The 72089-nt window shown below is 32.6% G+C and overlaps 3 protein-coding genes and 1 long non-coding RNA gene across 6 annotated transcripts; 3 read left to right on the top strand and 1 right to left on the bottom strand.

The window, feature by feature from the left end:
* Positions 1–10382: 10382 nt before the first annotated feature.
* LOC117905735 (disease resistance protein RUN1-like) lies at positions 10383–19204 on the top strand. Its single transcript, XM_034818615.1, is given in 11 exon segments — positions 10383–10770; positions 10773–10899; positions 12499–12761; positions 12764–13052; positions 13207–13591; positions 13711–13766; positions 13830–14025; positions 14123–15460; positions 15590–15931; positions 18189–18515; positions 18728–19204. Coding segments are annotated over 11 exon segments (4179 nt in total). The 5' UTR covers positions 10383–10391.
* Positions 19205–22810: 3606 nt separating this feature from the next.
* Positions 22811–25446, top strand: LOC117907942. The gene is made up of 3 exons (XR_004650091.1): positions 22811–22921; positions 25120–25272; positions 25417–25446. It is a non-coding gene; the product is annotated as an uncharacterized LOC117907942 (long non-coding RNA).
* A 5987-nt stretch (positions 25447–31433) lies between these two features.
* On the top strand, positions 31434–36359 carry LOC117906355. Of its 3 annotated transcripts, XM_034819351.1 has the most exons (6): positions 31434–32047; positions 32127–32393; positions 32863–32978; positions 35169–35277; positions 35667–35711; positions 36097–36359. In XM_034819351.1, exons 2-6 carry the CDS (start codon positions 32376–32378, stop codon positions 36115–36117), a joined length of 309 nt encoding a protein of 102 aa, XP_034675242.1. In that variant the 5' UTR covers positions 31434–32047; positions 32127–32375; the 3' UTR covers positions 36118–36359. The 3 variants fall into 3 exon arrangements, 1 of the variants encoding a protein (XP_034675242.1); XR_004649798.1 differs by having other exon boundaries at positions 32859–33014; positions 35169–35233; positions 35667–36359; XR_004649797.1 differs by having other exon boundaries at positions 32863–33014; positions 35169–35233; positions 35667–36359.
* A 9748-nt stretch (positions 36360–46107) lies between these two features.
* Positions 46108–46692, bottom strand: LOC117905736 (protein SRC2-like). The gene has a single exon (XM_034818616.1). It carries the CDS (start codon positions 46690–46692, stop codon positions 46108–46110), a length of 585 nt encoding a protein of 194 aa, XP_034674507.1.
* Positions 46693–72089: the final 25397 nt, after the last annotated feature.

Consider the following 72089-nt stretch of genomic DNA (forward strand, 5'->3'; position numbering starts at 1 on the left):
AAAAAGAAATTTTAGCTGAATGTGGAGTTGATTGTTCTCTGATTGAGATATGCATGGTACAAAAAGGTGAATAAAGGGAGATGGAAGACTAATGCAATGGAATTTAATCCAAGATGTAGATTGTTTGATAGTGTCTCAAAATTCCTAATTAGTCTAGATTTTTTTTTTGTAAGGATTATTGTATTGAATATTTCCTAAGTTGATATATTATTGAAATATTAGATTTCCTTATAGAATAAGTAAAGTTATTAGGAATATCTTTATAAATATACTAGGTTATGAGGAAAAAGGTTATGAAATGGAGATACACATGTAAACATTATACAAGGGGGACAAAGATATGAGGAAAAATGGGAATCACTCGATGGAGCGAAAAAGCTTGTGGTTTAGGGTGTGGATATAAGAAGTAGGAAAACACAAAATGTTTTAGAACCCAATAATTGTATATGTTTCTATCATTTGTAATATTATCTTTATGATATATTGAAATGATTGTCTTTCATCCATGGATGTAGGTATGATTGGTCGAATCATGTTAAAACTTTGTGTATCTTTGTGTTGATTATTTTATTTTTGTGTTAGAATGGGAGGCACCCATTGGAGTGAGATGGCTCGTAGTTCACGGTGTAGATATAAGGAGTGAGGAAACATGAGATGTTTCAGGAACCTAATGGTTATATCTGATTTCTCTCCTCTATTATAGTTTTCATGGAATAATGGAATGATTCTCTTTCATCTGTGGATATAGACATAGTTGGTCAAACCACATTAAAACATTGTGTACTTTTGTGTAAATTGTTTTATTTTTATGTTCTTGGATTAACATTGTTTGCATTAAAACTTCCACTAGCACAACTAACTGGCATCAAAACCTGAGTTTAAGATTTCTAGAAGAGCCAAAAAGAGTAAAGCACATAAGGAGATAATAAAAGGAATTTTAGTTGAAGGTGGAGTAGATTGTTTTCTTGTTAGGATGTAATATAAAAAAAATGTGTAACCTAAAGAGATGAAGAATTGAGTTAATGGAATTTAATCCAAGGTAAATATTGTTAGAAAGTGCCTTAAATTCCTAATTAGTTGTAGGGATTATTGTATATAATATTTCTTAAGTTGGTTTGTTATTATAATTTTAGATTTCCTTATAAATTAAGGAAAGTTATTAGAAATATCTCTATAAATATCCTCGATTATGAGGAGAAAAGGTTATGAGATAAAATAAGCTTATAAAAACTATATGTGATAGATAGAGATATGAGAAAAAATAGGAGACACTTGACAAAGTGAGAGGACTTGCCATTTAGGGTGTAGATACACAAAGTGGGGAAATATGAGATGTTTCGAAAATCCAATAATTGTATTTGATTTCTCTCCTTTATAATATCTTTATTGTATAGTGGAATGATTTTCTCTCATTCATTGATGTAGGCATGGTTGGTTAAACCATATTATAACCTTGTATGCCTTTGTATGAATTGTTTTATACTTGTGTTATTGAAGTAACTTTCTTTGCATTAAATCTTCTGTTGGCACAATATATCTAATGATAAAATTTTAAATATTACAATTGTTGCACAAAGAAAACTAGCAATCATTTTGAACCAATTTTAATTTAGAAAATTCAATTATTAATTAGCTTAATTTTTTTAGCTTCAAATTATTTTAAAAACCATTGACCTTGTTAATAAATTCAAAACATCAAGTCTTATTTAATTTGGAGTTGATCCGTTTTCTAATAAGAAAGTTAAATGAAGTTAACAAACTTATCGAGGAAACTATAAATTTTTGCTCAATAGTCAGAGTAATACATCTATAAATATAAGGGTATTGCAAACTTATTTTTCTAAATTTTTTCAAATATTATTTTTTATTCTTAACAAAAAGAATAAAATTTGTGACTTTATAAAAATATCAATATCCATAGAATTCTTTGATATCTACTAAAATGTTATTATTATTTAAATAAAATATGTAGTTATAAATATCTATGATATTAGTTTGGCACAACAAACTAATATTAAAACTTAGAATTTTAGGAAGAGTTAAAGAGAATAGAGCACACAAGAGGATGACAAAAAGAATTTTAATTGAAGGTGGAGTCGATTGTTCTCTCATCAAGATGTGATACAAAAAGGTGTATCAAGGGAGATGGAAGACCAATTCAATGGAATTTGATCTAAAGTGGAAATTGTTGAAAAATGTCTCAAATTCTTAATTAGTATAAATTCTTTTTTGTAAATATATTGTATAGAATGTTTGTTAAGTTCATATTTTATTGTAATATAAAATTTCCTTATACAATAAAAAAAAAGAAGTTATTTGGAATACTTTTATAAATATTGTAGGTAAAAGACATATAGAGATTATGCGAGGTAGATAAAGATGTGAGAAAGAATGGGAAACACTCACTGAAGTGAGGTAGCTCATAGTTCATAGTGTGGATGCAAGAAGTTGGGAAACATGAGATGTTTCGGAAATCTAATAGCTATATTTGGTTTCTGTTGGCTATAATATTTTCTTTATGTTATAGTGAAATGATTTTCTCTCATCCATGGATGTAGGCATAGTCGATTGAACCAATGACGAAAATATTGGGATATATCGATGATATATTGCTGATATATCATGTATTGAAGAAGGTGGATATGGTATATAGGTAAGATATATCGTCTGATAAAAATATCGGTAAATATCGGTCAATATTGACGATATATCGATAATATATCAGTAATAACAAATATATAAGTGATACAATCAAAATATCAGCTCTAAATGGAAAAATATTGCTGAAATTTCAAAGATATATCGGATATAGCGGTGAAAAATTAGTAAAAAAATTAAATTATTATAAATAAGTTAATTTTAATTATCTTATAATTTATTTTCTATACTAATTAAAAAAAAAATATAAAATCATAAATAAAATTATCAATATTTTTAAATAAGAATATTTTGTATCAAAATGTACCAATATTTTTAAATAAAAATCATAAATATATTTAAATCACATAATTAGTATATTTACAATAATTTAGTTTTAAATTAATAATTTTATTTTATTTTAATATTCAAGTGTAATAATAGTATATTGAGAATAAATTAACTTAGTACATTTTTTAATTAGTATAACATTGAATTTAAATTACTACATTTTTATAATTAACTAATATATTTTCAATAGAGATAAGTAAATTAACTTAACATAGTAATATATTTGAATTATATAATTAGTATATTTGTAATAATTTAACTTCATAATGAGTGTACATTTACAAAATTCACATTTCTTATCTATCGACACTATATAATTAAATTTAATATCGCAAATCATATCATACATATATCAATCTTAAACAAAACAACTTTAAAATGTCTATTATATTTATAATTTCATTTTAAGAGTTTTTTTTTCTTACATTTTCATAAGTTTTGATCAATTTTTGATCTATCGATATTTTATGTTAAAATATCTGTCGATATATCCGATATATTCAATATATCCATAAAAATCTAAGTAATGATATATCCTTAATTATTGATATTTTCATTGTTCGGTTGAACAACGTTAAAACCTCGTGCACCTTTATATGGATTATTTCATCCTTGTGTTAGAATGAGAGATACCTGGTGGAACGAAAAGGCTTGTGGCTTAAGGTGTAGATACAAAGAATGAGAAAAAAATGCAATGTTTTGAGAACCTAATAGTTATATTTAATTTATGTCATTTGTAATATTTTTATGGTATAGTGGAACGATTCTTTCATCTATGGATGTAGGTATGGTTGGTTAAACCACATTAAAATCTCGTGTATTTTTATGTGAATTGTTTAATCTTTGCATTAAAACTTTTACAGACACAACAAATTGGTATCAAAGCTTAGGTTGAAGATTTTTGGAAAAGTCAGAGAGAACAAAGCACACAAGCACATGATAAAAGGATTGAAGTTTAAGGTGAAGTTGATTGTTCTATTTTTAGGATATGATACAAAAAAACATATATCATTAGAGAGATGAAAGATTGAGTTAATGGAATTTGACCCAAGGTTAAGATTGTTGGAAAGTGTCTAAAAAACCTAATTAATATAGATTCATTTTTATAAAGAATATTACACAATAATATGAAGTTAACAAACTTATGAGAAAACTATAAATTTTTGCTCAATAGTCAAAGTAATGCACCTCTAAATATGAGAGTATTACACAATTATTTTTCTAAATTTAAAAAAAAAATATTATTCTTTATTCTTAACAAAAAAGAATAAAATTAATGATTGTGTTAAAATATTAATATCCATATAATTCTATGATACTTACTAAAAAAATAATAATATTTAAAGAAAAATATTATTTGTGTTTGTATTATTAATGCTAGTATTTATTAAATTTATCATTATATTATTTACTTAAAAATGATTATTCATTCATTTTATATTTATTCCTTACTATTAATATTCATTTTTCAAAAATAAAAAATCATGTGAAATCTTAAAATATGATAACTCGACACGAAGACAGTGTTGTTTGCTCTGGTCTTCATTCAAAGCCGGAGAGAATATATAATGTTAGGAAAATTTGGATACAATGGAGGAAAGAAACACTCTCAAACACTCACTTTGATACAATAAAATTCTCAAAGTTACAAAATAAGAACAAGAAGAAGAAGAACACAAGAAAGGCTCAAACAAGTTCTTGGAACTTTGTACAAAGACTCTATTTCCTCCCACTTCTAGAAATCTTTTGGGAACTAATGGAAATAGTCTTGGGATTGATCAAGCCTTTTCACTTTTCTGCATAAGATTTCAAAAAGAAGAAAAGTCATATAAAGCACTCTTAGGGTTGAAAAATGGTTACAAGGATGAGAAAAAACCCATTGTCTTCCTCAAACACTTCATCTTTGTAACATTCAAAAATTAAATCATATGTTTAATTCACACATTAAACATGATTTAATCTCAAATGTGTAACTCTCTTACACTTAACCTCTTAAGTTTTATAAAGTTACAAAGATGAGAAGACTCATTGTCTTCCTTAACCTTTCAAGTTTTGTAACATTTCAAAACTTAATCATATGTATAAATACCTTTTAAGTTTTGTAACATTCAAAAACTTAATCATGTGTTTAATTTACACATTAAAAGTGTAACCCTTCTTACACTTTATTTTCAAAAGTTATTTTTCAAAAGTGTAACTCTTCTTACACTTTATTTTTAACCAACAATATATATATATATATATATATAACAATCCCCCACTTGGTTAAAAATAAACATCAACCCTTATAACCTTAACAGTGAAAATGCATAAAATAAAATATCTTTCGATTTGAATTTTACCTTAGTGTAATTGTCACAAAGCTCCGTTGAAATCCCAGGTTGCTTGTAGCATTGATCCAGTTATTCCTTGTAACGAAACCGGTAACAACACACACACTTTCACTAACCACACGAGTGCCCATTATTTTCTTGCTTAGCACTTTTATGGCCATGTGCTCAATCCATTTATGAACTTTCTTGAAAGAAACTCCAACTCTCATGAGAGGCGGCACCACCCCTAAGTTCACATAGGTGAAATTCTTCTAGCATTCTTGTTACCTTTAAGATACTTGTCACACATAGACTGAATTTCATTAAAAGCTTTAAGCTTAACCCTCCAACGGTAACAACCAGCATTAATCATCACAGATGGAACTCACATGTTCTAATGCTGCCACAACCCACTTATCAATGACTTGTTTTTACCCATTGAACTTAAGACTAGTCATTTCTTAGTATTAAGTTGGGTTACCATCATTGGTGAATTTTATTTAAGGAGTTTTAGTCCCATCCCTCTAGATGTTATCCTTACTAAATCTCTTGTAAGAGGTTTAGTAAAAGGATCTGCCAAGTTTCCACTTGACCTCACAAATGAGATTGAGATGATTTCATTTTGAATCAATTGTCTCACATACTCATGTCTAATGCTTATATGTCTAGACTTCCCATTGTACACTCCACTGTACGCACGAGCTAGAGTGGCTTGACTGTCACAATGTATCGACACTGTTGACACATTATTTACAGTAAAAGGAATGTCCATCATGAGATCCCTAAGCCACTTAGCTTCTTTTCCAGTTGCAGCAAGAGCTATAAACTCTGTCTCCATGGTTGAGTGTGATATACAAGTCTGTTTCTTGGATCCCCAAGAGACAGCCTCACCACCAAGTGTAAACACCCAACCTGTGGTAGATAAATTATCTCCTACACTCGATATCCAGCTTGCATCTGAATACCCTTCAAGTATAGCAGGAAACTTTGAATATTGGAGGCTTAGTTCTTTGGTATTCTTTAGGTAACCAAGAACTCTACCAATAGCTTTCCAATGTTCCACGCTTGGATTGCTAATAAACCTACTTAGTTTACTAACTGCAAATGAAATGTCAGCCCTAGTACACTGAGCAGCATACATAAGACTTCCAATTGCACTTGCATACTCAAGTTGAGCCACCGATCTACCATCATTCTTTTCAAGTTTTATACTTGAATCAAATGGAGTATTAGCATCTTTAATCTTGAGATGACTAAATTTGCTAACTACTTTCTCAATATAGTGGGTTTGGTTCAAAGCATAACCCCCACTATTTCTTTTCACTTTGATACCCAATATAGTATCAACTTCTCCAAGATCTTTCATCTTGAAGGTTGAGGATAGAAACCTTTTCGTTTCTATTATTCCTTTCATGTCATCACTCAAGATTAACATGTCATCCACATATAGACACACTATGACCACATAGTCATCACAAGTCTTAGAATATAAACACTTGTCCACATTGTTGTGTCTAAATCCATCCGAAAGAATAGCATGATCAAATTTTTCGTGCCATTGTTTGGGAGCTTGTTTTAAACCATATAATGATTTGACAAGCTTACACACTTTGTTTTCATTTCCCAGTAGAACAAAACCTTCCGGTTGTTCCATGTAGACCTCCTCATTGAGATCCCTATTCAAGAATGCCGTTTTGACATCCATTTGATGAACAAATAGATTATGAATTGATGCCAAAGCAAACAATATCCTAATCGATGTTGTTCTAGCCACCGGCGCATAGGTATCAAAATAATCAATACCTTCTCTTTGTTTAAACCCCTTAGCTACTAATCTAGCCTTAAAGGTTTGAATCATGCCATCGGTGTGATATTTCCTTCGAAATATCCACTTGCACCCTATTGGTTTAGATCCTGGTGGAAGGTCTACCAATTCCCATCTTTGGTTGGACATAATTGAATCCATTTCATCATTGATAGCCTCTTTCCAAAAAGCAACATCTCTAGAAGCCATAACTTCTTTGTATGTTTTGGGATCCTCCTCTATTTGAAGTACTATAGGAATTTTTCTTATAATATCTTCTCTATTTCCTTCTACTAAGTAAAAGGAAATTCTTTGAGAGTCAATCTCATCCGATCCCGACACTTTCTTTTTTCTAGCTCTTTGGCTTTTCCGAGGCACAATGGGTTGCTCAACAACCTTTGAAGGTGTCTCCTCTTGAGACTCTCCAACACTAGTAGGTACTTGAGAATTGCTATCACTCAACAAATTCTCAAAGAACTCCACCTCTCTTGATTCAATTATCACATTAGACTCCAAGTCTAATAGCCTATAAGCTTTGCTATTTGAGGCATAGCCTACAAATGCACACTTAATGGCTTTTGGACCCAATTTTGTTTTATTTGGATCCGTTTTCGTGCAATAAGCAAGACACCCCCACACTTTGAAGTAACCTATATTAGGCTTCCTTCCTTTCCATAACTCATATGGAGATATCTCATTTTTCTTCCTCGGCTTTGTACTTGTTTTCAAGAGCCTCCCAAATCTCCCTCGCGGAATTGGTGTTGGTGTAGAGATCATATAGCCTATCGGATAAGGCGTTCAAAATATGACCCCTACATATGAGCTCATCCTCCTCCCTCTTCTTCCTTCCCGCCACCACTTGAGGTGTGTCATTTTCCTTTGGTTCCGGTAACGGTGCCAAGGTAGGATCAAGGATGTAGAAAATCTTGAGTGCTGTGAGAAAGAATCTCACTTTGTCTTGCCACCTAGTGAAGTTGGAACCATCAAAACGATCCAACCTCACAAGGTCTTGGTTCATAATCTTGATAGTCTCTCTTTCCATTGAAAATAGAGTCTTTGATTGTTATGAAAATATGGATACAATGGAGGAAAGAAACACTCTCAAACACTCACTTTGATACAATAAAACTCTCAAAGTTACAAAATAAGAACAAGAAGAAGAAGAACACAAGAAAGGCTCAAACAAGTTCTTGGAACTTTGTCCAAAGACTCTATTTCCTCCCACTTCTAGAAATCTTTTGGGAACTAATGGAAATAGTCTTGGGATTGATCAAGCCTTTTCACTTTTCTGCATAAGATTTCAAAAAGAAGAAAAGTCATATAAAGCACTCTTAGGGTTGAAAAATGGTTACAAGGATGAGAAAAAACCCATTGTCTTCCTCAAACACTTCATCTTTGTAACATTCAAAAATTAAATCATATGTTTAATTCACACATTAAACATGATTTAATCTCAAATGTGTAACTCTCTTAAATTTAACCTCTTAAGTTTTATAAAGTTACAAAGATGAGAAGACTCATTGTCTTCCTTAACCTTTTAAGTTTTGTAACATTTTAAAACTTAATCATATGTGTAAATACCTCTTAAGTTTTGTAACATTCAAAAACTTAATCATGTGTTTGATTCACACATTAAAAGTGTAACCCTTCTTACACTTTATTTTCAAAAGTTATTTTTTAAAAGTGTAACTCTTTTTACACTTTATTTTTAATCAACAATATATATATATTTATATATATATAACATATAATACTTACATTACGGCAAAGGCAAAGTGGGGATTGGGAAAGGGGAGGTTTCCTCCGGGGTTGTTCATTGGATGTCAATGCTTAGGGAATAGAGTAGAGACTTGATGACAAAGCACTATTTTTTGAACAGAGAGTATCACGGGCCTCAAGCCAAAAAGAAAGCTTCAAAAGAAACAGGAGGGAAAGGACAGGGAAAAAGGGTAAGAAGAAGAAGCAGAAAAAGAGAAAGGAGAGAAAATGACCATCCAGCTAACCAGAGCAGGCCGCGATGTTTCCTTTAATTTACGTGGAACCCTCCGTCGAGAGAGTGATGTCTGGTCTAGTCTTCATTCAAAGCAATAGGGAAAATATATAATAATCATGTCAGGGCAAATGCAGAGTGATGTGACCCTAATAGCCTTTTTATAGTATGAAACCATCTACAAAGGTTCATCAAACGAAGCACTTTATTCAAATAGTATGAGTAATACATCTATAAACATAAGGGTATTAGATACTTATTTTCTAATTTTTTAAAATATTATTGTCTACTCTTAACAAAAAGAATAAAATTTATGATTTTATTAAAATATTAATATCCATATAATTCTATGATATCTACTAAAATATTATTATTATTTAATAAGAAGCTTGAAGTCTAATAAAAAAATTAAATGAAGTTAACAAATTTATGAGAAAGTTATAAACATTTGTTCAATAGTCACACTAATATACCTCTAAACATAAGGGTATTATACAATTATTTTTCTAATTTTTTAAAATGTTATTCTTTTTTCTTAACAAAAAAGAATAAAATTAATGATTGTGTTAAAATATTAATATCCATAGCATTTTGTGATATTTACTAAAAAATAATAATATTTAAAGAAAAATATTCTTTATGTTTATATTATTAATGTTACTATTTATTAAATTTATCATTATATTATTTACTTAAAAATTATTATTCATTCATTTTATATTTATTATTTACTATTAATATTCATTTTTCAAAAATAAAAAATATGTAAAATTTTAAAATATTATAGCTCATTGTTATTGTTGATTTTCCACTCTAAAATATAATTTTCATATTCGTTTGATAAATTGATAATTAGAAAACTTACTTATAAATAAAAAAAATGGAAATGAAAGCATTTAACAAGTGAACGAGTTTATAAAACAAGTACATAAGCAAGCTTAAAAAAAATAAAACTAAAAATAAAAATAAAATAAAATAAAAAAAGAAGGAAAAATGAGAGAGAGAGACGATGGCAAGTCTTTGGCGGAAGGTTCCTTTAATTTACTCGGAACCCACCATCGAGAGAGCGAAGCCTGGTCTAGTCTTCAGGACAAAAGCAAAGTGGGGAAGGTGGCCCAGCAAGTCTTCATTCAACGTCAATGCTAAAGGATTACAGCAAAAGTGATATAATTTGGCTGACACTTCCTGCTTTCTTTCATCAAAACAAGATCAACAGTCTATAAAAAGAAGTTTTATTCCTCTAAGAATTTAATCCTTCGTAACCCTCTTGTAAGTTTAGCACAAACACAATCCAACAATGGCTTCCACTAGCAGCCGAAAACCCTCTTCCTTTTCTACTTCTATTCCTCCTTCGAGTTATGATGCGTTCTTGAGTTTCAGAGGGGAAGACACCCGTAAAAATTTTACGGGTCATCTCTACCAGGCTTTAGTTGCACATGGAATTAACACCTTCAAAGATGATGAAGAGCTCGAGACAGGAGGGGTCATTGCAGAAGCACTCATTCAAGCCATCGAGGAATCAAAGGTTTTCTTTGTCATTTTCTCGAAAAACTATGCTTACTCGAAGTGGTGTTTAAACGAGCTTGTCAAAATTATTGAGTGTATGAAAGCAAAGCAAAGAAGAGTTGTTCCAATTTTCTATGATGTGGATCCATCAGAAGTGCGAAGACAAAGTGGGGGTATGGAAAAGCATTTGCTTATCACCAAAAAGATGCCAACCAAGAAAAGAAGAAGGAGATTCAAAAGTGGAGGATGGCCTTGACAGAAGCAGGCAATCTAGCGGGATATGATCTGCGAAATTATCGGTCAGTATAAATTGTCTTCACCTTTACTTAATTTAGGATTTTTTTAAAATTTATTTATTTTTTATTACTTTTAAAACTTGGGATAAGTTCTTCTAAAACCAAAGTTTATGAATTGTATGGAATTTGATTTTTTGCCATTTGTGATTTCTCACATAGATTTTCCTAAGCTTTTAGATTTATTTTGCTTCAAAGTTCTTTATAACCAATATTAATTAGGACAAATGTTTTTATATGTTATTTGAAACTAATTTTACTTATTTTAATTCTTTCATATAAAAAATTAAATAATTTTAAAATGCAAAAGTTTTCAAATAACTTCAATTATAATTTTCTTTTTGTTTTTCATATTAAAATCAAATATGAGAAAATGATTTTTTTTTTCAATATTTTTTTTCCTCTTTTTAGCATTTCTTAGAGGAAAGGGAGTGCCAAAGGGATAAAACAACTGAAAAATAACTTGTATCATGGATTTGGAAATGTATACCATTTTCAATATGACAATCATGTTTTGGAGCTTGTATCAAAATTTCGATATTCCACTGCCCTGCATTGGAATTTTTCTATAGCTTCTGGAAGTCACTGACTTAAACCAATACAAGCCACATTGAAATCACAAACCGATATGGGCCTCCTTTTGCATGTTGTATTGATTTTGGTGTTCAAATGAAAGTTAAGCCAATTCAATATAACATCTTTAACCCCTTTTCTTCTGCTTTCTTGGTTTGTGCTTTTGGAGCTTGTTTAAAAATTTTGATATTCTATTGTCCTGTATCGGAATTTTCGATATTGCTTCTGGAAGTCTCTCACTTAAACTAATGCCACATTAAAATGGCAAACCGATATGAGCTTCCTTTTGCATGTAGTATTGACTTTGGTATTCAAATGAAAATTAAGACAATTCAATATAACATCTTTAACCTCTTTTCCTTGGCTTTCTTGGTTTGTGCTTCCTCATCTCATCTTCTTTCCCTTGTTCAAATTCCTTTAGCCTTGAAGCATGCACCTTTAAGTTCATTGCCATAATTATACTCAAATACCACATTAACAACCAAAATGGGACTAAAGCATGATCAGGTTAAAAATAGGAATTTGCACTCCTATAAGAAACAAAACTCTAAGTTTTTATTAGTTGAGTTACCATGATTTGAACACAAATTAGTAAAAAGAGAGGACAGTCATAAGTGATGCTCAAATAAACAAAAACATTACTAAGGTGGTAAGCTAGTCTTGCAAATTGCCTTTGCTCTAGGAAAACTAGTCATTGTCTCTATGAACCCCCTCATGATAGAATCCTTCATCATAAATGGAAAGTAATATCAATCCTAGAGAGATGAACTTCTATATGAGCCTTCCAACAAATTGAGTAGCACAAATCAACAGAATCTTATTTAATTTTATATATTTTTTCGTTTTTTGCAACAAGTATACTAGATATAACAAAATGAAATTGTACTTGCATATGTAATTTAATACATGTGGTTTAATCCCTTTTTATTTACATTCCATTAACTCCTAATTCCATTTAAGTACTTCATATTTGTTATCTTTTGCAACCCATTGTAGCTTATTGCATATTTTGTTTTTCTTTACAATTGTCAGGTATGAGTCAGAAGTTATTGAGAACATTATTGATGATATCCTTAAAACGAGTCATCAACTTTTACATGTTGGAAATAACATCATTGGAATGAACCTCCGTTTAGAAAAACTCAAATCTTTGATAGAAGTTGAATCAAATGATGTTCGCATGGTTGGGATCTATGGTTTTGGTGGAATCGGTAAAACTACCATGAGCAAAGCTATTTATAATGAAATCTCAACTAAATTTGAGGGAATTAGCTTTCTTGAAAATGTGAGAGAAAATCCAAAGATGATTCTGGTCTAGTTCAATTACAACAACTTCTTATTAATAGTATCCTAAAGAGAAAAAATCCAACAATAAGCACTGGTCATGAAGGAATCCAAGTGATAAAGAAAAGGCTCCAAACAAAAAGGGTCCTTGTTGTTTTGGATGATGTGGATCAGTTGAAACAGTTGGAATATTTAGCAAGAAAGCATGATTGGTTTGGTCCAGGAAGTAGAATCATCATAACATCCAGAGATCAACATTTACTAAAAGTACATGGAGTTGATGCATTACATAAGGTTGAGAAGTTAAATCAAAAGGAAGCTACTCAACTATTTAGCCAACATGCCTTTCAAAAAGATCTTCCTGAAGAACATTATGTAGAATTGTCTAAGCGCGTGGTAGGTTGCATTGATGGTGTCCCATTAGCTCTTAAAGTTTTGGGTTCTTTTCTTTTTGAGAAAAAAAATACAAGAATGGGAAAGTGAATTATGTAAACTAAAAAGAAAACCCAACAAGGTTGTCCAAAATGTTCTTAGGACAAGCTTTGATGGGTTAGATGATTTTGAGAAGGAATTATTCCTCGATATTGCATGTTTCTTCAAAGGGCAGAATGAGAATTTTGTTACTAGAATACTAGATAGTTGTGGTTTCAATGCAACTATTGGAATAAAAGTTCTTAGTGACAAGTGTCTAATAACATTTTTCCATGGCACCATTGGAATGCATGATCTATTACAAGAAATGGGTCGGGAAATTGTTCGTGAAGAGTATCCTAGAGATCTAGGAAAATGGAGCAGATTATGGGAACCTGACGATGTGTATCGTGTATTACGAAGAGAGATGGTAAGAACTAATATATACGAGTTTCAATGACATATTTTTGTTTAATTAGATACATGGTGATATAATTTTAGCAAGGTTTTCACTTTTTCTTCCTCACTTATTCTCTACTCTTTTTTTAGGGGACCAAAGCAATTGAAGGGATATTCCTAGACATGGCTACATCGAAAGAGATTCAGTTTACTAATGAAGCTTTCAAATAGATGAATAATCTTAGATTATTCAAAGTTTATTGGAGTAGTCATCACTATGGCTTTACTAAAAGGGATTACAAAGTGTTTCTTCCCAAAAATTTTGAATTTCCCTCTTACGAGTTGAGATATCTCTATTGGGATAGATATCCTTTGAAATTCTTACCATCACATTTTGATGGGGAGAACTTGGTAGAACTCAACTTGCAATCTAGTAACATAAAACAAATTTGGAAAGGGAATAAGGTATGATAAATATTTAGTTATATTGTAGTTTTTTGACTTTATATTAATTTTGAAGTTTATGGAAACTTTATTTATTAAAATAAATTTCTTTTGTCAGTGTTTGCAAGCTTTGAAGGTGGTTGACCTAAGTCACTCAAAGAAGCTCATCAAAGTGTCAAATTTCTCATGCATGAAAAATTTGGAGACACTAATTCTTGAAGGTTGTACAAGTTTGCGCTGTGTTGACCAATCTATTGGAATTCTAAAGAAGCTTACTTTACTGAGTTTGAAAGGTTGCAAAAGGCTTAGAAGTTTGCCAAGCACCGTTGAGTGTTTGGAATCTCTTGAAACTCTTTATCTCTCAAGTTGCTCCAATCTTGAAATATTTCCAGAGATCAAAAGGAATATGAAACGTTTATTGTGGCTTGAGTTAGGTGGGACAGCGATAAAAGAATTACCCTCCTCAGTGGATCATCTCACTGCACTTCAATACTTGGATCTGCCTGAGTGCAAAAATTTGAAAAGCCTTCCACGCAGCATATGTAGGTTGAAGTCTCTTGTGAATCTCAATCTTAATGGTTGCTCAAACTTAGAGGCTTTTCCCGAAATCTCCGAAAATATGAAAAGTTTACAATGTATTTTTTTGTGTGAAACGGCTATAAAAGGGCTACCATCATCAATTGAAAATCTAGTTGATCTTCGACTCTTGGTACTGGATAATTGCAAAAACCTTGCAACTCTTCCAAGCATACTTTATCATTTGAGACATCTTACAACTCCATGTCTTGCAAACTGTTCAAGACTCCATAAACATCCGGAGAAGTGGAACCTGGAATCTTTAGGTAGTATTGGTTCGCAATTGGCTTCCTTGAGGGAGATATCTCTAAGAGGATCAAATATCCGCAGCATGCAAGGTTATCTTTGTTTGGATAAGACTAGCGCCATTGAAGAATTTCCCTCCTCAATTGATCATCTCACCCGACTTCAGAAGTTAGGTATGAGAGTGTGCCAAAACTTGGAGAGTCTTCCGAGTAACACTGGTAGGTTGAAATTCCTAGAAGAACCCAATGTCAGTGATCAGTCAAACCTGGAGACTTCTCTGGAATCACAGAGAACGGAATATCTTAAGGGGCTCAAACTGGACTTGCAGAGTTTTAAAAGCTTAGAGCACTTGTTTCTGATGGATGGAACAGTCGCCAATAATTTATGGCGCCTATCATCAGTAAAATATTTAGATCTAAGTGAATCCAATATTCATCACATACCTGATGGTATTACTGAATGTTGTAATCTGAAACACCTTATTATCCGTCACTGCAAGAAACTTAAAGAAATTCCAAAGCTTCCATCAAGCCTAGTATGGATAGATGCACGCGGCTGCACAGACCTGGGAACATTATCAACTCCATCAAGTCTTCTCTGGTCTTCTCTCCTCGAATGGTTCAAGAAAGTTCAGGTACGATTTTTATTGAAATCTTTTTTCTCTATGAATTGCAAAAGTAATTATATTCATTTCAATTTATTATTTTCTTTGCAATAAATAGTTCTAATTTACTATTTTCTAATTTCTTCTCCGGAATCACAGAGGATGGAAAATTTTAAGGGGCTCAAACTGGACTTGCAGAGTCTTAAATGCTTAGAGCTCATGTTTCTGATGGATGGAAGAATCGCCAATAATTTATGGGGCCTATCATCACTAATGTCTTTAGATCTAAGTGAAACCAGTATTCATCGCATACCTGCTGGTATTACTGGATGTTGTAATCTGAAATTCCTTACCATCCGTCACTGCAAGAAACTTAAAGAAATTCCAATGCTTCCATCAAGCCTACTAAGCATAGATGCACGCGGCTGCACAGACCTGGGAACATTATCAACTCCATCAAGTCTTCTCTGGTCTTCTCTCCATAAAAGGTTCCAACTTCAGGTACGATTTTTATTGAAATCTTTTTTCTTTATGAATTGCAGAAGTAACTATATTCATTTCAATTTACTATTTGTTTTGGTTCAAAAAATTGAATTCTCTTCCAGAACTTTCCTCCTTTATAAAGTTGTTTGTCACGCGTCTCAATCTTAGTGAATGTGGCTCAACAGAAAATATTCTTTGAAACAGAAACTTTCGTGTTTGTGAGAATACGAAAGTTCGCTTTCTTGCTAACATGGATGGTTCGTGTTTGCCTCGAATTCAATTCTCGTTTAGTGGTAAAATTTGTTCACTTGTTGAAGTTTGTCCACTTCACTTGTCCCCCTTTTTCTTCTCATATAAGCTTTGTCAAGAAGTTTTTAGGTGAGAGAAAATATGTTTTGTTTGGTAGGACCACTTACTATTTATCAAGTGTTGTTTCTAGAAGGTTCATAATCAAACCGATTCAAAAGTCTCATTTTCTCAATTATGTGTTGGTCTTCTAAAAATGATGATTATTTATTTCTTTATTATTTATTATTTATATTTTATTATTATTATTTTTTTGTCGGAACTTTACTTTATTTGGACTCAACAGGTTTTTTGCTTTGTTGGATATTTTGTCTAGATGGACACTTCACCTACACAAACATTTGGCCTTGACAGGCATTTTGCCTAGATGAACATTTTGTCTAGATGAGCACTTGCCTTGTTGGGCATTTCGCCATGGTGGACATTTCATCTTAGTGAGTATTTTGCCTCGATGGACATTTCGTCTTAGTGGGCATTTCGCCTTAGTGGGCATTTTGCCTTGATGGACATTTCGTCTTTGTGTGTATTTCTCCTTAGTAGGCATTTTGCTTTAGTGGACATTTTGTCTAAGTTGGCATTTTGCTTTGGTGGACATTTCGTCTTAGTAGGCATTTCGTCTTAGTGGGCATTTCGTCTTGGTGGACATTTCATAGTAGTGGTCATTTCGCCTTTGTGATTTTTTTTTTTTGAGAAAATCTAAGATTAAAAGTATTCTATATAATATATATATATATATTTTTTTTTAAAAGAAGTTTATACTAATTAAGAATTTGAAAAACCTTTCCACAAGCCTCTAACAATGATGTCACATAAAGCATGAGAAAAATAATAGTGCTTAGCTTTGATGTACAGAAAAATAAGAGTTCCTGTTCATGATTATTTTGTAAAAACCTACCCCAAATTTTAAAGTAATCGGTGAGTCTTAAGAGTCAATAGGTTTGAATAGATAGCTTTGTTAAATTAAACACTGCCTACTTGAGTGGAGGAAGGGGAAGCTTCTATTATACTTGTCATCCCCATCATTCTTACTATCATTTTGAGGTATAATCGAAATACAATAATTTCAGAACTTCAAAGGATGGTATTGATTTTCAATCCGTTAAAGCACTAAAAAAAACAGAGAGTACCTTTTCCAATGGCAACATCATTATTGATGGGAAATCTGGATGATTGACTCTCTATCAGCCTCTCATCTATAATCCAAACCCCATTTTCCATTATAAGAAGGCTCCTTCACAAACCATATTTGCACGGCAAATACCCGCTTTGTTTCGTGAAATTAATGGCTCAAACAGCTTTAACTGAAGAAACCAAACTCTTCCCTTTGATCCTTCTTCTCCTGCCTCTCATCTATCTCATCCTCAAGCATCTCAAATCAAAGTCTCCATCACTTCCACCGGGTCCATATCCATGGCCAATCATAGGCAACTTTCACCAGATGGGGAAACAGCGTCATATGGTCCACTCTTCTCACTACGATTCGGAAATCAAACTCTGATTGTGGTATCATCAGCGGCCGCCAGCCAAAGAAATTCTCAGATCTTATGACCGTAATTTCTGTGCTAGATATGTTCCTCAAGTGATCCCTGTTTTGGTCTTGTTTTTCCGGTTGGTTCTCCTGCGACTGTCAATATCCTTGTATCCTTGTCTGGCATCCCGATTCACCGAAACTCCAATTCATCGGAACTCCAATCGTTTTTTATGGGGCTTTTTGTCTGTTCGTACAGACGGCGCCAAGTGTTTTGGTTAAAAAAAAATTGAATTCTTTTCCAGAACTTTCCTCTTTTATGAAGTTGTTTGCCACGCGTCTCAATCTTATTGAATGCGGCTCAACATAAAATATTCTTCAAAAAAGAAACTTTCATGTTCGTGAGAACACGAAAGTTCGTTTTCATGTTCGTGTTTGCTATTTTCTTTGCAATAAATAGTTCTAATTTACTATTTTCTAATTTCTTCTCTGGAATCACAGAGGAAGGAAATTTTCAAGGGGTTCAAACTGGACTGGTGGAGTTTTCAAAGCTTAGAGAACTTGTTTCTGATGGATGGAGCAATCGCCAATAATTTATGGGGCCTATCATCACTAAAATCTTTAGATCTAAGTGAAACCAGTATTCATCGCATACCTGCTGGTATTACTGAATGTTGTAATCTGACAGACCTTATCATCCGTCACTGCAAGAAACTTGAAGAAATTCCAAAGCTTCCATCAAGCCTACTAAGCATAGATGCGTACGGCTGCACAGGTCTGGGAACATTATCAACTCCATCAAGTCTTCTCTGGTCTTCTCTCCATCAAGTACAATTTTTATTGAAATTTTTTTCTCTATGAATTGCAAAAGTAATTATATTCATTTCAATTTCCTATTTTCTGTGCAATTAATAGTTCTAATTATAACCATGTTTTGTAATGTAATGGTGTTTCTTGATTTTATGCACAATCTAATCTAATCTATAAATGTTTTCTTCAATGCCACGCCATTAATTTACATGTTACCTTTAACTGTCCAGCTTCCTTACAGCAACTACTGTAGGAGAATTATTCTTGGAAGTAATGAAATTCCAGAGTGGGTATTGCATCAGGAAATGGGAAGCCAAATAAGAATAGAGCTTCCTATGAATTGGTATCAGGATGACCACTTCCTCGGATTTGCATTTTTCTGTCTTTGTTCAACAATGCATCTTTCTTTGATTGATTGTCGTTTGACCTTCTGCGAGGATTCAGAAGAAGACATCAGGGACTTTAGGTTTGACTCCGGCTTTGGATACTTCATGATTGATGATAGTGAATTTGATGGACTGTGGGTGGAGTACTGTCCTAAGATGGCTATACTGAACAGGTTCCACTCCAAGCAATATGTGCACCTTCAGGCTTCATTTGTTTATTCAGGATATTGTGGTTGCGGTGGTAACGTGGAAAGTTGCGGGATCCATCTTATATACTATCAAGATCATCAACATAACCATACCCAGTTGGGTTTTTCATGACACCCAACATGATGAACACTACCTACCATATGCCCATGTTGTTGAATCTTCCTGAGAATTCTGGTGACAATAGATTGGCAGCAGAAGATATCAATGGTAAGTTTAAGAGAAGTTGTGATGATGCAGAACATGACCAAGCAGAGGATTGAGAGAACCCAACACTGATCTCAAGCTTCAAACTAAATCATACCACCAGGTATGTCGGCAAACCTTTCATCGTATTCAACCTTCTCTATCTTCAGTTTGCCCATTCAAGCTATCACGAAAATTTATGCGGACTATGTAACTGTAAAAGCTAGCTATTTTGTTTTTTTTTTTTCTTTCATTTCATACAAAGCCTAGTAGATTGATAAAATAAAAAATTTCAAGACCTGTTTAAAATAAACGACTCCACTGGTCTTGCACCATTATAGACTTGATTTGCATACCTCATGCATAAAAAACAGTGCATGTTTTAAGTCATTTACAAGCTCTACCAAAAATGTTTCCAAATAGTATCTCTAAAGGCTTATTGGTAAGAGCACAAACTCTTTATTGTATCTTTATTACTTTATTCTCTCTTTATTGTTTGTTGTTGTTTGGAGAATTAAACAAATATTGACACAAACCAGACTAGAATTGTTATTCTCTCATGCTTGGTACAAAAAGCCAACTAGTGTCACGAAATGTCTATCCCTAAGCACCCTTGGTAAAAATCCATAGGCCTAAAAATTCAAAAATCATTTGAATTAATTCTAACTCATAAACCACCTTTAGGGTAGTATTCCCCGAGTAATTATTTCTTGAGGCATAAACTATTTTCTAAATAAATTTGTTGTAGAAATTACACAAATAACTTAAATATATATGATATTGTAAGTGACTAATTAGTCAATAGGCACATACTCAATCTAAATCCTAGTAAGGTAGTTCATTTATTCCAAGTAAAATTCTAATTTTATTTTATTTAGGGCAATCAAGCTTAAGAGGAGAAATATTTTCAATTTTAATATTGCTTTGGAATGTATTAAGAGAGTGATTTCATATGTCCTTACCCATGGCATGAGTTAATTATAAAATTCTTATTATTGATTTTGCCAAACAAAAGTAGGGATGATAATAAGGTTGGTTTTCTGGCGTTGCCCTTCATTCACTCCCTAATAAGATGATTTTGAGATGAAGATAAATGAATTAGGAGTAGTTTAGAGAATTTTTTCTATTTTTATTAAAGGAGAGTTCTAGAATTGTATTTTTTTTCTATTTTATTCAAAGAGAATTTTAGAATTGTCTTGTCCTGCCTTTCCCTAATTATATATATATATATATATATATAAATAGAGAGAGGGAGAGCATCAGAATATGGGATGTAAAGTAACAGTAGAGCTTCCTCTGAATTGGTATGAAGACAACAATTTCTTGGGATAATTTGCTTTCTTCTTCCATCATGTTCCATTTAGTGATGATGAATGTGAGAATAGAGATTATGGTATTTCAAAATGTGAATTGACGACTTCCCAGGGTAGTCATTCTGAACTAGTGGATAGTGTATTTTTAGAGTCCATGTGTAAACTCTACTGTATTGGTGGTTTATTTTATTGGAGTACAAGCTGTGGCAATGGTACATTGTATCCAGCACTGTCGGTGACCTTTTTCCCTCAAATTGCAGATTCTAGGTAAATATTGGTCCAACCAGTGGAGGAACTTTAAGGCTTCATTCGAGGGCTCTTATCAATGTGGCAATAGCATAGACTTTAAAATGAGAAGTTGTGGGATCTATCTTCAATATGCCCAAGGTCATCATCATCATCATAATCAGAACCATTGGCTTCAGATGCTGAAAGAAAATACAAGTTGTAATATTAAGAGAAGCTGTGACAGTGCAGAGAATCACCCAACAAAGGAACCATATCAGAAAAGATCAAGACATCTCTAGCTAGTTTTTCAACTAGGCGGCCGTTTCACTGGCAAAGCTCGATCTTGACACTCCAACAAAGTACGTCTGCTCTCTTTATGGTTTAATAGAGCTTGTAGAACCTAATGCTATAATTAATTTTGGCAAAAACATCTTGACAACATTTAAAATCATAACCAATTTCATATGGTAGAAGTAGACATGGTCATGATTTAAATGGTCCAACGTTATTTATTCTTTTCTCCCTACTTTTACTTTATTTGTTTTAATAAATAATTTTGAAACTCCCAACCCTCACGTCAATTTAAAAGTTGAAAGTGTTGATCTTTATTGTGCATCTCTTTAAATCAAGTTAATAGTAAGTCTCTTTTTGGCGTTTAACTTGTTTTCTGTTAGTTTCAGTGGTTTTGCTTCAAGAATAAGGCATGGGATATGAGGGAAATTTTGTCTAACTGGAGTTCAAAAGAAGGCGAAAATGGATGCATCTATATCTGAAGTCTTGACAATCACTTGTATGGTCCAAGCTTGATCCATTCAAAGAGCAAAAACTGAACTTTGAACTCATAGAGTCCAGACTCTCTCTAAAGAGCTCCAGAACATACTGAAATTCTTTTTTGAAATTTAGCTATGGGACTATATATAGGGTCCCGGCTCTCTAAATAGGTCTGGACCTGATTGTGCTTTGAAGTCCTTTTTTCAGTTTGCTTGTTGTTATCTTATGCCTTCACATGACAAGCAACCCACACTACTACAAAAATAATTTATGGTGTCACTATTTATGGTGTCACTTTTAAAATAATGACACCATAGGGTTTATAATTAATAAAGGTGACACATCATATAAAAAATCTTCCATTGAGGTAATTAGATGATGTTAGTTTTATATTTATAGTGTCAGTTTTTGGGAAGTGACATCATATAAAATAAAAAATTTTAAGTATTACAATTCAATGAGCCTACTTGAGCCCACTTGAGCCCACTTTTAAAATTAATAATGAGGGACAATATATAAAAAGCCCATTGTTTCCACATGCCACCCATAATCCAAAAAATCTCACTATAGAAACCCTATATATAAAACCATAATCTTCTTCTACCTTTTCTCTCACCCATAGTCAACACGCTCACAACCGACATTCTTCACTTTGTGGACCTTAGGTAACCCAAAATCTCTTAGATCTATCATCTTTTTTCTTTTATTGACGTCATTATATTTATTGTTTCAACATCTTTGTATTATGGTTTTTGTGAACTGGGTTTTCTTGAGTTGTAGGGAAGAAAAATTTAGGTTTAAGCTTCTAGAATAGAAGAAGAAACCTGTAGATTAATTGATTTTTTTAATTTGAACCAAACACATGGTCGTCTCCTTAAAAACAAGTGAAAAACAAGAAAAAAGGAATGATTTTTAATATGTATTTGTGTGAGAATGACCAGTTTTCGGTATCAGGATGCCTTGTTCACGCTATGCTTTGTTCATCTAAAAACCCAACTCTCCAAAACCCTATGCTCTGTTCGCGCTGCCTCTATCTCACTCTTTAGTTTCCCCTCTCCCACTCTCCTCTCTTGCTATCGGATTGATTAGAGATTCCGAAAATATCTTGGATAAATTCTGAAATTTATTTTAGGTGGAGATTCATTAAGATTTTGTTCCATTTGTATTTAATGTAATTGATACATGGTGGCTCTATTGAATTTTTAGATACGGTATAGGTCGTAGCAGCAGTTTTCATTCTGGTCGGTTCAAACAGCTAGGGTTTGTTTCACCTTTTTCTTAGAGGGAGAGAGGACGGAGATACAAGAAACAATTGCCCCTATTCATCCCAGAGGTAATCCTGACCCTTAATATTATTTTTCATCTTCTTCTTCAATATGATTATCGTTTCAGCAATATAGAAATCTCCATTTAAATTCCTATATCTTGATGAAACAATTCCAATTTGATAATTTGGGCAGATATCCATTTAAATTCCTATATCTTGATGAAACAATCCCAATTCGATAATCTGGGCAGATATCCATTTAAATTCCTATATCTTGACGAAACAATTCCAATTTGAAAATTAAATAATTGCTAGAATTCAGTTTGTCCTGATATTTTATCATATGGTTCAGTGAGTAGCTCGGTGTCACCGAAGTCAATTTCAAACCCAGAATAGAAAATAAAAAATACCCTAGTTCAATTGTTTTCGTATTGTATAATTTTATTTTTATTTTTTTATGAATTTAAGTACTTTATATATTATAATAATAATTTTTATTTTTATTTTTTTTGCATAAAATTTCTTAAAGATGAACTTTTGTTTTTGAGTCATAAATTCAAAAACTAGGTCTAATCAGAATCTTCAATTTAATCCCAATTTTTGGAATGGAAATATTTGATATGATGCTTGAAATATAATTTAAAATAAATAATATAGAAGGAAAAGAAAATTAATATTATTTGTAAAGTGGTTGGCAAAAGAGAAAAGGCCATAAAGTATAGAAAAAAAGTATTATCTGTAACCTGCCATTAACATATTATTGCATGTGCATAAGCTGAGTTTTTTTTTTTTTTTTTTTTTTTTTTGTGGTAATTAATGGGCAGTCCTTGCTTGGACTGGTTTTGCTTAGTGGTATGATTTTAGTGTTAACTATAGGTCTTGCTAGAATTTAAGGTTTTTTTGTGACCATTTGAGCGAATCAGTTTTTTATATTTATGCATTAATAATTAAGTTTTTTTATATTTAAGATCTTACTTAACTTTATAAAATTGAAGTTGTGTCTTCCTAAATTAAATTCCTAAAAAGTTGTTTTTACTTTCCTCATTATTGTTGAATAAAAAAACTTTATTTTCAAAGCTTTATTCACTTCTTAATATTCTCCTTAGTATTAAATTTAATAGTTTCTCACAAATTTTCTATTTTTTGGAAGCCTTTGTTTTAGGGACTTGGCTTATCCATTATTGTGTGCTAAGTCACCTCCCATGTTATTTATTATTTAGTTATTTATTTATTTATTTAGGTGGAAGTGTTTTTTAAGGAGAGAATCACTAATTGGTGTGGGTATCTGCAAAAGAGATCATGTAGTGTGCTGCAATTTGTTATGTAGGTCATACATTTTAGAAGTTTTTTTTTTCCTTATTAATCTTATTGCAAAGATGAATGAAAACTTCAACCGATTTAGACAAAAATAAACAACAATGAAATTATTACAATAATGTATCCATTAACTTACTATATTTACTATTTTGAAAATGTTATTTTTATTAACAAAAAAGGTAAATACTTTCAACTTTGAAGTTCACAGGGTAAGAATATAGTTTATAGATTAATGTATAAAAATAGACTAATAAGTCTTCTGGTAGGTTGCTATAACTATTATTTAATCTTGTTATTTTACATGTTATTTTCACTAGATCTTTTTATTAGTTTGATTTTAGAGTTCATAGATAACGTTATCATAAGCCCAAGTTTAGTACTATTTTATTTCATCATCTCTATAGCTTTTATTAAGAAGTAAAATGTGGTTGTTGGGATAGAGTCCTTAAAAGTGTTACATGACATAAAAATAAATGGATTATTTTGATTATCTTTTCATTATCCTATATTTATGCATTATCTATGTTAAGCATTCATGCTTGGCATCTCTACGTGGTACATAACTTGGGAAATATGTTAGAGGTTGTAGTGAATATGTTTTCATGCCCTACAACCCCGAGTAAGTGACGAATATTATACTTTAATTTGAGGTTTTATGATTGATTTATATTTCTAATTATATGCTATTTTTGTTTTTAATGTTTTAGCTTTCATTGGGTCTTGGTAGTGATTGAGCCAAGGAAAATGATAGTCCACTATCTTGACCCTATGCATCATAAACCATGTGAGGACTTAAAGGATATCGTAAACATGTAAGATCTTCCTATTATTTTTTTTTAAAAAAAAATTACATTCACCTCAAACACATTTTTTTTTAATTTCTATATATTAAAACATATAACATTTAATGTTATGCATTCTAATGTTATTTTCTTATTTGATTTCAGTTTGGTGATAAAAAAACATATTCTCAAGTAGAATTCGATGAAATTAGAGGAGAATGAGCTACTTTTGTGCTACAACTAATCATTAATCATGTTGATGCATCATGATCACCATGCATGGTGAGTCCATTAGCTACTACATGAATTTTTCCACAGGTATTGTATAGTATTGCTTATTCTTTGAACAATGTTTCTATTTGAAAAAAAAATAGTTATTAGATTTGTTCATTTATGATAACGTTGATCCATATTTATTTTCTTCAATAAAATCTATAAAACTCATTAAATTATGAAATGCAGGTATACAATATTGGGAGGGTGGAATGGAGAATAAAAAGAAAGAAGAAGGCAACAAGATTTTGGGTTTTTAAGTGCAACTCTTATGTCATACGTTGTAGGACATAAACATTACTTTAATTGGTACTGAGAATTTTAGATTTTTAGATGCGACTTTTATGTCATTTTATAGTGAGTCGGTTTTATGCTTATGAAATAGAGGTATACATGAATCTTGGGATCTTTAACATTTCTAAATCATCTTTTGGTATGTAGGCACTCTTCTTTTTTAGTTTTGATGGGTTTGATATGTTGGACGTATTATCTTTTTGTAAACATTTGATATACAAATATTATTAGATGCTCAATGTATTACGAGTTATTCTATAAACATTATAGAAAAACGAGTTAAATGTAATATGATTGTTATATTTATGGACAAAATATACACATGTTAATCTTACTTGTTAATTCATAGCATTACAAAAATCTACAACTAAAAGCAATCATATCTTTCACAGTAATTTACAATGATATGACACCATAACTCAAAGGTGATGCATTTAATGTGACATCATAACTCAAAGATGATGCATTTAATGTGACACCTTATCATCACTAGAAATATATGGTGTCACTTTTGAATGCGTCACCATTTATCTGCTTTGGTGTCACTTCCAAATACGTCACCAATTGGTACCCTCTATGGTGTCAGTGGAGAAGGTGACGCTATGTTGTAGTGACAACCTATGTTTATGGTGACTCGTTATAAATGTCACCATATATCTTTTTCCTTGTAGTGCCAGGTTTCGGTTGTGAGAGATATTGAAGCTCATTTGGCAAGAAATTTGGGAGACTTATCTCAGACTTTTTTGAGAGGTGTTCTCTCATTTTTCTGGATCGGGTTAGGTTTTCTTTTTCTTTCTTTGTAATCTTCAAGATTGTAAAATGGTTGGAGATCCATCCACAGAGGAGCTCTAAGATCACATTCATGGCTAGACTCTCCAGCTAGGGAAAGGTTAGTTTGATGTAATTTTTATATAAAATGTATTGGCTTCAAATTGCACTCTATCAAAGCTTCTGCGTTTCCATTTCATATCTCCATTGCATTTGTTGCTTAAAATTTTCTTGCTTTGATATTTTGTGTTAACTGCTTGATGATACACCAAATGCTTAAGCATTAAATTACTATGATTTTTTGTATACAACAAATGCATAGGGCTTGCATCTCCTGTTATTTGTTGTGTTCATTTTGATTTAGTGAAACTAAAATCCTTTATTCAAAGTGAAAGAGAATTTTTCGTAGAAAATGAGAAAACATATAGGTTTAATATAACTTTATTAGTAAAATATCTCCATGGGTTCTCAAAGCTAAATCTATATAGAATCACTGTAAACATGATTTTATTTGTATTCATGCATGAGCTATGAATTGCCTTTTAGGAGTAACTATCAGTGGCACATCTTCCCTGGTGTTTAACCTCCTTGCTTTATAACCTACACTTTAGTTCCTTTACCTTTATTTTCTATTACTTTCCACAAATTCGCTACTCATTTCTCACATTATAATGTCCTCTAGAACTTCATTACCTTACCAATTTCTTCATTTTCTTTCATTAATGAGGAAAGCGTAATGCATTGATCAAACCCTCTTTTGACATCTTCTCCTAGGTCATATTAGTCTAAATAGGATCCAAAGATTGATTAAGTTTGGACCATTACACTCTTTGATTTCAAAAGATTTATCAACCTCTGAATCCTATATAGAAGGTAAAATAATGAAGAAACTATTTATTGTTAAAGGACTAAGAGCCAAAGAATGTTTGAAGTTGGTGCATACTAATGTGTGTGAGTCTTTTAATGTACATACATGTGAAGTGAATGAATATTTCATCACCTATACTAATATATAATTACTCTAGGTATGGTTATGTTTACTTTATGTATAGAAAATTTGATGTCATAGATATTATGGATCCAATACTATCTCCACTTATCATTCCTAATAGTTCTAGTACATGAGTGTCTTTTCATAGTGGAAGGGTTGTTTCACAACCAAACTAATTTTATGTATTTAAAAGAGTACTTTATGAGAATTCTAGTAGAACATAAGATCAATCTCATAGTTTATGATGAAGCCCTATGTGATGTGGATGCTTATCTATGGAAATAAGCCATGGAGGCATAGTTAAAATCTATGCATTTTAATCGAAGTTTGGAAATGTGTAGAAACACCTAAAGGAATAGAACCCATAGGGTGCAAGTGAGTCCACAAGGGAAAGATTGGAGTAGATGGAAAAGTTGAGATGTAAAGGACTAGGCTTATAACAAAGGGTTATAGTCAGAAACCTAGGTTGGACTAAAAGAAGGCCTTTTCACCGGTAACCATGCTCAAGTACATCACAATGCTCTTATCTATTATAGTACATCTCCATTTTGAAACATGACAAATAGATGTCAAGACAACGTTCTCGAATATGCTCAATGAAAGATATTCAATGCCAGCCACCTAAATAATAAAAAAGAAATGTGTTTAAAATTTATTTTTTCTAGCCACCTTCCCCCTACAATTTTATGTTTCCTTCACACTAATCAAGAAAGTTGAGCCCAAATATCCTAGCCTAGTATCAAAATATTAATGGAAAAGAAATCAATTATAGATTCTTTCATATTTTCTAATAAAGAGTGGCTTCCATATATGCCAAATAGTCTTTTGTTCCTAGACTTCAATTCTTAATGAAATCAAGATTTATAATTTTGAAATTCCATTAGTAATAATGAAAGTACAAAACTAGATATGTTCTTTTCAATAGCAAAATAAACACTAAAATTAGGGAAAGAAGATTTAAATAATTATAAATTTTCATGAAATCTTCGTAAGCATGGAAACTAAAATTGTTGCGGAAGAAAATATGGATAAAATATAATCGAAAGCCTTATTTAAGATTAATATTGTTGCAACATAGTATATGGAGAAAATTGACATGAAGTAATCACTAATTGGCATCGCTATTCAAATTTTGTGAATCAGTATTACTATTAATTTTCAATTTTAATAAATATATGAAATAATTAACTTTCAACAAATGTGGGAAGGAAAATAATCTATGTACTTTACATTTCACCTGAGCAAGTGGGAACCACATATTAACTAAAGTATTCAGCAACTTGCCTACTTAATCAATTTGTACAATGACAACAAAGAAAATTCTTAATTGGTCGGGCGTCTACTTTAAAGCTTTCACTAAAGCCACCTTGCAAAAAGAAATATTTGGCTTTTGAAAAAGCGAGAACATGCAAGATTATGCTAGATTGGAAGATAGTGTTGCCTTAATAGCCACACTGAAATAAGTGTTCATTTGGACAAGGTAATAGTTTCATTTGTTTACCTAAGGGGAGTTGATTAAGAGTGTGTCTGATGGTGATTTTAAGAAGTGTTTATAGTATTTCTAATACTTGAAAAATAAAAATTTTCAAGTGTTAAAAAGACTAAAAACACTTTCCAGAATTACTGTCAAACGCACTCTAAGATATACATAACTGTTTTCTAAACTTTCCTCCATTTCTTCTTGTCTGTACAGGGAAGACTCGACCTCTAATGTACTCCTGTAAAAGCAAAAGTAAAATGTAACAGAAAAGAGTAATGGAAAATTACATCAAATTACCTTCCATCGTTCATTGTTAAAGGGATGCATAATGCAAATGGAATTGAAAATATGGCCAGCAATGCTGGCTCCACAAATGCAAAAGAATATTTTACTTTTTTTTACCTGAGTGTTGCTCTATTTTCATAGTATTTCCATACAAGCTTCATTATTCCTTTACAGCCAATGCTAAAATTGCCCAAGAAAGGCAAGCTCAGTCATTGCTCAGCATCCAACAACTCTTCTTCTCTTTGCAAGCTTTCTTACCGTTTTTGCAAAAACAGTCTGAAAATGGCTTCTACCAGCACCCAAAAAGCTTCTTCTGTTACTATTTCTCATACTTACGATGTGTTCTTGAGTTTTAGGGGTGAAGATACCCGCAAGAATTTCACCGATCATCTCTACAAAAACTTGGATGCCTATGGAATTCGCACCTTCAGAGATGATGAAGAACTTGAGAAAGGAGGAGATATTGCATTTGATCTCTCAAGAGCTATCGAAGAATCAAAGATATTCAGTGTCATTTTCTCGAAAAATTATGCCAACTCTAGGTGGTGTTTAAATGAACTTCTAAATATTATTGAGAGTATGGAGAAAGAAGGAAAAATAGTTCTACCAATTTTCTACCATGTGAATCCCTCAGATGTCAGAAAACAGCTAGGAAGTTATGGAGAAGCATTTGCTAACCATGAAAAAGATGCAGATGAGGAGAAGAAGGCGAGCATACAAAAATGGAGGACTGCCTTGAGCAAAGCAAGCAACCTATCTGGATGGCATATAGATGATCAGTAACTATACTTCCCTTTACTCTTAGTTTAAAATTCATTCATTTTTTGAATTTTGTTTGGATTGAGGCTTTACCATCCATTCTCAAATCAAACCTGCATAATATTAGTTAACTACCAATTTTGTTTCTTTGCGTCTTTTATTTGGATGACTCAATTTTATTTGATTTAAGCAGGATGGTCATTCTTTTTTCCTTTTTTCTTTCTTTCTTTTTTTATTTTTTATTTTTTATTTTTTTATAATTAATACAAAGGTTTAAATTATGAGAGATTCTCAATTATATTTAACATTTTATTCAAGATAATTTTATATTAATTTCATATTTTTGGATCTAAAAAAATAAATAAGAGAGATTAAAATAAAATGAATGATTAATTTTAATTTAGGATATGATTACGAAAACATGGTAGATGGTGAAATCTTGAGAATTCTATAAAACAATCAATTTTTTATTTTATTTTATTTTTTTATACATACATGTTGAATTAGATAATTTAGTATTTTTATATTGAAATTGATTTTTGAAATGATGAGTTCAATAGTTTTAAGTTGAACCCTTCTTTTGAAAATACAAATTCAATGTAAAAATATTAATTAAACTTGTTATTCCTGACTATGAGTTCAATATAAAAATGTTAAACTTGTACTTTGAAAGGGCGAGTTGAATAATACAAAATTTAGTCTTTTGAAAAAACAAGTTTAGATGAGTTCAATATAAAAATACTAAATACATATTTTGAAAAAATTTTAATATTATTAAACTCATACATTAAAAAATAGGTTCAATGTAAGAACACCGAACTCATCTTTAAAAAAAATGAATTTAGAGTAAATTAATTTTTTTTATGTGAAACTTATCTTTTCAAATAATAAGTTTAGTATTTTTACATTTGAATTGTCTTTTAAAAGATAAGTTCGATATTTTGATATTTTAATTTTGAAATCATTTTTACAAATATTGAATTTATTTTTTTAAGAGACAAGTTTAATGTGAAAATACTAAATTTGTCTTTTGAAAAGATAACTTAAATATTAAAATATTAAACTTGTATTTTCAAAAATGAGATCAATGTAAAATTATTGAACTTGTATTTTTAAGAGATAAGTTCATAATTAGAAAGTAAGTTAATCTTTTATATCAATCCCCTCTTATAATCAAAAGACAAGTTGAATATTGCTACAATGAAATATTCTTACATTGGAATCTTTTATCCAAAAGATAAGTTCCATGTAGATTCTACTTGATATATTATGGTAATTTTAAAAATAATTTTTAAGGAACAATATTTTAAATTTTTTTTGAAGCTGTTGTACTTACACAAAAGTCCCCTATAAGAAGAGGTAGAGAATCTACAAAAACCTAAACAATTAAACAAAAATTTTCCTCCTATTAAAATTGTCTTCATGTTGAGGCAGCCCTTACTACAGCTGGCTGTAGCAAACGTAGGAAGCTCTCTATTTATTTCAATAATTGAAGGATCTTCTTATCCCTTTGGGACTCCTGCTTGCCTCTTCAAAAATTTTGCAATTTAGTCAGTCCAAAAAAACTTTAACTCTATTTTTCTGTGAGAATACCAAAGTGGATAAAGAACAAGAGAAAGGGATCTGAGATAGAGATAGAGCTTCCTCAGAATTGGCACCTAAACAATGATTTCTTGGGATTTGCCTTATACTGTGTTTATGCTCCAGTTCCCTCTAACCTTGAGGCCATGATTAGAAAAGGATTTCTGAATATATCTGAGAAAAGATCCATTTTTGGATCTCTCTTTGGTTTTTATTTAGAAGTAAACTGTGGCATGGCTAGCCATGGTGATGAATTCCAATCCAAGGATATTCTCTCATTTTCATCTGATTGTGAATGCTGCCAGGATTTTGATTTTGATGGTGGTCTATCATGGGTAGTATGTTATCCCAAGGTTTCTATTCAGGAGAAGTATGGGACGCACTTCAAGGCTTCATTTCTGGGCTGCTATTTTGGTAAATTGAAAAACTTTGAGGTGATAGAATGTGGGGTCCATGTTATATACGCCTAAGATCTTCATCCACCAACAGATGTGGATCTTAGCTGCTAGGAATGCCAATCTTTGTTCACGATCAACTTTCCAAGCTGAGAATGCTCAACTTGACTCACTGCCCCAAGCTTCTATGAAGTTAATTTATGGCTTCCGTCAAGTCTACTTGGTTTCCTTTCTCTTTCAAAATGCTCCTAATGATCAGCAATTTAGGTACTATATATTTTTATGGCATTTAATTTAAACATTTCTTTTATGGAGACACAAGATTTACGTAGTACTGTTTGTGCAGGAGTTTGAATGCGGGTCGTATCAGAGCGAGGGAATTAAGAAGTATTGCTTAAATAAATGGTGGCTGTTACTTTGGTGGTAAACCATACAAAGTGGAGAATGTGGATTCCTCTTATGTATGCTCGTCCCACAATGATCATACCACTGGTAATGTAAAGAGAAGTTACGATGATGTAGAACACAACTTAACCAGAAGAGATTCAAAGGAACCCAACACTTGGCTTCGGGCTCCACCACACTTGCATCAGCAATGCTTTGTTTATTTTTGGTAAATCACCTCCCTTTCTCTTGTTTGGTTATATAGCTCATACTTGGGAATGTACTATAGGAAGCTTCTCTAGTCTAGGGGCATTTCCACTATGTATGCGTTCTTTCAATGCCCCTGGGAAAATTCTTTAATAGGTTTAGTCTATTAACTTCTCATAATACAATATTTTTCTCACTGATCTGACCCACAGAGCAATTGGAGTCACTGCAAATTGGCTTCCTCCCATATACTCCCCCTAAATGTGCTTACTTATTCTTGCTTTGGTATGTGGGTGTTTGTGGCACCAAACTTGACTACGTTTTCATGGATTTGCTTTTGATAAATTGGTAGGGATTCATGTAATTACCATCTCAATTGGAACAACCAGCAACCCAATGTTTGATGCAAATAATCCCTTCTTTCTTTGAGTTTATTTTGTATTCCTTTTCTCTCTAATGCCCTTAATTGTTGAAAATGGGATGCAAGACAGGTTGAGGGGAGTAAAGATCTGTGTGTGTATCTGAATTCTTTGAAGAACAAGTCAACCACTCCAACTAGTGCATGCCGACATATGTGGTTCAATGCAAATGTTATCTCACAACAAAAGTAGTTCTCATTTTTTTGTTGATGATTTCAATAGAGGTATTTTGGATATATGTGGGTATTTGAGACTGAAAACTACTTGGCCCTTTTTAATGCTTTTACATGTTAGTAATATTTTTTCTTGAAAAATCTAAACTAATGGTTGCAATATAAATTGAAAACTTTGATTTTCATTGGACTTAATATATTCTAAAAATATTTGTCAGGGTAACATTCATATAGTAACCATTTTATGTTGGATTATAGCCTATTGTTGGGATTAGTCAGCTTATTTCCTGAAGAAGAATGTAGAACTTTGGATGTAAAAAAATGTACTTTGTCTATTGGATTATCAAATCAACATTCCTGTCCTTTGTCCTTGTGGATTACATTTAGTTGTTTATTTTATGGACCACTATATTTCTTTCATGATGCATGGTCAAAATGTCATATTAAATGAATTTCTTAATGAAAGATGGAGTGTAACAAGATCTCTCAATAATATAAAATTATTCTTTTTCTTTTGGTTTGAATCTCTTTGTTAATTACCCATTACAGTATGATTTTAAAATTTTTTTGATCATATCTTTCATTATCTTTCATCTAATTGTTTTTGTTTCTTGTGTCTTTTTGTGCTTCTATGCTTGCCAGTTAGGCTTTACTTAAATCTTTACCAACCCATTTCAACATTCTCTTCTCCTAACACATTCGTGAAATCCTTCATTGTGAAATATTTAATAAGATTTTGATTGGAATTAAAACTCTAATTATGATAGGCTAACTGCATATTGGCTTACCAATTAGACCTCTTTACAAATAAGGAGTTGTATAAAACCAAATCCTTATGGGAATTTGGGCTGTTGAATGGAGCTTGAAAATGCTTCTAGCAAAGTGAGGTTTTGAGAAATTCACATTTGAACCAACTTTAATAGAAATAGAACCAACAAATCAAGATGAGATGGGAAGATCTCAAAGCCTTAAAATCAAAACCCTATCCCATCTTTACACTCACTTCTACTCAAGCTAACCCTAACAAAATGTAGCAGCTAGAAGAACAACCTACAGCCTAATAGAGTTGATTGGAAAGGGATTCTTCGATTCTTACAATACTTCTTTGAACAGGATTACAAAATTTTTTCCTCAAATAGAGTGCCTTAGAGAGCATTTGTTCCCCATCTATATATATATAAATTTTTTTTTTTTTCTGGTACCTTGAGCCCTGTTGTTTCATGTACATTAAACAACATACTCATCCTCTCTGTCTTCCATCTTGATACACATACCTCTTTGTACGTGCTTGTAGACAATTAAATGTATTGTTGTAGTGGCCAGGAGGAAGTAAAACTTATCTAGGTATCATTGTTGGGATTTCCAGGGATCTATCCATGTGATCCTTAGTTGAGACCCTTCATCACCATTACCACAAGCAAGCATAATTCCCTAGTGAGATTGATGCCATGCAAAGAGCAATTCCCAAGCTCTTTAGCTCATCAGGTATCTACTATTTGAAAAACTCCAATAGCCCTAGGTACATGAAAACTTCTGAAGCTCCTATGAGTGCATACTATGGGATTTGCCAAAAAAATTCCCAAGGAGCTCGAGTCTTCACAGTTTGTACAATCTTTTTAGGCATACTTCAGTCTGCAAAGCTCCAACATTCCAGTAGAGATGATTTCCAATGTTACTACAATAAGACCAATTTTCATTCTTCCAGCTTAGTAAGACCTTGAACGTCTTATCCTTTTAAACTGCAATGGCTTTTCCTATCTGCTCTCCTGTAAAACAGGATATACTTTGAAGTGCATTTTTGACTTCCCAGTTACATTATGTAAAAGGAAAGAAAAGAGCAACAATGAGAAGCTAATTACATTGGCAAAAATTACCTAGAAAATTATGCAAGTTAATTTTGTGTGTTCCCCAATAAGGATCACTGAAGAATGCCCCAATAAGCAAGAAAATGTATACAGTTCCAATCCGTTTGCTGGCATCTTTAGCAGTATCAGGATTGTTTTGTTGATATAAAGCATTTATAATTATAACAGGGTATAATCAGAACCAGGGTACTTTTATATGCGGAGAATGACTTAATGAAATTGATAGTTTCATTGAACTTGTAGTTTTGGAGATTGATCTTTTTAGACTCTCATCTTGCTCTTGTTTATATGTTTGTGTTTTTTATCATATTTATTAAACTATAGTTATTGTGAATGGTAGGACCTGGAAGAACATGGAACAGGAACACAAAGCTCCCTCATCTGATACGAAGCTCCAGAAGACCGGTGAGTATTTTCTCTCTGTACAAGGTCAAAATGAGAAGCTGAAGGTAAATTCATCTACCAACTTTGGTTCTGTATTTTATAGCACAGTGACCAGTTTAGGACCCACTTGATATTTGACAAAATGAAGATTGCATGTGGCAAAATAACTGGATTCCTAGCTAGAAGGAAAAATCTTGACTAGAGGGGTTTTTATAGGATTGATCGAACATTGTGATTTGCAATTGTGATTTGCAATGACATGAGAACCATGACGATGAATCAATAAAAATTGGAATAGTAAGCTATATCAAGTGTAAGTTCATTGATCATCTCAACAACTTTGATATATTTATAGAATTAATCTAGCATTATGCTATCTGTGCACACTTTGTTTTTTTTTTTTTTCCATATGATATTGTCCCACTGATCCATGGATGCTTCTGCTTGTCTTCAGGATATTTGTCGCATTATTGAATGTGCTTGTGAAGCTGAATACAAGGTAGGATTGGAGCTTTGTGCATAACAAAATGCTAAACACTTGCATCATCTGGGAACAGCAAGCACTAGTTAATTGAAATCTGTTACATCAACAGATTAAGTCTCTGAAATCGTAAATGGCTGCCTTGGGCCAGTAATCTTTGTCAGTGCCGACTCCTTCAACCAAACCTTTCTTTTATTGTGTCTTTCTTTCTCAAGCGCTTGGAGTTCATTGACTCCATGAGCCACCAGAGCTGCAGAGATATCATGAGCTTCATAATTCTCCTCTACAATGGCAATGCTATGGGATCATGCATGTCTTCTCTCTTCAAACTATTTATACTGTTAAGAAGCTTTTTACTACTTCACTTCATCCTTCAATATCATTCAAATGTTTTTTGGAACAGGTTGTGGATTCATTTGATTGATGGGGTTTTGAACCAATATGAGTGTAAAGGCATCGGGGTTCAACAACATCCAATTTGATTGGGCTCATGGCTCAGCCCATGCTCACACTACCATATTCTAAGATTGTGAGGCCTCAAAAAAGCTTTAGGAAACCTACATGTCCTGTGTGTCTTTTTCAGGGTGAACTATTTTTTCTTAAGGATTTTTTATTATATGTATTTGTAATGCTAAATTACAATTTAGTGTAACACTTTGGTGTAGTTTTCAGAATTTATTTATTTATTTATTTTTTAATATATGGCATGGAAAGTGAAATACACATACGTTTTGGAGAGTGTACTTTCCCCTATGTGTTTAGTCTTTGATAAATAAATATGCAAATTTTCACCTTGTAAAATATAAGTATATTTTAACATTAATTTTCTTTTCTATATTTTCAATTTTTTCTTTATTTTAAGATACAAAGTAACATATATATTATTTTTACTTTTTTAGTGCTTTAAATAAAAATAACTTTCAAAAGGTTCTGAAGTTTAGTTGCTGTTATAGTAATAACTGACAACTATATTGAAAAGGAGATCATATTTTTAGGAAAAAATCTACATGTTAGAAGTTATGAAAGCATTCACAAAAAGTACGGAAAACAAGTTCAACCCTTCTTACTTGTCAAAGACCAATACTTTTGTAAGTTGATGAACTAGAATAATTAGTGCAACCATGTCTTGATTCTTTTACAAAATTTAATCATAAACCTGAAATACTCGTATGATTATAGTCATCATGCAATGAATTTTATCAAAATATATAATTTAAGACTAACTCATTTTCTAGTTTTCTTAAGTTACCATAGAAAATTTTATTATACATGATATAGATAGCACTCTAATGATTTTGTTGATGATCACCTTTTTCTTAATATGCCCATCTATTTTAACATCATTCTTCCTTTACAACAACCAATTCATTAGTTTGGTTAGTTGATTAAACATTACAGTAAGGCACTATATTAAGATATTCAACCTTATCAACAACCATTCTTCCTCTTTAATTATTTTTGTTAGTGTATTTATTTAGTTGATAATTTTGTTTCTTTCTTTCCAATAAATGACTTACTTCCTTGAGTCTTATCCAGCTCAAGACAACTTCAAACTTCCCAGATTTGCGTTGAGATAAGTATGTATTTATGGTTAGTAAAGATCTTGGAATGGCTAATATAAGAAATTAGGAAGTAATTATATTGTATTTCCTAATTTGGTTTCTATTATGTTTTTAATTCTAAAATTTATATTTGGTAGGTTTTAAAATTATTTTTATCTTTGTTGTTTGATTCTAAAAAGGATTGTTGAAATGTTTCAAAATTATATAACTTTTTATAATTAAACATTAGAGTTTTACAAGTATAAATAAAGATGTTTTATTGAAAAGTGATGGACTTTCATGAACCTCATGAAAGCATAGTCATTCATCAAAAGCTTAAACCTCTATCTCTCAAACCTTTCAAGATTTATCTTAAAAGTACATTAATTTGGTTAAAGCAAAGGTTTGAAATCTCATCACAAAACTTTGATAAGGGCTTTAAGGGATCTATGAAGGAGCATTGGGAAGATTGCGTTAAGGACGTGGAAAAGTAGTATAGACATTGATGGTATAAAACATTAGGGAGTAGGTGCATCTGATCAAGTAAAATTATGTAATCTTTTCTCATAGTTGTAGATTATTTAGCGATCGAAAGACCAACCATGATTTTTTACACTTGGTACATTACTAGGTGGTTTTTCCACCTTATACTCAATTGTGTGTAATCAATTTAATTTATATGTGCATGAGATTTTTGCTCTCACTAAATAATTAATAAAAGAGGCAAACCTAAAGTAGGAAATAAAAACTTAATTCGGGGATTAATTCAGGGACTACCTATTAATTCCCTTACTTTTATTATATCAAGACTAGACATTAAATTTCTTTTAAGTGGTATTAGAGTTAGAAAAAATTATTTGCAATTTTTTTTATCAATTGTTGTTAGTATAGATATTTGGAACTATAAAGAGTCAAACTTCTATAAATTGACCATCATTCTTTAATAGGAGTAACTATCCCCATTGAAAAGTCTAGATGATTTTTTTTCCTAAAATGCTAGGTGAAATAGTTTGGAATATAGTGAAGTATGGTGGATGCCCTCACTTTTAGTTGACAAGAATGGTAGTCTAACTAGTGAACTAAAACCTAAGCAAGTTAGAATAAATTGGACAATAAAGGGAGTGAGACAAATTGCAAATTCCCTTTACTATATTTTCAATAGTGTTAATCCTAACGAGTTTCATAAGATTGCAACTTGAAAATACGTTAAAGTGGCTTGAGACGTTCTTGCAATACCACATGAGGGAACTTCTATTGTGAAGTCAAAATTACAAATGTTAAACTACAAAGTTTGGAAGCATAAAGATGAAGATGACGAGACCTTCTCTTATTTTTATACTAAACTCAATGATATTGCTAATTCATGTTTCAATTTAGGATAAAGAATCCTTGTGAGATTTAAACCTAAAGTAAATAGAGGAAACTAAAAATGTAGACTTAAAGAGAGTAGATGAACTTATAGGCTCCCTACAAACCTATGAGATGACTTTGCCATCATCTTAAAGGCCTAAAAGAATAGCTTTGAAGGCTTCTTGATCAAAAGAAAAAGTGGAGTCTAAAGATAAGAGTAAGTTCTCACTCAATTTGAAATTTGAGAGTTTGCAAACAATTCAAATTTTTTATTAAAATGCAAAAGGAAGCAAACTAACTCTAAAGATGACTCAAAGAAAGGGAAGAAATCTTTCTCCACAAAAAATAAAGAAAAAGGTTCATTAGAATCATCACAAGTTGAGTGTTTTAACTATGGAAAGAAATGAAACTTTATTTTAGATTGTTCTACACCTAAAAAGAATAAGTCATACAAATGACTTGGGTAATTTTTTAATCTAATGATAATAATACCACAAGCTCAACTAAAAGTAAAGATAACAATAATCTAGTTGTGTTTACTACCTTTTCCCCCTCATCTTCTAAAATTGAAAGTCCCAATAAATTAAGTGATGAAGAAGAAAGAAAGTTTGTCGTTTTTTAAGAGGCATATAATGCATTGTATCATGAGAGTTATGAGTTAAAGGTTGAGAATGTGAAGTTAAGAAAAATCTTGAATAAAAAGAACACTCTCCTTGAAGACCTTGAATATAAGAAAATTGATCTAAATAAAAAATAAAATTTTTACAGATCTCACAAAATTGACATGGATTGTAAGATCAAGGAACTTATGTGGTGGTTAAAAATAATTACCTTAATTTCAAGCTAGATTAACTTGGAAAGAACTTATGGAGCAAAAAATGAAGTATTTCATTATAATTCTAAAATCTTGAATGAAATGATTGAGAAAGAGAAAATCTATTAGGATAAAAGAGGTTTGAGTTACTTAAGCAAGTTTAAAACTTTCATAATTGGGAAAACAACTTTTATGAAACTTAAAGAAAGCTCATTTTTTAGGGAATATTTTTCAAACAAGTCTCTAAGTGCATTACTCACAATAAATCTGGGCATGTGGATGACAAGTGCTTTAGTTAACTCTTTGAAAAATATTAGTCACTTGTTACTAGACTAATGAGAGAGTCAAATTATCTTTAAAATCAATTTTTGAATATCAAGAAAGTAGTAGATCTCACACTAGGTCTAAGAAAAGAAAAATTCAAATTATAATTGTCCTTAAGATGAAACTTTTTGTTTCTTATTTGTTTTAAAGGAGGTTTTCATGATTATACTTTGCCTATCTCATGTTTTTATGTCATCTTGATTGTTTCAAGTGCTTGTAGCTTTATTATTGTTAGATTGGCATTGTTTCGATCGTTCAAGCATCTATCTAAGCGCTCAAGCATTGTTACTAGTGCTTGAGCGATAGGATTGATTGCTCAAGCACTAGTAACAATGCTTGAGTGCTTAGATAGGTGCTTGAATGCTTGAAGCAATGCTAATCTAACACCCATAAGTCAATCCTATCACTCAAGCACCTATAAGTCACATCCAATGCTACTTCATGTGGTAGGAGCACTCAAGCTCTCCTTAAGTCATATACAACACCACTTCTAATGCTCACATCACTCGAGTGCTAATCCTACATTGCATGGCCTAAGCGCTTATTTAAACCTTTCCAACATGCCTATTTGGTTCATTCTCACTTCTTTAGTTGTTTTACATGCTTTAAGTCTCCACTTCTTGCCTTGCAATGTGTTTATTCACTTCTTTGAGTTTTCGGTGTTTGGGATGGTTCTCTAAGTCTTTCCAATGGTTTAGTTTTCTTCAAGCATTTTTTTTTCCAATTTTCGTGTCTTTTTTCCATTCATATACGCTATAATATGGTTGGATGTAGACGTCCTAGAGAGGTGACCTCTCCTATGCCTCTTTCTCCTAAGCCCATTATAGGTATTCCTATTCAGGGTCCTTTTGACCTAGATGATATTTCTATGGAGTGTTTTCACTCTAAGGAGTTGTGTGACCATTATTATTTCTCTTATGGGACGTCGAGTTGAGGTTGAGTGACCCATTGACTTGAGAGTTTTTCAAGATGCTCCTTTACCAACTATTTTTTGAGCACGAGGAGCCCCTTGCAACTCTTTGTGGGATGCCTTATCCCCACTACGTTTGGGTGTTCTACTTGAACATCCATTCTATTGTGAGTGGGCTTATGTCCCATGTGTCTATATACAATCAGACCTTTATGATCTCGACTTGGTTAATTTAGTGTGCCTTGAGTATACCACCTATCTCTAATCAACTTCATGTATTTTCTTTAAAGGTATAAATGCTCACTTGAGCTGAGGTTGCCTCTGTTCCTATTTCTTTTTATGGCATGCCTCACTTTTTATTTACATTTTTTCTAGTCATTGACTTCACCAAATCAACCTAGGTTCTCGCTACTTATCTATCATATTTCTGTTGGAATTGAGCCCCTAAAAGTAAGACATGATGTGACAAAGTTAGACTTAATTATCCCATTGTTATCCCTTTGGTGTACTAATATTGATTTGAGTATTTAACACATGTCTCTTACATTGTATATGACTTGGGTACACTAGGAGTTGCACAGAAGATACAAATCATGGGTTCCTTATAAGTAGATAAGTTGTCCATAATCAGTTCATGAATTTGTGCAATGTAATAAAGACTGTAGTGCACCACCTCCTAATTAGAGGGATAACTTGTCTTAGACATTGAGATGGGTTTCCCATGGTGAGTGAAATAATGTATGTGATGCACACTGAATAGGACCTATGGTGAATCATGATGCAAGACTACTAGTTGTCATGATTCACCAAGCTATTATACTATATGAACTCTCAATCTTGAGAGAATATTGAGTCTGTGCCAAAATTGACAAGAGGTTTTGACCTATGGGTGAGACCCTAAAGTGGTCATATATTCCTATGGATTGGGTCATTATTGATGGAGTCTAGTGGCAACAAGTATTTCAATAAAGGCACCATGATATCTCACGGGATTGAGATAGTGTGTCCTCTTGGTGATCCAATGGATATGTGATCATGAAATCTATGGCCACGGTAATTCTTTTAGTGGAATTTGATATATGCTCCTTGGAGCTAGAGTATGTCATTTGATCACATAATAAGTGGGATTTGTAACTCAAGTATTTGAGAGGTAATCTTGATAAGTGATAGCACTACCTTGTTAGATTATAGACACCAATTCATGGGAAATCTGCCTACAGTGAATTGTAGGTCATGGACCTGAGCACTTGGTGTCTTGTTGTAATTTACATAGGGTATTGGAGTATAGTTGACTCTTTGTAACGGGATGTTGAGTCAATTTCATAATTTGATTCTAAGGGAGCCAATACTCCTATGGGTGCCAATGGTCTCCGCTCTAAACTCATATTCCTTAATGACATCGTTTATGAGGGTTGAATGAATTTTTAGTTCACTTTTGTGCATAAATGACATTTTGGTAATTACACAAGAATTCATAGGGATAAGTGAGTGGTATCCTTGAACTAGGCTAATTGATTAATTAGAGCCTTGTATGGTTAATTAATCAATTAGCAACCTTTTTGGGTTAGATTAAGTGACTCAAGCTCATGGTGGGGTTTGAGTCACTTAAGCCTAGTTGGAAGCTTATAAATACCCCTTTAAAGGTTAAGGTTTCTATCTCTTGCTATTTTCTTCCTACAGTTTGGAGAGAAACCCTAACCTCCACCCTTGAGATTTCCACCATCTCAGGTAGCATAGTTAAAGAAAAAAGAGTTATAAAGACATAGGATAAGTGAGTTTCTTGAATAGCTATTATTATTAACTTGTATTTAATTATCATTGCATAGATTTCTCAACTCATGTGTTTGAGTCACAAGCAGGAAGCATAAATACCCCTTTACAGTAGCCCTAACCTCCACCCTTGAGATTTCCACCATCTCAGTGCCTAGACACAAGGAAGAGTTATTAAGCAGAAGATCATGGTGTTTACAAGATCCATTACAACTTTAGAGTTATCTACATCGATTCAGGAATATCTGGATCAAAGGTATATGACTTTATATATGCCAAGTTTCTAAAAGATCTGTGTACTATGAAAAGAATCATGTAATTTAGTAAAAAGGCATTCCTCACCAAACAAGTAAGTATGATCTTTGAGAATAAAACTCAAGTGAAATACAAAGATCTAGAGTCCTAATGTTTTAGTGGAAATAGGGAATGCATATGTGGAGAAGGTCTTGCTTGGTTTGGGGGCCTATGTGAATCTCCTACCATACTCCATATACAAGCAACTAGGGTTAGGAGAGATTAAGGCCACTACTATGACTTTGTCTTTAGTTAATCGATCTATCAAAGTACCTAGAGGAGTGGTAGAGGATGTGTTAGTACAGTTGATAAGTTCTATTATCTTGTAGATTTCGTGGTACTAGACACTGAGCCTTTATGTAAAGGAGTGACTTCTATACCTATCATTCTTGGAAGACCCTGTTTAGCAACAATAAATGCTAGAACCAATAATCAAAGATCATCAATAGATCAAAACATAATAATAACCCAAAATTAGTTAAAATAATCAAAAAGAAAATTATAATCACTACAATGACATTCATTCATCCCTTTGGGCATGGGATGAATAAAACAATCTTGCAAAACAAAGTTTACACACCTTATAATAGATCTAACATGCTAGAACCTATCCTAAGGCTATGATCCCAATTGTTGGGAACCCCGGATTACTCCATTCTCATGCCTTGGATCGCATAGGGTGCATGCAAGTCTATCGTAGACCCTTTAAATCTATTGGAGTGAATAAACATGTATTTAAAAACAATATGCATATCATAGAAAATATAGATCTAGAGAATATGCAAGAACTTGCTTGATCATATCTAGGAGAGGGGGACAGTTATCACGAAGAATAATTATCCTTTCTCTTTGTTCAATTATAAACTTATATTAGTGTTTTAATAAAAATCATTTTAGAAAAAACAAAATTTATTTCCTTGTAGCAAATTTCTCTCATGTGGACATGGTCATACTACAATGAAATATCTCCCCTTGCTTTCAAGGAACATACTTATTTTCCTCAACTTTTATAGGAAATGAATGCATACAAGCTATTGCATTTTCTTCCTCAAAATTTCATGTCGCCCTCCTTTCAATTCAATCGAGATCAAGAATGAAAATACCAATAAGTTAATTGTAATAATTTTATTTTTATTAATTTATAATTTATAATATAAAAATTATTCATAATTATCATAATTTTATTTTTGTTAATTCAGAATAGTATTATTTGGAATAAAACATAGATGCAAATTGCTTCAAAGCATGTTTATAAGAAATGAGAAGCTTAAATATCCACTCTTGTCCTATAAATTGACTCATAAAACAACAGCAAACAAGAAAAAGTATGTAACGTAACAATCATAAGAATTATAGTGCCAGAGCAAGGAAACGAGGTTTGCCCTAATTGACATAGGGCCCACCATCATTCAACGTACACGCAAGAAAATGATGATTGTGTAATGCTACAGGGCAAATACAAGAGAAAATTTGAAGAAAAATCACATCAGCTGCAGGAATTAAACACCTTCCCAAGAAAATGGAATATCAATCGGCAGATCTACTCCAGTCACAACTGTTATAATCAGCACCACCCAGTTGGCTACCGACATCAGTGGCCGGAATTAAACAACTACCCAAGCAAATGGAATATGAGTCGACAGAGCTGCTGCAATCACAACTCTTATAAGTAGCACCACCAACTCGGCTACCCTCGTCGAAGTAATTCCCTGCCGGGATGGTTGATTAACAATCTCTACTTTCCCAAATCTGTAAGAAAATTTCAGCACTCCTGATGAATCAGAACCACCATTTTTTTTCACTGAGTATTTCACTGTCTTGCCAACTCCAGCTCCCTTTGGATAACTAAAATGTGTTCTCAGACGACCCCAAAGGGTCCTTTCAAGATTAAAGAGTTCCTTGAACGATACACATACCTTCCCAATATATTTGTCTCCAAGGGCCCGGCTGCGGTATAATTTGATCTCAAGCTTAACAACATCATGTTCAACAGCCTGCTTCCCTATCATGCATGTAGTGGTGAAGTTCCATGCCGGGTTGCCCCCCCCCCCCCCCCCCCCTTTCTTGTCCACTGGGGTTCTTTTCTCCGTGTTGGGATGGCCTGCAATTGAAATATTTGCGTAAACGTTCGTTCTTTGTGTTTCCCGTACCTCAAGATTTCGAGCTGAAATGAGGGTGATCTCGAACATCCTCCATTCCATGATTTTGGTCTGTGTGTTTCTAAATCCAAAGAAACAAATCCGATAACGCCTCTTTGAAGGAATTGTGAGTCAACTTCCCCACTTGCAATATCTTGTGGAATATAAATGAAGGAAGCTACGGTGATAGTAGAGCTTAATCCAAATATCCTTCGATGGGTTGAACAAGTCTTGATGTAACTAACCGACCCATCAGAGAAAATTATTGCAAGTGGTTCGATATTTCTGAGCACCAAGTAAAATTTATCAATGTTGATGACACCATCTCCATACCACTGCTTTTATCTATTTTCTGTTCCTATTTCTAATAATAAAATTGATTATTAGGAGTTCCATGCTACGATTGAATGGTTTTGCAATTCTAAAATCCTTTGAAATAAAATGTGTATTATTTGAAAAATAAAAAATAAAAATCAAAGCACGAGTAATACACCGAAACATCAAAGTATATATGAGCAACACATATACACACTGAAATTAGAAATGTTATTGAGAATTATTATTTTTTCCATTTCGATTTTAAGTGAAGAATTTCTATTTTGAAGCTTAAAAATTCTTTATATGAAAAGACAAGAAATTCTTTTCTTTACATGAATCACATGCAGTTTTGAATCATTCAATGTATTTATTATTTATTATTTATATTCTATCTTAATAAAGAATTGCTTATATTTAATTATATTGGCTTTTTACATTTAAAAAATTCTATAGTTAATTTATCTTCCATGTTGAACTGATATTTTTCAAGTTTTGAATCATTCAATGTATTTATTTCAGCTATCAGGTGGAAAGTGGGTGGGTAGGTACATTGAGCATGCATTAAAATTTCCCCAAAGCTTGACGAAATTTTAGGGGCCATCAACCAAAACTATAATAAAGAGGAAAATTATATATGCATATATTTTGATCCGATAAGAATTAGATAAAAAAGAAAATTCAGAATGGCAATATTTGGAATAAAACATAGAAGCAATTGCTTCATCTCATGTTTATAAGAAATGAAATCCTTAACAACAGCAAACAAGAAAAAGTATGTAACGTAACAATCATAAGAATTACAGTACAAGAGCGAGGAAATGAGGTTTGCTTTAATTGACATAGTGCGCCCACCATCATTCAACGTCCACGCATGCTGAAGAAAATGATGATTATGCAATGCTAAAGGGCCAATACAAAGAGAAATATTGAAGAAAAATCACATCAGCGGCCGGAATTAAACACCTACCCAAGAAAATGGAATATCAATCGACAGAGCTGCTGCAATCACAACTCTTATAAGCAGCACCACCAACTCGGCTACCCTCGTCGAAGTAATTCCCTGCCGGGATGGTTGATTAACAATCTCTAGTTTCCCAAATCTGTAAGAAAATTTCAGCACTCCTGATGAATCAGAACCACCATTTTTTTTCACTGAGTATTTCACTGTCTTGCCAACTCCAGCTCCCTTTGGACAACTAAAAAGTGTTCTCAGACGACCCCAAAGTGTCCTTTCCAGATTAAAGAGTTCCTTGAACGATACACATACCTTCCCAATATATTTGTCTCCAAGGGCCCGGCTGCGGTATAATTTGATCTCAAGCTTAACAACATCATGTTCAACAGCCTGCTTCCCTATCATGCATGTAGTGGTGAAGTTCCATGCTGGGTTGGCCCCCCCTTTCTTGTCCACTGGGGTTCTTTTCTCCGTGTTGGGATGGCCTGCAATTGAAATCTTTGCGTAAACCTTCGTTTTTTGTGTTTCCCGTACATCAAGATTTCGAGCTGAAATGAGGGTGATCTCGAACATCCTCCATTCCATGATTTTGGTCTGTGTGTTTCTAAAGCCAAAGAAATATTGCTGGGCGCAAAAGAGGGAACTTGTATTCTAATATCTTGCTGAACGCGTCTTTGAAGGACTTGTGAGTCAACTTCCCCACTTGCAATATCTTGTGGAATATAAATGAAGGAAGCTACAGTGATACCAGAGTTTAACCCAAATATCCTTCTATGGGTTGAACAAGTCTTGATGTGGTTAACCGAGCCATCAGAGAAAATTATTGAATATGTCATTAACTCATTGTAAGGATGGTTCGATATTTCTGAGCACCAAGTAAAATTTATCACACTCCATCTCTATACCACTGCTTTTATCTATTTTCTGTTCCTATTTCTAATAATAAAATTGATTATTAGGAGTTCCATGCTACGATTGAATGGTTTTGCAATTCTAAAATCCTTTGAAATAAAATGTGTATTATTTGAAAAATAAAAAATAAAAATCAAAGCACGAGAAATTATTTTCTTTACATGAATCACACGCAGTTTTGAATCATTCAATGTATTTGAATCATTCTTTTCTTTACATTTTTCTTCTATTTAAATTTGTTAACCAATTTTAATAGTTGAACTTTAATCAAATAAATTTCCATCACCGTGCAAGGTCAACATAAAGAAAACTAATTTCAAAATATTTACAAAGAAGATTCCTATGAGATTTAGTGGCTCATTTTTAAAACCAACTTTTGAAATATATATTTCTTGTATATGTCACCACAAACACATGTGGGCAAAAAAATTTAGTAACTTGTCAACTTTAATTAGTATATATTATAACTTTCAATACATGAAAGGTGTATCAAAATCAAATAAAACTAAAGGAAAATTATGTTTTGAGGCCCAAATTTTTAGAAAAATAAAATTTTTAAAAAATAAATAAACATTTGGTGTCCTTACTCTTAGTTATTCTAGCCTTAAAGCACAGTTTTTTTAAAATATAAAATAAAATAAAATAAAATCCTAAAGTGCCCAAAAATAGTAACTCTCAAAAGTACTCTTCCCTATTTTATAAACCCATATATGTTACTAAATATACCCATCTTTTTATTTTTATTTTATCTTTTTAGTTTATAAACCCAAATATGCTAAATGTACCCTCCCTTTTTTATTATCTTTATCATTTACAAAAAGTTTCTAGAATTATCAAATTTGTAGGTAAATATTATAATTATATTTTTTTCATTAAACATAAATAGTAACATTAAAAAAATTAACAATGAACACTAATAATTTAAAATTTTATCTAAATTTTTATCTACTTTAAAAAATATTAAATTACAAGGAAGAAATATAAATAAATAGATTTTATATGTATTTAAGAATATAAAAGACATGATGATATGAATGATTATTTTTGCTTAAAAAATATTTATAATTTTATTTACAAATGTACGTTTCACTTGTATTCAATTATTATATAAAATAAAATAAATAAATAAATAACTTATTAAGAAAATTATCATTTACGTTTTAAAAACAATGCTAAAATGTTTCCCATTTCCTCATCCATTTTCTTAAGAAGAAAAAACAAAAAAGCTATATTTTGCATGTCAGTTCAACTCTTACACGAAAGGTATCAATGAGTGAAGCAAGACTTTTAGTGTGTCTAATCTTGGTGATTTTTTTATATTTTAAATCTTAAAATTGTTATTATAAGAAGTGAAATATTGTGATGAAATAGGGAAATTAATCCATTAGAGGCAATGACCTTATTTGGATGCAATTGACTGGGGTGTCCAATAATATGGAGTTATGAATAAACTTTTATTAATGGCTTTTGATGAGTACTATCACACAAGATGCAGAGATGTTGTGTCAAAGCACCTTTATCTTGAAGGTTACAATTCTAAAGTGATCTAAAGAATCTTCGGAAGATTAAATTCTCAACTACCATTTATTCCTCTTGAGGGATGAAAATGAGATGGGTTCAAGAGGGCACATCTTAATTCTAACCCGACCCTATTTATTAAAGCTATTACCATTTTCATTACAATAAAAAAAATGAAATAAATAAATAAATGGTGTGGGACCCCTATTATTTAAAGCTATTACCATCTCCATCACAATTAAAAAAACTTAAAAAGAAAATTAAATGGGGTGGGATCCCTATTATTTAAAGCTATTACCATCTCCATCACAATAAAAAAATGAAAAAACAAAAATAAAGGGGGTGGATCCCTATTATTTAAAGCTATTACCGTCTCCATCACAATTAAAAGTGAAAAAATAAATTTAAATGGGATGGGACCCCTATTATTTAAAACTATTAGTCACAATAAAAAAAATGAAAAAAAATTAAATGGGGTTGGATGAGACAAATGGGAATGGAATCCCCGGCACCATTTAAAAATATACATCTAATTTGTTCCATTTAATTTTTTATTATTTTTTAAGTTTCTTCTTTTAAATTTTTTAATTTTAAATTACATTAGAAGTAAATAGAACTTAAAAATAAATAAATATTATATTAGAGAATTATATATTTTAATTGATGTGTGAAACAAGGGGAAAATAAAATAAAAAAATAAAATTTTAAACCTACTTATATATACAATCAAAGTTAGATAAGTCATAATACTCAAATCTATCATGAATCTAACTCGTATTTAGAAAACAATTTTTCAAACTTGCCCTTGATCTATTTATCTTTGCCCTAAACTTATCGTACTAGGATAGAATGGAACAAGGACCAAAAAGAAAAAAAAAGGTCCTATTATCGTCCTTATTCACATTGGGTTCAATTTAGATAATTGAGACTAATTCAATCTCATAAGTTTAGAAGTAGGTTGTGCATTGGGTTCAATTTTTCTTGATTTCACTCCTTGACCATAGTTGAAACCTTCTTGAATGGTAATTTTGCATTTTTTGCTCATTCTAGTATATGTAACTATGTTTCATTTCTTTTACACATTTAGGAGATTGAGGAATTTGAAGGTTTCAGAGTTTTTCTTTTTTTTTTTTGGTAGTTTTCTTCCCTATGATAATAATGGAGATGTTAAATGTTTCAGACTTTTCTATAATAGTTGCACATTAAAAATGTAGTTTTTGATCTTACTTTAATTTAGTTTTTTATTTTAAAAAAGTTTATATAATGAGCAAGAATAAAATTTAGCAACCTATAAATTTTATAATAAATATTCTCACCACCAAAAAATAATTTTAGTAAAGGATCAGAGTCATAATTTTAAAATAATAAAAATAATCATTTCAAGACTACTTTTGCTACATGCCATTTTGGCTAAAAAGATAACAAAACATCTAGGCTTAAATAACCATGCATGTTTACGGTTGAGAGAGAGGAATAAAAGCTTGACTTGAAAATGATAAAATATGACAAAACATTTATAGAAAGGTCATTGTCATTGGATATGACCAAGAAATATAATAAATAAGAAAATAATTGGAGAAAAATAGAACAACAATGCCAAAATTTTCATGAAATGAATAGAAGTGGTATGTGGATTTTTGTTTTTTCATTATTTTCTTTTTTCTTTTTAAGTTTTGGTAATGCCTCTCCTTAGAAACTTCATAAAAGGATTAGGTCTTTATCATGTTGCATTTTTTATACTTAATAAAAAATCTTACGTGTTGAGATTATTAGTTTTAATATAAAAAAAAATGAGGAAATCTTATTTTAAAATAAAATTTTTAGCTAAATTTTTTTCAAACAGGATAAAATGTAGTTTGTATATGTTTACATGACCTTAAATCTTGAAGCATTTTCTATGAATTTTCTATTTTTAGATTACAATATAGTTTAAATTATGGAGATAAAGTAAACAAGAAATAATTTATAATAAAAAATATTTTTTTTAGCTACAAAAATATTAAGATAAAATTGTTAAACTTTCAATTGATTGCATTTTAAACACCGAAGAATATACTTTGAACATATTTACATATGTGTTGTTGCATCATCTCCATTTGTTGTTGTTGGTGGTGTAACTGTCCTTGTTGCTATTGCAATTGTCCTTCTTGTTGTAATTGCTATTTTTGATTTTTAATTTGTAGTTGTATCTCCTCTTCACGTTGTTTAAAAAGAACTATTTCTTCTATTTTTTCCTTAAGCTTTGATGCAAGAGTTGTGTTTGTCTCTTTTTTGGTTGTGGCTCCAAATACTAATGTAGGAGTTGCACCAAACCCACAAAACCATGTACACGACCATGTCTTTTCAGGCCCATTACTTGTGTGTAAATGTCATCCATTGACAATGGAGCAGATGATGAAGACTCTCCCATTTGTGATTGTGTTAGAGCTACGATAATCTTCTCAAACTGGGCCTGCAAGGATGGTTAAGGAAAATTCACTCGCTCTTAGATTAACATATAAGCATACTGTTATTTTTCTCTAATAATAATTATGAAAAGAAATTAAGTACTCACCATAATTTCACGGGATGCATTGTCAACGAGGGTTCCATCCTTTTCTGTGTGTGTATGCTTGAACATCTCTATCCTATTTGGTTGTGTGCCATCCTCTCTTAATTGTGTTTATCATGTTAAAAATAAAAAACAATTTATATTTAAATTATTATACTATGATAAACTCATCATGAATAACATATTGTTAAAAATGATGTACTAACTTGTTCATAATGGAGTTGTGCAAAGCTTTTAGACCCTGATGTGTAATTAATCTTCTGTTTAGCTCTATTTTCCTTATTTCTCTTAGAGATACCTACATTTGATACAAATATAAATGTGAAGTAAATAAAAGTAAATAACGTTTCCTCTTTTGGCCTAAAGACAACCATATTGAAACATAACAATTACAAAATATTAGCTAATAAATTACATGAGCATATTAATATTGTTATGATTTTAGATGTCATCATCATACCAGAAATACTTGACTCAGAGCTATCAGGTTGGGTAGGTAAGTAAGAAATATGCATTGAATCATGAATACATGTCGCATGCCCATGGTTGAAAATACCAAGTGCAATCCCTTGCTTAAGCTTCTCATGATGGTGAGACATGGTGTAATACTATATCAAATTTCAACATGGATAGTTGACGAAGAGGGTTAAATCAAACTACCATGAAATGATGCAAAAGATAATAAGCATACCTCTTTAAAGTAAAAACAAATATCATATTGATTTGAAGATATTGTATCCCTTTAATTTAACAAAAAACAAATGACTAATGTATTTCTTTAATTTATTGAAATTGAAATGAGAAACACAAAAGAAACTAACTTTATTAGAAAAGAAAGTTACAATTCTTTCTTTCATTCAATAAGCGAAAAATGAAACATCAATCTTCATCTTCTTCATTTTCATTTTCCTTTTGAGGAACTACATTATTTTTTAGGATGGTTTCTTCTAAAACGTGATTTCTATTCTACACAATTGTATCTTCATCAACCAACTCTGAGATAGGTAGGTGATTGATCATGTGATTCACTTTGTTGAAATGGTTCAAAATCACCATCAGATATGTCCTCACTCATTTGATATAGGTTTCAGGGTTGCGTCTCTCTGACTATATACCAATCTGATTCATTTGAGTTCTTCACATAGAACACTTGTTGGGCTTGAGATGCAAGCACAAATGGTTTATCCATGGATAACATTCATATAAAATTAACAGAAATGTAGTCATACTCATTATTTTTTATTTATTTTCCAACATTTATAACATCTTATCAATCACAATTGAATAAAATGACCCTATTTCCACCAAGGTAATGCAATTCAACAACTTCAGTGCAAACACCATAGTAAGGGACATCGCCTGTAATTGGATTCATATCTCGAGCACTTGCAAAACTTGATGTTTCTACAACTACAACAATTCCGCTATTTTGAGTCTTTATTTTGTTATCATGCTCTTTGGTGTGGAATCTAAATCCAATAATATTGTATCCTTTGAAGCATGTAACAAATGGATTTGGACCACGTGATAACACTAGAAGGTGTTCAGATATATAACCTTTACGATGCAATTGTGAAGCCTATAATGCAATAATGAGATTGAATTCAATATAATCATAGTATAAAACAAATTAATTAATAAGGAATATACTCACACATCTTTCAAACCACTTCACAGATTCCTTATTATGAATCAAATCTACATCCCAAGAAGATGTATGAGGTCTAGACCTAATGGTTTGCTTATGCTCCCTATGAATTAAAGAAACATCTATTAAGGATTTAAATTAGAGTTTTACTTAAAATTCATATAAATTTCCTACTTAATGAATGTAATGACAACTTCACAATTTGTTATCACATATAAGTGCTTGTTTCCACTCTTCTGAACTAAGTTCATGACATGTAGACCTTCCCAATGCACGTCTAATGCATTTGAAAATAATCAGCCCTTCATCTTTTATGTTGGTCAAAGCAACAAAGTTTCTATTAGTATGATTATACTTTGTTTCCACATCATTCAAGTAGATTAGAACATAATGTTGTACTTTCCTTGACAAGGTACCTTTCTAAAATAGAACCTTTTGAATAAGTTCTATTGTGCACATATGACTTTAAAGTGCGTAGGCACCTAACATTCAACGATATTGCACAAGTTTAGCAATCTTTGCCTCATTTTCTAGATGCACCGATAGATGCATCATAATGTTGAAGAATGATGGAGGAAATATCCACTCTAGTTTACATAATATGACAACAATATCATTCTCCAACCTTTGTAATTGATCTATTGATAAGACCTTTGAACACAATTGTTTGAAAAAGTTGCACAATTCAATGATAACTCCACACACATTCTTATGCAAAACTTCACAAATTGCAAGAGGGAGAAGTTTCTACACCAAAACATGACAATCATGTGACTTTAGACCATTTATTTTCCTATTATTAAGTTGCACACATTGAGATATTTTTGAAGAATAATCATTAGGAGCCTTCACTGATTGAAAAATCTTACAAAATTCCTTCATCTCATCTAGAGTTAGTGAGTAAAAGCTACGAAAAAACTATTTTGTTCCTTCTTTCTACTGGGTGAAGTTGGCTTCTAATACCGAAGCTTGTAAATCTAAACGACTATTTAGGTAGTCCATAGTTTTCCCATCAATGTTCAACAATGTCCCAATTATACTATCACACATATTCTTCTCAATATGTATTACGTCTAAATTATGACGGAAGATGAGTGTTTTCCAATATGGTAATTGAAAAACGATACTCTTTTTCTTCCAATTTTGCTGATGTGTAGCATTTCCCCTTTTTCTTTTTTGTGACTTTTCCAAAACAATTGGATCTAATTGTTCCAATTGTTGCAACACATCAACCCTAGATAATTGTGTAGGTGGTAGTCTAAGTTTCTCTTCACCATTAAAGGACCTTTTATCATATCTAAATCTATGATTAGTTGGAAGAAATTAACAATGACTCATGTAACAAAATTTTCGCCCATGTTGTAATCGATATGAACAAGTTTCTTTATTACAAGAAGGAGAAGCAAATTTTTGCTTTGTACTCCACCTTGAAAGGTTCACATATGCAGGCAAGTCACTAATTGTCCATAATATAGCTACATGCATGCAAAAATTTTGTTTACTCACATCATATGTAGTAACTCCATGCTCCCATAGTTCTTGTGATTCATCCACTAAAGGTTGTAAATACACATCAATGTCATTTCCAGGAGCAGTTGGACTAAGGAATAAGTAATGATAACATGAAAAATTGTTGTTTCATGCACATCCATGGTGGTAAGTTGTATGGATAAGAAAAACTAGCCACATGTTATGGGTAATAGACATATTGCTAAATGGATTGAAACCATCACTAGCCAACCCTAACCTTGTGTTGTGAAGCTCTTATGCAAATGTAGGATGTAAATAATCAAACTTTTTCCAAGATAAATAGTCTACTGGATGTCTCATCACGCCATTAGTCGTGCGACCTTGTGCATCCCACTTCATGCAAGAAGTCGTTTTTTGATGACATAAACAACCTTTGAAGCCTTGGTATTAGAGGAAAGTGTTGCAAAACCTTAGCAAGAATTTTCTTATCCTTTGAACATGTTCCTAAACCATCCCTAGAGTTACACTTGACATTCTTCCATCTGGAAGTACCACAAATGATACATCTGTTAGTATTTGCATTCTCATTTGTAAATAATATGCAATTATGTGGGCATGCATCTATCTTTTTGTAATCAAGCCCAAGATCACGAAATATTTTTGTTACTTCATAATAATTGCCTGAAAAACTATCAACCTCAAGAAGTGTCTCCTTCAATAGTTCTAATAATATTGTGAATGATTTATTACTCCATCCATTCAAGCACTTCATGTGCATCAACCTTATAAACTTTACCATTTAAATAAATAAATTTAGATTTTCAAAACTAAAACTATTAAATGACAATAGAATAGTAGGTATGATACTTTTTGACATAATTTTTAGATTAGTTTTAATTTCTTACATGGAGGATGTAATTAATTAACCTAAGAGAATACATGAAAGTTTTTCATAGCATATATGTATATGGAATAAACTAATATTACAAGGGAAAATAACAAAGAAAGCAAAAACTAAATAATGGACGAGGAAAGGAAAACATTTTAGCATTGTTTTCAAAAGGTAAATGATAATTTTCTCACTAAGTTTTTTTTTATTTTTTATTTTATTTTATATTATAATTGAATACAAGTGAAACATAAATTGTAAATAAAATTATAAATGATTTTTAAACAAAATAATAATTCATATCATCATTTCTTTTATATCCTTAAATACATATAAAATCTATTTATTTATATTTCTTCCTTGTAATTTAGTATTTTTTAAAGTAGATAAAATTTGAAGTAAAATTTTAAAATATTAGTGTTCATTGTTAATTTTTTTTTTTCAATGCTACTATTCTTTTTAATGAAAAAATATAATTATAATGTTTATGTAAAAAATTGATAATTTTAGAAACCTTTTATAAAAGGTAAAATATAATAATAAAAAAGGAGGGTAAGTTTAGTATGCACATAGGAGGGTTTATAAACTAAAATGATAAAATAAAAATAAAAAGATGGTTATATTTAATAACATAAATGGGTTTATAAAATAAAAATAAAAAGATGGTTATATTTAATAACATAAATGGTTGTAAAATATGGAAGAGTACTCTTGAGAGCTATTATCTGTGGCACATGGAGGGATTTTATTTTATTTTATATTTTAAAAAATTGTGATATAAGGCTAGAATAACTAAGAGTAGGGGCACCAAAGGTTTTATTTTATTTTTTTCAGTTTAGGCCTCAAAACATAATTTTGGTTTAGTTTTATTTGATTATAATACACCTTTCATGTATTGAAAGTTATAATAGTTACTAATTAAAGTTGGCAAGTTGCTAAATTTTTTGCCTACATGTGTTTGTGGTGACATATACAAGAAATATATTTCAAAAGTTGGTTTTCAAAATGAGCCACTAAATCTCATAGGAAGCTTCTTTGTAAATAATTTTAAATTAGCTAGTTTTCTTTATTTTGACCTTGCAGGATGATGGAAATTTATATTGATTAAAGCTCAACTACTAAAGTTGGTTAACAAATTTGAATAAAAGAAAAATATTAGTCCAACATGAAAGATAAATTGACTAGAATTTTATAAATGTAAAAAACCGATATAATTAGATATAAACAATTCTTTATTAAGATCAATACAAGTAATAAATACATTGAATGATTCAAAATTGTGTGTGATTCATGCAAAGAATTTCTCCTTTCTTTATGTAAAGAATTTTTAAGCTTCAAAATAAAGGAAGTGGGAGGGAAAGAGAGGGAAAGAGATAAAAAGAGAATATGAAGTTTAGTAGCATGGAACTCGTAATAATCAATTTTATATTATTAGAAATAGAAACAGAAAATAGATAAAAGCAGTGGTCCCATTTGGGCTAGTCAGCCTACGCGTGTTATGACATTTCCAGGAACCATCACGAATGATCAACATTGATAAATTTTCACTTGGTGCTCAGAAATATCGAACCATCCTTACAATGTTTTAATAACATATTCAATAATTTTCTCAATCAAGTTAATTACATGAGGGACTTGTTCAACCCATAGTAAGGACTTGTATTTGCCCTTTAGCATTGCATGATCATCATTTTCTTCAGCATAAATGGACATTGAATGATGGTGAGGCTCTATCTCAATTAAAGCAAACCTCATTTCCTCGCTCATGCGTGGACGTTGAATGATGTTGGGCTGTATGTCAATTAAAGCAAACCTCATCTCCTCGTTCTTGCACTGTGATTCTTATGATTGTTACGTTACATACTTTTCTTCTTTGCTATCGCTTTATGAGTCGATTTATAGGACAAGAGTGGATATTTAAGGTTCTCATTTCTTATAAACATGAGGTTGAAGCAATGGCTTCTATGTTTTATTCCAAATGGGTTGGTCCATGATACCGAACTCTACTTTTCGGTATCATACCCACACTTTTCCTTCAATAAAGGCATGACAAGTGTAGAGGAACCCAAAATAAATAAAAAAAGGAAAAAAACTACTTCAACGGATCACTAACAGGTTAACCAATATTTTTAATGGGAGACAATCTTACGCACGTCATATGAAGGTTCTCATTACATGCAATTAAACAAAGTTGTAAAATATTAACAATTTAAGAATAATTGTTATGTGATGATAAAATATTTATTTTATGATAAAAACTTATAACCCAATTTGTCAAAAAATCATACATAAATATATTAAAATAAGCATTTATGTATTAAAATTTTTTTGGTACGGCACCAAAGGAGGTACCGTTGAATTTTCCATGTATATATATACAGGGGATTGAATTCCATGGTCCGATTACCACCTGAAGTAAACGTGTTTGCTTGCTGCCTAGAAAGTTGGTGGGGATAATTTAGAACTAGCTACTCAACCAGCCCTGCATTGAAGGAAACATGTCTACTTCAGGTACTAATTGGACCACGGAATTCAATGCGGGGCTGGTTGAGTAGCTAGTTCTAAATTATCCCCACCAACTTTCTAGGCAGCGAGCAAACACGTTTACTTCAGGCGGTAATCGGACCATGGAATTCAATGCAGGGTTGGTGGTGTAGCTAGTTCTTAATTATCCTGATTTTACTTGACCGCCCACAAAAATATCAGTAAAGAAAGATTAACACTGAAAATTTAAGCACTAAAGTGGTTGATGCATCCTGCCTTTGTCATATTTCTAGTACTGATGACTCTGCCAGCCACTGGCAAGTTTTTCTGTACCTCCTCGCTGTTTGAGCACTTTTCCCCCTTGAATTAGGGCCTTTTTGAACAAGTATGGAAGTTGAGCAAAAAAAAAAAAAAAATCTCATTCTCGTCAAAGTATTTCTAAAATTATAGCAGTTTATGCCCATATATAAAACTTATTTTTCAAAGTATGAATTTAGTCTTTTTACATTAAATCTGTCTCTTAAAAAAGGGAATTAATTGAACTTGTTTTTGGAAATTTGAGTTCGACATTTTTGTATTAAATTTGTCTTTATAAAAGATGGGTTTATTATAATTAACTGATATTTTCAAAATATAAGTTTAATATATATATATATATATGCCATCGAAGGTGAGTGGGGTAGGGCACATGCATGATTTAATGGACAGTTTATTTGAGCATGCATTAAAATTTCATAAAAAAATGGACGCAATGTTGGAGAAATATCGGAATTTTAGGGGCCACCAACCAAAACCATAATAGAGAGGAAAATTATATATATATATATTGATTTGTAAGAATTTCTTAGTTAAATGTTAATACTGCATGTGACTACGCCTACCTACCGTGCATGCCAATGCTCATATAAACTTCCCATTACATCTTGGATGTGACTTTTCTAGCCACCTTGCATGTAAATGCTCAAATTTAACTCCCTATTCAGCAAAAATTTTAGTGAAATGATCACGCTCTGTAACATGATAATATATATACATACTTGTCCTTTGTGTTTTATTTTATTTTTTATTATATTATAAAGTGTTACGTCATTAGTTTTGAAGCTTGTTACATCAAGTTCCTCATGTTCGTCATAGGTTAGGTAAATGATATCTTTTATCCTCAAGGATTTCTAAGTAGTTATATGTGCCTCGACTAAATCGAGCATGTATACTCCGAGTAGGGTCCTCTGTTGGTATATTCTTTCTTTTTCTTTACTATGGCGCTTCTAAGTTGATGTTTTTTTTTAGCATGCGTGTCTCCGTCCCAAAAAAAGATGTATATTCTTCCCATCTAGCTAGCTAGCTCAAAGGGAGAGGCCTGCAAAAGCTTAATAAGCTCAACCAATAGAAAGAGGAAAGCTAGAGAGATCGAGCATAGAGGAGAGTTTATTATTATTTATAATATGACATAAATGAGTTCTTACTGAGATGAATAGAAACTAATTAATCCTACATGTGACTACTAATACCCAACTCTCTATTAAATCTTGTATGTGACTACTCCCATCCACCTTACATGTAAATGCTTAAATGAACTCTCCATTACACAGTACCACATACAAATAATCAAAGAATAAAAAAGGAAAAGAAAATAAGAAAAGAGGAAAAACCCACCACATGAAAGGAGCTAAGCCATGAGAGTAGTGTACTCAAGGAGTTTCTATGTATGCATGCTTAGACATGAGAGTAGGTGAAAGAGTAGCATCATATCATGTCCAATATTTTTAAAATTGGTCCGCACCAGCTAATTAGTTAAAATGTCAATCCATCAAATGTTGGATCTCTCAACCCAATTCTTGAAAATGTTGTGCCAACAGAAGGCTCAATGTAAACATGTTAGTTTAAGAATACAAAAATAAAATGATTTACACAAATAAATACAAGGTTTTAACGTGATTCAGTCAATCATGCCTATATCCACAAATGTAAGAGAATCATTTCACTATACTATAAATAATATTATAGAGGAAAAAAACTAGATAAATTATTGAGTTCTAAAAACATCATATGTTTCTCAACTCCTTGTATCTACACCCTAAACCACGAACCCTCTCACTCCATCAAGTATATCTCATTTTTTCCCCACATCTTTATCCATCTTGTATAGTCTTTAAGTCCATCTCCATTTCATTACCTTTTCCCATCATGACCTAGAACATTTATAGAGATCAACATTCCTAATAAGCTTCCTTATTTAATAAAAATAAAAAAATCTAATATTACTATAACATGTCAAGTTATTAATACAATATTCCTTATAAAAAGGGATTTATACTAATTAGGAATTTGAGACACCTATCTCCATCTTGGATGAAATTCTATTAAGTCAATCTTCCATCTCTCCATGATACATGTATCAATCCTAACATGAGAATAATCAACTCAACTTTCAATTAATTAAAATTCCTTTTGTCATCTTTTTATGTGCTTTGTTTTCTTTGATTTTTCTAGAAATCTTCATCTTGGGCTCTAATACCAGTTTGTTGTGCCAGTAGAAATTTCAATGTAAACTTGTTAGTTCAATAACATAAAGATAAAATAGTTCTCATAAAGGAACATGAAGTTTTAATGTAGTTTGATCAAACATGCCTACATCCACGGATATAAGAAAATCATTCTACTATACCATAAAGAATATTATAGAGGAAGAAAACCAAATACAACTATTAAGTTCCTAAAATATCCTATGTTTCCCACTCCTTTTATTTACCCCTTGAACTACAAGCTTCCTCACTCTACCGAGTGTCTCTCATTCTTCTTCATATAGCCTTCATAAGTTTATCTCCCTCTCGTGACCTTTTCCCTACATGACTTACAATATTTATAGAGATATTTCTAACAACTTTTTTATTATATAAGAAAATATAATATTATAATAATTTATCAAGTTAGAAAATAGTTTATATAATATTCTTTATAGAAAGGAATATATGACATAACACATCGTGGTTGAATATCTCTCACTTTCCATTCTCAATATGTAAAGACTATATCACATCTTGACACTTCCCATTCTTAATATGTAAAGACCAAAGAGCAAATATAATCTCATATACTATGTCTGCATATCTTTGTGATTCTATCCTCTAATCAATTATTTTTAGTCAATAGTTACCATACCCATACCATAGGATTGTATACTTATACCTTTGTAAATCGTGTACAAAAATTCAAAAAGAAAAAATTCATTCAATATTTTTGAATCCGGTTACTGCATCTTTATGGTATCAGAGCATTCATAACTCTAACGAGCATCCACCAATTTTTCCAACCATGTCAGAAAATAATTCATCCAACAATGCAACATTAGAAATTGTCTCTACCTTTATCCAACCTTTTGTGCCCAACACCACACAACTTATCTCCATAAATGTTGCCTCTCAACTTCTTATCAAACTTACCACATTTAACTACACCACCTGGCATGTTCAATGTCACTATATTTTCTTTGGATACAATCTTCTTAGATTTCTTGATGACATTCTTCCATGCCCATCCCTAATCATTACTGTTAATACTGAAATCCAACCTAACCCAACCCAACCTACATATTTTGGCAAAGACAAGACCAACTCATCTTTCATGCCATATTTTCCTCCTTATAGTTCCTCTTATTTCCACTGCTACCATTAGTCGTGAGGCTTGGACTCGCTTAGTTTGACTTTATGCCAATTGATCCAACACGGGTCATTCCTCTTAAAGATAAACTTAGTAAGATGACTTAGGGTGACTGACCTATTGCAAAATTTCTTCAATCCATTAAATCAATTAGTGATGAACTTGTAGTTATCGGTGCTCCTCAAAGTGATGTTAATCTTATTGCTTATTGCTTTCGGGGACTCAGGCTTGCTTATAAAGAAGTTGTTGTTGCTGTTAAGAATTGGGAAACCTTGATTTCCTTTGAAGATCTCTATGACCAACTTGTTAACCATGAAGCCTTTTTATTAAATGACTAGCGTGTCATATAGTCTCTTCCTATCACTGCTCATTTAACCTCCAACTCAAGGGCACAATCCTCTAATTCGAAACATAAGCAGTATTCCAATCTCAATAATTCTAGACAACAACCTAATTTGTTCTCTCAAGGACTTCCTCTAGTGCCTATGCAGCCACAAATCATGTGGCCAATGCCTTCTCATCTCACAAATCAACATTGCAACGACAATCATTCTACTCTCCAGTTGTTTATTACCAATACTATAGAAAATGAGGTCATAGTGCTCGCCATTGTTATAAGCTTTTTCCCCATAATCACCCATAGCCCATGGACAATCACTCCATCACTTCTCCTCCCAATAATGACACTTGGCTCATAAATTCTATTGCTTTTCAAAACATCACATCCAACCTCTCCAATCTATCTCTACATCATAACTATGAGGGTCTAGATGATGTTATTCTCAGAGATGGATCAAGTCTTGTTATCTCCCACATTGGCTCAATTGATATCTCTTCCTCTAACTCTCACTTTTCCCTTACAAATGCTTTATGTGTTCCTTCCATGCAAAAGAATCTAATATATGTCTCTCAATTTTGCAAAACCAATAACACCTATATTTAGTTTTTTTCCACATTTTTTTGTGGTGAAGGACTTATGCACGGGGGAACATCTTCTTTGCGAACAAAACAAGCAAGATGTCTATGAATGGCCTCGCTTTATGGAATTTGTAGTTTTGTCCAAACCTTCTCCTATTACTCTTGTTGGAATAAAAGCCTCCCCACAAGTTTGGCACTACTGCCTTGGTCATCTGTCTAATCATATTGTCAATCATTTAGTAAGGTTTACTTTATTATCCTTGTCATCAAAACTTCCACCCACCTTTTATTGTGAGTCTTGTCCTTCTCATAAGAGTCATTACCTACCTTTTGGTACTTCATCATTGCAGAGTTGTGACCCTTTGGGTCTTATCTACACTGATGTTTGGGGTCCTTCCCTAGTCATGTCCATTGAGGGGTTCACTTATTATGTAATTTTTTTCAATCATTTCAAAAAATACATTTAGTTGTATCCATTATGCTATAAATCTAATGTTATTTTGTGTTTAATAGTTATAAAACTATTGTTGAAAATTCTTTGAAACTTCCATAGCGACCATTTACTCAAAAGGTGGTGGTGAGTTTCAAGCTTTGAAATCTGTTCTTGAAAATGGTATTCAACACCTCAAAACTCCTCCTACACACCCCAACATAATGGTTCTATTAAATGTCGGCATTGCCACGTTGTTGAAACTGGCCTTACCCTCCTACACACTACTTCTTTACCATTATATTTTGGGTTTCATGCCTTCCAAATTGCTTTTTACCTCATAAATCACCTTCCCACACCTCTATTGGCACACAAATCCCCATTTGAGAAATTATTTCAAAGTCTGCCAAATTACTCCAAATTGAGGGCTTTTTGGGTGCTCTGCTTTCCTTGGCTTAAACCTTGCATCAAGCACAAACTAGAAGTTGAGTTAAAACCTTGCATTTTTCTTGGCTATTCTAGTAATCAAAGTGCTTATAAGTGTTATGACCCTAGTTCTCATAGGATATTTTTATCTCGTCATGGGAAATTTGTTGAGCATGAGTTTCCCTCATGATCTCAAGACACATTTATCCTCCATGTCGCCTACCCTGGTAGATCATTAGGCTTTTCAATCATCTTCTCTAGTCACCCTATCCCCTATTCATTTCAATGTCCCTATCACCATTTCTCAAACTACAAAAAGGTAAAGTTATTGATAGACGCCCAATCAAATGAAGTGAGCATGGTTGGGATTTAAGGGATTTGTGGGATTGGTAAAACTATCATCGCTAAGGTTGTTTACAATGATATGCTAGATCAATGCTTAAATGGTGTGAAAATTAGAGCTGAAGTCAGGAGTCTAATGCTTAAATGGTGTGCAAATTAAATCTGAAGTGAAGAGGTTATGGCTATTTGAAGACAACTACACAAAGCTAAAGGACCATTTTGAAATGATTTTGTAGACCCTTCATTTTATCCTTTTAGCACATGTCTTTAAGTTCATTTCCAATGCTCTATAGCAGTTCCTTGGTGGCCCATTGCTACTCATACTACTTATATTTTCTAAGCCATTTTGGAGACTTTGGTTAAGGGGTTTATCTGGTTCCACATTATGACCTCGGCTGCCTTTCAAGTTTAGACTAGGCTTTACTTATGTGCACTTTAGGTTAGACTTAGTTAGGCCCACCTAGTCTCACCCTTGGGCCGTATAGGTATACCCGACCCATTAGGCACTACCTTAGGCCCATTTAGACACCTTAGGCCCACTTAGGTTCATTTAGGCCCATTTAGACACTCTAGGCCCATCTAGGTTCACTTAGGCCCATTTAGACACCTTAGTGTCACATGATGCTTCAAATGAGCCTCCTCATGGGTTTATATAGAGCCTAGGAAGTTTCTAGAGACTCCTGGAGCCATCTACACTAAGCCATTGAAGGGAAGACTGAGGAAGGTTCTAGAGATGTCTAGAGATGTCCACACATCTCTACACTATGGTGGAAGGCATGATAGGAGTCCAAGGCTTTCTAGAGAATTCTAGGGATCTCTTGTGCAAGAATACCTTAAAGGGTATTCTAGAATCTTCTTGATTTGTAAGGAACCCTTTAAGGTTCCATAGAGTTTCATTAGTGCCTATAAATAGGTGATGGCCTCATTTGGCCAAGGTACCACCCAAATCACTTCCTAACCAAGCAAGTGAGCTTTTAAGCATTGTATAGCTTCCTTTGAAAGCAATAAAGCTTCCATTTTTTAAGAGTCGTCTACTACGCTTTATCAAGCTTCCGAGTCGTAAGCATCTTAGCCTAGCAAGCTAAGCGTTGGGAGTAAGGCTGACTTAGCAAGATCAAGTGTCTTGACTTGTGTAAGTGTCGCATAAGCTTAGGAAACAACTAAGTCAGTGACAAGTGGTATCAGAGCGCGGCTAGGAAGCGGGCATTATAAAGGAAGCATGTCGGGCTCCAATGTGGATAAGACTAGTGAGCAAACCCGTAGGAGGGAGACCGAGCCTACTGCACGGGGCAGGGGCAAGAAGGATAAATCTCATGATGTTGTTGCCAACATGGAGGCAAGGTTAGCCAAGGTGGAGCTAGCCATGGCGGACACTCGGGAGAGGTTGGACTTGATCGACCAAGGCATGGAGAAGGGCTTAGAGGATCTAAGGGAGCAGATCCAAGACCTGCGTGAAGGGATGCTAGTCTCACAGGTTCAACCAGTGTCTCACAATGATTTTATGTTTTTATAAGAAAAGGTCTTGAGCATGCTTGCTAGCATGGAGTCAATGATAGAGGCCTTGGCCACTCGAATGGAGTCCCGAGACCAGGAGGTTAGGCAAGAGTTGGCCATCTACAAGGTTGTTGTGTCGGCATGGGTCATGGCCACCCAAGAGGCATCTAGGGTGGAGGTGCCGAAGCCATAAAGGTTTAGAGGCAAGCGGGATGCCAAGGAGTTAGACAACTTCTTATGGCATATGGAGCGATACTTCGAGGCTATCGCATTAACTGATGTGGTGGCTAAGGTAAGGACAGCAACCCTTTACCTTACTGACACAGCTACTCTATTGTGGTGTCAGAGGTTTGCCGATATGGAGAAAGGCATTTGCACCATAGAGACGTGGGAGGACTTTAAAATGAAGATCAAGAGGCAGTTCTACCCCGAGGACGTGGCTTACCTGGCTAGGAAAAACATGAGGCGTCTCAAGCACATAGGCTCGATACGCGACTATGTCAAGGAATTCTCTTCACTCATGCTTGAGATTCCTAACATGACTGGGGAGGAGTTGCTATTCAACTTCATGGATAACCTACAATGGTGGACGGAGCAGGAATTAAGACGTCGAGGTGTTCAAGACTTAGCCACTACTATGGCACTAGTAGAGTCTTTGACGAATTACAAGATGGGAGACTCCTCCAAGGTTGAGTATTTGGATAATAGCCATGCCATAGGTGGGGGAGACGAGGTTTTAAAGGACCACAATGCTCTTAGAATGGGATCAGACAAGACATCTAACGTCCGAGAAGGAAGGGTCAAGGCAGAAAGGAAGGAGTTTATGCCTAAAATCAAATGCTTCCTATGTGACGGTCCACATTGGGCATGGGATTGTCCAAAGAGGAAGGCGCTCAGTGCCATGATCAAGGAAAAGGAATTGGAGGACGAAGCACATATGGGCTCGATACAGCTACTAGGTGCCCTCCAATTCGACCCAAAGCCTAGTATGCCTAAGACCTCCTTACTATCAGGAGTGCAGGTAAAAGAGGCAAAAGGGGAGCTAGTAGAGGTAGCCCGCACATACATCGACAAGGTCACCAAGGGAAAGGTGAACTTGATGGGTAAGAGGAAGCAGTACTCCAAGCATCAAAAGTGCAGGGATCTGCATCCATCCGAGGCGTCACTAGAAAAGGAGGTGAAAAATATCTTGGTTGAATGGGTCACCAGGAGACAAGGGGTCCCTCATGTGATAGAGTATCTAGTTTGATGGAAATGACTACCTAGGAGGCAGGTAAGTTGGGAACATGCGGATGCCTTGAGAAGGTTTTGGAAACACATCGAGAGGTTTCAGAAAGAGGCAACGACGAGGACGTTGAAGACATAGGTGAGGGAGAGTGTCATAGGATGCTTCAAATGAGCCTCCTTATGGGTTTATATAGAGCCTAGGAAGTTTCTGGAGACTCCTGGAACCATCTACACTAAGTCATTGGATGGAAGAGTGTGGAAGGTTCTAGAGATGTCCACATATCTCTACACTATGGTGGAAGGCATGAGAGGAGTCCAAGGCTTTCTAGAGAATTTTAGAGATCTCTTGTACATAGGGTTGTACATAGAATTGTGTAGGGTATTCTAGAATCTTCTTGATTTGTAAGGAACCCTCCAAGGTTCCATAGAGTTCCATTGGTGCTTATAAATAGGTGAAGGCCTCATTTGGCCAAGGCACCACCCAAATCACTTCCTAACCAAGCAAGTGAGCTTCTAAGCATTGTATAGCTTCCTTTGAAAGCAATAAAGCTTACATTCTTTAAGAGTCGCCTACTACGCTTTCTCAAGCTTCCGAGTTGTAAGCATCTTAGCCTATCAAGCTAAGCGTTGGGAGTAAGGCTAACTTAGCAAGATCAAGTGTCTTGACTTGTCTAAGTGCCGCACGAGCTTAGGAAACGACTAAGTCCATGACATTAGGCCCACTTGGCCCATTAGACATTTTTAACGTGACTTGTATGGTTGCATGACCTATTTATCTCATTTACTTATTTATTTATTTTTATTATTATTATCAATCACTTTTATTTAATCATTTATTATATTTTTATTTATTTATTTATTTTAATTTATTTTTATTGTTATCAATCACTTTTATTTATTTAGTTTTTTATTTTATTTTATTTGTTCATTATCTTGTTATTTATCTATTATTATTATTTTTATCATTCTCGTTTATTTATTCATTTTTTATTTTTTTTATTTATCCGATTTAATAATTTGAAGTTTTATAAGAAAATCCACCAATGAAGAAGTTTTTGGAAAGGTAAGGCTTTTACATGATATGCATGGATTCATTTTTAAAATTCAAAAAAATGACTTTTCTGGTGGATAAGATAGAATTTGGAGAGAGGAAGACTCCTCACGTAGAAAGACTGCTATTTGCTATAAAAAAAAACTCTAACAGATGGGTGTAGGGCTGCAGGAAGAAATATAGGGCTGGAGATTGTTTTTCAAATAGAGAAAGCAGAGAAGAACGAGAAAAAGAAGAAGATAGCAAGATAGATAACAAGGAGATATAGCAGGAGAGAAAAGAAAGGAGATAGAAAAAAAAGCTAAAGGAGGGCGACAAGCAAAACAAATGAGAGCAAAACAGAAAAAAGAGTTGTAGCAGCCAGAAAAGAGAAACGAAGGGGAGTTTTCTGGGTATAGATGTTTTGACTCCCTGTTCACCTTCATATTTCACTTAGCTCATTTTTTTTTCTAGCCATTTATTTTGAATTGGTTATTTGATTTGTGCATGGATTATAGTGGTCTTTTGATCATATATTGTGTGTATATTATTTGTGGTTTGGTTTTCTCAATTGCTTATGTGATTTTGTTCGAAAAATAGGCATAACTCTTGATTCACTCTGATTATCTGACTCTGTTTCTGTTTTTCCCGTCTCTGTCATAATCTCATTCTTATATTCCCTACCTGTTTTCAAGCCCTTTGACAAAATAATGAGATGTGGCTCGTCTGTTACCTATCCTCTGTCTTCCTTCCTTTGTTTTTCTTAAGTCATTTCTTTCTATGCTTAGCATCTATATTTCACTCGCCTCCCTTTCTTTAGTGTTCTGGGCTATTAGAGACCATGATGGAATAAGTATTTCATGAAAGGTGGAAGCTTTATAAAGGCTGTGTAGAGTATGGGCTGCTTGTGGGGTTTGGCACATGATTGCAGATTAGGTATTTCTTCTTCAAGGCAAGAAAGTTGTTAAACCAGATTCCAGATGTGATTTAGTTGGATGCAGAAGTTGCTTCTATTCCTGGGGTGCTCGCTTGTGAATCTGGAAGTATTCGAGGGCCTTCTTCCTAAAGGTCTAAATATCCACGCCACCACAGCCGCAAATGCAGAAGAAAGATTTCTCAGAAGAATGTTTATTTTTCGTGTGAGTCAAGTTCAAGATTTTACAGTTGGGAGATTTGGTTATGGACGTGTCAAGTTTCTTGAAGATGCAGTTGATGTAGCACCTTGCATGTCGCATTATAGCTTATTCTCATTTAATGAAAATAAGGGAGTTCTGTTACCAAATGTGATGGGATTCTTGGGCTTGGTTTCGAGGAAATTGTTGTTGGGAATACCACACCAGTTTGGTACTATTTGCTTCAGCAAGGTCTTGTGCAAGAAGACACCTTCTCTTTCTGGCTAAATCGGGATCCACAAGCCACCGATGGAGGTGAGATTGTTTATGGTGGTTTCGACAAGAGACACTTCAAGAGGCAGCACACTTATGCTTCAATCACTCAAAAAGGTTACTGGCAGTTTGAAATGGGAGAGTTTCTTATTGGATACCAATCAACAGGCTTTTGTGAGGCAGGTTATGCAGCTATTGTAGATTCAGGAACATCCTTAATTGTTGGTCCAACGACGATCGTGACTGAAATCAACCATGCAACTGGAGTAGAAGGAATCGTGAGCCAGGAATGTAAAGAAGTAGTTTTCCAATATGGAAACATGATATGGGATCATCTAATTTCAAGGGTACAACCTGATACAGTATGTTCATAGATTGGTTTATGTAACTTCAATGGGTCTCGGATTGAGAGGTCGGGAAGTTCATACTGTTTCATGGTCAGTTCATTCTCAAAGTTCACATTATAAAATTTGTTTGTTCTCATAGGGCTCTCACAGGAGCATTTTTCAAGAAATGGTTGTTTTCTGTTAGAACTTCTTGTAGATTTTATTCTAAACAATTCCCCTATGCTTCAACAATAGATGGACAACATCACCATGAGAACAATAAAAATATTTCTTACTTACTTAAATCTGGAAATACCACACAGAACTTGAAGAAAAATAAAGGCACCCTTTGTCTTACTCCATTGGTCAACCAATTCTCATTGAGCAGCAGGTTTCTCAGAGCTGCTCTGGTAGCACAGTTGGAATCAGTTTATCAGATGGGAATCAGGAGAAAACAGCAAAGCTCTCAGATGGTTTTGGATCTACACTTCATCAGAATGGCATGCAAGAGAACTCCACAAATGAAGGGTTCCTCACTTGGTACAAAGATCACCAAAGAAGGTAATCTTGATCATTCTTCTATACCTATTTCTGGAATGGGGGGCCTTTGGTTTCAACTTCTGAATGTCATTTGGACAGTAGCATTGAGAAATCCGTCACTCCCTTGATGATGATCTAATTCCATGCAGCATTTCAACAGCTTCTTTAGTGTAGAATTTCTGGTACTTTGCTAAAATCACTTGCAAGCCAAAATTTTCAGAATCTTTGCCCAAAGCATCTGTTTGAAACTAAGATGTTGTTTGGATGGGAGCTAGATATGGGGTACAGAATGTCAGGAGTAGGATGCAATCTCAGTGGGGAATTTGATTACGTTGCATGAACAAAAGTTTGATGGAACCCCCACACAAATTTTTTTTCAAATTTTTTTCTTTTTTGCTGCCAGTTTTTCACTCAACCACTGACCCTTTAGTTTCAAAATTCATTTCAGCAACTTCATAATATTTTTTTAAAAATTTCAAAACTTGCATGACTTTCCTCAGTCCTTGAACTTGAATTTAAAGTTTCATTTGAGTTAGAAAGAAATTCCAGAATAGAAGATATGAATGAGTTATTAGGGGGGCTCCATTTTCACCCAATTCTAAACACCCGAGATATTTTTGAAACAATAAAATACCAGACAACTTTTTAAATTTGATTCAATATTTTTTCTCAATTATAGGCTTCTTGAAATTGATCTTAAACATATAAAATATTGAAACATATGCCATTTTGAGGGAGATATGATTTTTCAAAGTCGTGCCTATTATGCATGATGGATTCTGGACATCTGATTAGCTTGAGTGTTTTAAAAATATTTTTGAGTACTATCTAACCTTAGATTCATTTTTTATGTGATATAGACACTTTGAAATATGTTTGTGATTTTTTTTTATGTGATTATTTACTATTTTTTAAAAATTTGTTTATGCATGTCACTTTTTCTTACCTAATCTGGACTTTGTAGAACCTTTAGGTGTCTTTGTTATAATCTGTCCTTTGAATGAGTGTTTGGCTTTCAGTATGTTGATCAAGATGTGTAGGAGTTGTTTCCTAAAATTTTTTGTAATTAAATTCCACTCTAAGCCATTTTTTAGAAATTGTTTTATGATGCTTCCTTTTCTAATTGCATGTTGATGGTTTTATACTTTACTTGAAATTATTATTATTTTTGGAGTCATTTGATTTATCTTAGCTCAATTTTTGGCTTTGACACCGTATGTTAGACATAATGAAGGTGTTATATAATATATACTTGTCTTAACCACTCTAACCTTTTTTTGAGGAATCTTATAAATTATGCATGCTATCCAAGTATGCTTTCTATCACTACTTTTTGGAATTCCATGAACATGCATGTTGTTATGAACCTTATTTATGCTTGATGTGATCCTTAGGTACTTAGATGTATGCTTGATTCACTATGATTAAATACATGTCGTGTGCTATATTTCTATACTAACTTTGATGTTTTATGATAGTGTTTGAGAAGCGGTTCAGGTACACACTTTGACTCTCTTTCATGATCATGATTTGACTTTCTGGTTTGGCATGTTAATTCTAAAATCACCTTAGTCTACCTAGGTACCTTCAATCAATTAATTAATTGTCATATTCCCTTCAACTTAGCCAATAAAGACCTCTTTAAGGCTTAGAGGGGTGCTATCTCTTTGAGGTACCTTCCCAATAAGTAACCTGATCCCCGGACCTAAACTCGGGTTTTTCAAAGATATGTTTTTCCAAAAACTATGGAGTCATTTTTTAGGGTTTTATTTCTTATTTTATTTTCCCTTTAAAATAAAAATAAAATAAGTGGCGATTCTAACTTTGTCAAAACTAATTTTTTTTCACCAATTAAAGCGAGTCTCGCCAATTGGGTGAGGATGCACATGAAAAATGTGGGTACATAGATTTTGAAATTCAACTTATGAATTCGAAATGACCCTAATTTCAAATTCACCCACAACCACTTTGATGTTTCACTATTTCCACCTCGGGAATTACATCTAGGGCACTCCATCTGCCTTACGCAGGCCCCACACAACTGGAAATAATCATTTTATTTTATTTTATATTTTTTTGTCATTTTTAGGTAAGTAATAAGTGGTCAATGAGAGTGTGCCATATGTTAGGTCATTGATGATACTATATAAACTCTCTTAGTTCTAGGGTTTAGGGATCTTTTCAAGAGTTTGACATTTTGTGGGGAAGAAGATGAGAACTTTGGTTTCTTTTCTTTTCTTCTTTATTGAAAATATTATTTTTAGTTCTTTTTTTCAAATTATGGAATTTTACTCTTTTATTGATTATGATTGTAACATCACCCCCATGAGAGGCTAAAAGCCAACTGGGGGCTTGAAGCATGAAAACCTAAGGGTTAGGAAACTTATAAGGACAATTGGTAAATCATTATAACAATGAGATTAATTATTAGTTGAGTTACAATTTATCAATTATTTTGTTTTTATTCTATCTTTGTGAGTTAGTTTAGGGAATGATATGGTAGGTTATTACCTAATATTAGTGATCCTTGGTAACTCTTGATCATCAGTTATCTTGATCTTCCCTATCGTTATCTACCCCATAACAAAGCTATAGGCAATAAGAAGAGTTTAAAAGCCAAATCGTAAATTGGTAATTTATCTCATTTATTTTATGGTTTTAGGAGTTTGTTTTAAAAGGGAAAATTAGGTTTTGGATGCAATCTTGAGTTTTAGAGCTGGGGTTGATTGCGAGTG

The sequence above is a fragment of the Vitis riparia genome, chromosome 18 (assembly GCF_004353265.1).
Source record: "Vitis riparia cultivar Riparia Gloire de Montpellier isolate 1030 chromosome 18, EGFV_Vit.rip_1.0, whole genome shotgun sequence".
Lineage (NCBI taxonomy): Eukaryota > Viridiplantae > Streptophyta > Magnoliopsida > Vitales > Vitaceae > Vitis > Vitis riparia.

Bases quoted from the DNA above. Each gene is read 5' to 3' on its own strand.
- LOC117905736 (XM_034818616.1), bottom strand. From the start codon at position 46,692: ATGGAATGGAGGATGTTCGAGATCACCCTCATTTCAGCTCGAAATCTT.
- LOC117906355 (XM_034819351.1), top strand. The intron at 32,979-35,168 runs GTAGTTCTCATT...TGTGAATGGTAG, and splicing joins AATGTTATCTCACAACAAAA to GACCTGGAAGAACATGGAAC. The intron at 35,278-35,666 runs GTAAATTCATCT...GCTTGTCTTCAG, and splicing joins GTCAAAATGAGAAGCTGAAG to GATATTTGTCGCATTATTGA.